Here is a 72,089-nt window from a genome sequence, read left to right as displayed (position 1 = left end):
CAAAAGAATATCGAAAAATCATCTACCATTAGCAAGTAGTATTTATATTTCTCTCTTGATGAGACCGGGGTCGGTCCCCAAAGATCAACATGAATAATTTCTAGAGGAGTGTTGGAAACATATTCAGCTTTATCAAATAAAATTTTATGCATCTTTCCAATCATGCATGTAGAACATAAATTATCATCATTATTATCAAGAAAATTCAAATGTTTATTGTGCTTCAAAATAGGTAATGTCTTATGTCCGGGATGACCAAGTCTGGCATGCCAAATTTTAGAGGAGTAAACTTTTTCTGCTGCAAAGGTCATGTTCACCATATGTGTGCTATTTGCGTGGGTCAGACACACATACATCCCTACCTTAATCAGACCGCTTTGCATTATTCTCTTTTCTTGACAGTCCTTCACATAAAATCCATGAGAAAAAAACTTTGAAACTAAAATCAAATTTTTTTAACACTTGGTACATGAAGCACATTTTTTAATAATAAACTATCATTTTTATGGTAAGAGGACATTACTAATTCCGGTTATGGCCATAATTGTTGTCATTTGTGGTCATGTGATGTGATGCCTCACTATTCGAGTGCCAATTCGGGTTTGACATGTTATTTAGAGCCATAAATGCAAATGTCTTAGGAATATCATAACATTGATGGGTGGTGTGATTACTTCTTCTGCAGAACTAACAAATGACTTCACTACGATTCACACAATTAGACCTACCATGTTGGCCACTTTCATAGAAATTTTGGTATGAAATTTTGATTCCCACGGTCAAAATTTTTATTTCGGCCACGGCCACGACCACAATAAAAAATTTCACGACCTATTTCTCTTTGAGTAAAGAAGGTTGTGTTTGAGTTTTTGTTGTTTGTGGGAGGTTTAGAGGCCAAGATCTAAAGATGCTTTTCTTGATTCAGTAACATTTCATAGATATCAATAAAACATGAGAGAGGAGTCATCGTGGTTTCAGTTGTAACAAAACTCTCATACTTTGCAGACAAACCATTAGGAGTGTAGCTAACCAGATTGTTATCTGATACTCTCTTATCAACGATGCTTAGTGAGTCCACCAAGAACTTTATTTCATTTAGATAATCAACAATAGATTTTATCATTTTTCTTATTGTTTTGCAAGTCTATCTTGAGCTAAAAGATCCTTAGACTTGAATGAGAGACGTATGCACGTTCGAAGGCAAGCCAAGCCTCACATGCAGTTGTTTTGATCCAACTCAGGGCAAGTTGATATGCCTTCTTCCAAACAACATACTTAGGGTTTAAAATTTGAGAGGAGTTGGTACTTTAAACAAACTGAGCAGGAGCCTGGAATATCCGATCTACCAACTTGATTAGGTCCAGGTCTTAGGAATACATGATAGGCTCTATTTGAGACTTTCACAAGAGGTAATTGTTCTGATCAAGTTTGATGGAGACCAAACTCAAAAAGTCCTTTCACTGAATGGTCTGATTCGACATCAACGATCTTGAAGGTACGAAGGTGAATGATGCCATTGGCTTTGATACCATGAAAGGCTTCAACATCCTTTATTGCACTGACCAGCACTCAAGATCACTACTCATAATGGAAGAAAAAAAATGCATAAGAGGAAAAACAAGTTTTTTAGGTGGCTCGATAAAAACCTACATCCCCGACTCTACTTCTCTTTTCAATGTTTTTTTTTTTCAGAGAGGTGGTTTCCTTTGCTTCAAGGATTACACAACCACAAAGTATTACACAACCACAAAGTATTCAGGCCAACATTTTAAGAATTGAGATTTACAAGTAGGTAAAGTTTTCTTATCTCTCTCAACTACCTTATCATCCTTTCCAAATGTGCTATCCTTCCAAAAGCTTGACCTTATCACCTTAGAGACTATCGGATCATTTGAGTTCGGTGATAAGCCTACTCTATATTGACCTTGTGTTGGGTCTTGGGTCTGATTCTGGATTCAGATCTTCGATAGTTGGAACTTTTGAAACCCATGAGTGACATCCTTTGCTTCAAGGTCGAAGCTGGGTGTACTCCTTGATGGGCAAGTGGATCAACGGTTACACTCATGGTAACCAGAAACACTATAAGAGCATGAAAAAACACAATTCTCGAGAAACTATTTCCAAAATGTGTGGAAAATGCTAAAAAATTGAAATTGGGAAGCATGTTTCCCATGCCAAACGACACATGTTTCCCAAGCGTTTTTCTTTTGTGAGATACATGTTTGGTAAGTTTTTTCTTCTTGTTAAATGTTTCTCAGCCGTTTTTCAATTTGTTTCTCATGTCTAGTTTCACATTCACCTGAAAAACCTCGTTTCTGTTTCCAAAACATTTCCCATTTCCATTTCTTTTTCTGGCAAACTTGGTTGCACCAACCAACGGCCAGCCTATGTGTGGCTGGTGATGACGGGTTTTTCTCTTGGATTATCCAAAAAAAATGTATTTTACCTATAACATTATACACTAATACATTGTTTTTAAAAAATCTGAGAATGATGACATATATTCTTAAATATTTAATTATTAAAAATACATGCATTGACATGTTATTTATACATAAATATATTTGCTATTGCACAATATTCACTTTTTTGAGTGCGTGCACGTAGACATACTAAGCATTAACAAAAGCACAAAAGATGACCAAAGACCTATGGTTTGCCAGCCTCATGTAAGTAATAAATGTCCCCAATTTTTTATATTTTTATATTACTTTGTATTTTTTATATATGTTTTATTTTGTTGTGCTGACGGATATTTACATGAGATTTATTTTTCCAAAAATATCGTGAGATTTTCCGTCACATTCTCAAAAAAGCCAACTGAATGTATAAAAGCAAAAATTTCTAGTATAAAAAAAAGTTAAAAGTGAAAATTTCCATTTAGCTGTGCATGAACCCAAAAAAGTGGGCTCATGTTTCTGAATTTTCAGATATAAGTCTGCGTTGATTCGAAAACTGCCAAAGAAAGACCCCAAGTTAACTTCCAACATCCCACCACCGTTGGGTCGCCCGCGTGGCCAGCAGGGTGGTTAAGAGGGTGCTGAGATGAAGGCTCCAGATCAAACCCTACTGGTACAGGGGTGTGTCCATAGCTTTTAGAGGTGGGTCACACAAGTCAGGGTGGTAGTAAGGCCCCACCCAGAGTTTTCCTTGGCTTAGGCCAGGGTTCATCGTCATCAATTTGTTCTTTAATGACAGTTCTTGGTAGATCCATCGAATAAAAAAAGCTAAATTTCATAAGGAATTTATTTTTCCATCCCAATATAATTTAATTGGATATGTGAGATTTGTTGCATCATTTTGAGGCTGAACCTCTGAAATAAGGATGTCAACCTGTGATGAATGTACGGTATAGTGCTCTAGCATGTCATATTTTTTTTGTAAATATGATGGATCTGCATGTGTATTGGTGGTTTACACTGCCTTAGCCTGTTTACTCATGCAGCAGATTAACGTGATTGTTGCAATACGAAGTGTATGGTATCTTATCTTGTTTCTGAATAAGATTGACACACGTGTTTGGGTGCACTCTTCTCATAGGAAAGCAGGATAAGCATCATCTTCTCTTTTTACTGCAAGGTCCCAACTAACAGTTTTTTTTCAAAAGATAGTTAAGCTCCCCGATTGGCTTTGGTTCATCTCATCTGCGGCTCTTATAAATGTATACATGCAAGTGCTAGTACAACCTTGTGACAAAAACAGGATTAAGGAAATGGAGATCTCAAGCCTAGAAGCACGTTCTTAAGATCGCTATCTCTAGAACTTCAATCGCTCCACTTCGAGAATTTCGAAGATGTGAAAAGAGGTTTGTTGTGACTGAGTTCTCAAGATACAACTAGGCTTAAACCTCATAGAGTCATTGCTTCGCAAAAACAAATGAATTCGCCCACACTTGAACTCTGCAAGCCAAATCAGGAAGAAAGAAAGGAGAAAAATGGAGAGTTAGAAATTCATTTTCAAAAGACAAAAAAGAAGAGATTTATAGACTTTTTAAAAAGGGCCAAAACGTTTTGCGATAAATGAGATTAACGGCCATAAACCTGATGGTTTGAAAATAGGACGAAAAAGTCCTTAAACGGTCCCCCACCTATGACAGACGATCAAATGCCTTCAAAACCGTCCAACAGTCACAATGCACCATAATCTCGATATACATGCAATTAAAAGCCTTCCAAACGACCAGACAATCAGAAACTGAAAAAATCAAAACGGTTGCACCTCGCACCTCTGTGAGCGAAGTGCACCATCAAAATGCCACAATGCACCTCAAGCGCCCTTGCGCGTGCGCGCAAACGACACATTCATTCCTGCACGATACACAACAACGTTCGCAAACCACCTAAAGATACAAGGCTTACCAAAGTAAAGAATAAAGAATAAACCCTTTAATTAAACCACTAGAAAAACTTATTTTTCTTAGATATGGGACCAAACCTTTTAAAGCACTTTTGGTGGGGAACAAAATCACAAATTTTAAAACTTTTTTAACAATAAGCTGATGTTTGATGGGTTTGCAACTGCATATATTAAGGAGCCTTTAACATTTTTGCTGTTACTTGTGGACAAAAAGGCCGGTTGAAATGTCCATTGTGTTTTGGGCCTTTGAGATTAGGCCAGTTCAATTGGGAACTTGTTACTCTGTGTATTGGCTACCAGTGAGTAGCCAAAGTGGGTGCAGAGGAAGATTAGTTTTGAACTTGTTACTCTGTGTATAACAGTAATTAAAAATTTCATGTTATATATATATATATATATATATATATATATATATATATATATATATATATATATATATATATATATATATATATATAAGTTCTCCCGAGCTGAACACCTTATGTTTAGGCTCGACTCATTTAGGCTGCTCGTGGATCGGTCAGATATACGAACCGATTATGAATGAGTTCATGACGGCTGATCTGAGCTGTCACCGGCTGCTCGGTTTGTCTACCAGCCCTAACCACTACCATCCCTACAGTTTTCTGCTTCCTTGTCCATCTATCTCCATACCACTATAATGTACCATCTTCTGCTACCGGTACCGTAACATTGTTCCTCTAGCCTCCACTACACACCCACTTTCTTTACTTTTTGTTGTTTTTAATAGGCAAGTTGAGGTTAGGCAGACGGGGGTACCATCCCAACACAAGGTGACCTAAACAACAACTTTCTTTCTTTGGCCACCCCTCCTGCTTTCTCTACCCACCACCATCAATTTCTTCTTCTTGTTTATATATACATCCAAATATCACTAAACTCGTCATAAATTATTATTTGAAAAAAAAAAATAGTAAATAAATATATTTTATTGAAAGGTTATTTATTGTTTATAAACAATAAAGAAACTCACTTCAAAACAGTTGATCTTGCATAATAACATAAAGACAAAAATATGTCTTCCAAAGCAAAAGTAAAATAGAAATTCGCAATTTAGCAGTGAAATCAACTGCAGTCCCCTTTTTTCGTATCTCCTAAAAAAAAAAGATTTCTCACACTATTTTGGAAACGCGGTTCTGTTTTTGAAATGTAGGATGAAAGATTAAGGTGTGGTCACTGTTGTCAATATCAGTGCGTATAGGCTTGAATCGGCCCATATTTATAGTGTCGCCAGAAAATCGATATGGTACTGAACTGAATCCGCTTTTAAAATAAATATAAAAATAGATTGAAATCAAAATTTTAATATTATTTTAATAGCTTTAACACGTGTCACATTTTGATTGACACGTAATATTTTTTATTATTTTTTTGGCCGAGTTCAGAATGATTCACTTGAGAATCGTATCGGCTGATTCACCTGAATAGTTGGTCCGATTCCGATATTGACAACATTGGCCCTGTGTTATGGCCAAGCCGGCTTAAGAGCGTGGGCAGTACAGAGTCCCCCCTCTTTAATAGGGGGCTCCTCTTTTTTATGGCGGGGATATGCAAGAGAATAAACTTTTACTCACTTGAATGAATGGTGTTTATTAATCTTTTCTTCAGAAAAAAAAAAAGGGTCGCTTAAGCTGATTGTTTTCCTTCATACATATGCTATCAGAGTCTACTTATTAAGGGAATGCATATATGTATGTATACCTACTTATAAAGGAGGGATGAAGAGCATTTGGTGAAGGGATCTTAGTTGTATTGTAACATTTTAAAAATGATGAATAGAGTGGCTTTGGTTGAATGTAATTTATTAAATTATTTTTTTGTTGTTTTTATAAGAGTACCCATGTCACACAGCAATTTGTAAAATGACAAGATGAATGTTGTGATATTTTATTATTATTTGCTAAATCGGTTGTGGTATAAATGTATAATAGAGAAAGAAATAAAAGAAGCCACTTACATGGATTCTATGGAGAGAGAGAGAGAGTAATTTACATAATCTTATGGGAGAAAAAAACAGGAAAGCTATTTACATGAAGCTATGGAAGAGAGAAATTAGAAAAGCAATTTAAACAGAGATCCTAGTGTGTGTGTGTGTGTGTGTGATTTTTTTTTTCAATTTATAACCTGAATAAACTGCACCCAACACGAAGATCTGTTGGCGCTGACTTAGCTTGCCATACTTGCGGTCGTCATGCTGGTGGCATAAAACTCAGAGGCGAGGACCCCCACACCGGGGCCTGTGTTATGTGTGTGTGATTACTAACTCAGTTTAGTTGGATCTGATCAGCCAAACTGTATCCGATTACAATAAGATGCATATATGGTTTTTACTTTTTTGCTAATGAATTCCATTACTATCTGGATTTGATGAAATCCGAATCCATTTACATGTAAAAAGCCGAATCTGGTTTGAAGTTTTTGCCAACTTCCAACTAGTTGAAAATGGTATTTGGCTATATCTGATTGGAATCCGAACCATTTACATCCCTACAATTAGATTAAGCTTCACTCGTCATGTTTGATTAGAATGTGTATATGTTTGTATGTTTTTTACTTATCATATTTCATTTGTATGTGGGTAGACGCGTGTATATGATCAGTTCATAAGGACCAGCTGTTTTCTAATAGGAAAAAAAAAATATGTAGGACATACCAATGTTATCAGAATCGTACCTGTATCGATTGTCAAAGTGATTCAGGAAGTCAGTCGATTCAGATTTTGAAACGAATCAAGCTAAATTGGCCAATTTTTAACAAGAAGATGACACTTTCAGTAAAAGATTAAAATAGTATAAAAAATATTAAGAAATATTTTAAACCATTTTTTTAAAAAATATTTAGAAAATAAGCCGAATGAGCTCGTATCATATCAATTTTACTTTTGATGCAGCAGACAGTCAAGCCATACCACCTACAGAAAAATCAGTTGAAAAGCAAAAAAAATGCCTTGAAGATGAACTGTTATTGCTGCAATGGAGATATGATCATTATAATCAGCAAAACAGGAAATACATTCCACTCTCTCTATCCCCAACCCAAAGAACAAAAGCTAATTTATCTTATCAAGATCAAGAGAAGCCCATCAAACACCCACCAATTACTCATTAACACCCATGAAAAAAAACCATCATTTCAGCCATAATACGACCACCCATCAGCAATTGAGAAACAACCACCAAAAGAAAGAAGGAAGAGATTGTCAATCACGATTTAGGAAGGTAACGATGCGGTTCATGAGCAACTTGGCGTTCTCACAGGCGGGCTTCATCAGATGGAAGACGTGGTCTTCATCTTCGTGCTCCTCAATCTCCACCACGCCGTCCCACCCGCTCCGGCTGAGCAGATCGTAGTACAGCCGCGCCCGGTCGCCCAGATAGTCCTTGCCGGCAGCGAAGATCAGGACGCGGCGGCACCGGAGCCGCGAAATCTCCGGCACTCCGTCAGCCAGGAGGTTTACGAGCGGGTCGCCGGTGCCGGAGGCGGTGCCCGGGCAGGTGACGCTCCAGAGGGCCGCCGATTCCTCCCGCTGCTTCGTCACGAACTCGTCGTCGATCGGCGTCCATCCGGCGAAGTATGGGTGGAGCAGAATCAGGCCGGTGATGCTCACCGGGACGTCTTCGGCCGGAACAGGGCCAAACACGGGGGCGCCGCTGGCGGCCATGGAGAGGTGGTGGGCGATGTTCCCGCCGGCGCTGTCCCCGCCGAGGAAGATCCGGCCGAAGTCGCCGTGCTCGGCCAGCCACGGCTCGGAGCCGGGGCGGCCCTCTGCCTGGCGCGCCACCCACAGGAGGGCGGCCCAGGAGTCGAGGTGGGGGGTGGGGACGGGGTGCTCCGGCGCGAGGCGGTAATCCACCGAGACGCCGAGGACGCCGGCCTCGGCGGCGACGGCGTTGAGGAAGGAGGTGTAGATAAGGGAGCGGGCGGACTCGATGCAGAAGCCCCCGCCGTGGACGTAGAAGAGGATGGGCAGCCGCTTCTCGGGCGGCGGCGGTGGATTAGGGAGGAAGAGGCGGACGGAGACGCCGGTTTCCGGCGAGACGACGACGTCTTTGGAGGAGACGCCGGACGACGCCGGGTGGAGGGAGGGAGGGACAATCTGGGTTGTGTGGATCTTCTCGACGCGGCCGTCCTTGTAGACGCGCAGGAAGGGGAAGAGCTCGACCTCGATCTCTGTGGTGGGATCCATCCTTGTTGCTTCACCCAGAGAGAGAGAGAGAGAGGGGGGGGGGGGGGGGGTGTTGTTGCCGAGGGGAGAAGCCTTTGTTTCCTTTGGTTGGTACGTGTGGCCACTAGGTTTGCAGTTTAGCACGTGCAAATGACATGGTACCTGTTAGTCGATGCTAGTTTTGCTTCATGGTTAGACTATAAGTTGGTATTTGGTAGGTCGATAGGAATCATCTATCATTCTATTGACTGTTAGCGAGAGAGAGATGACTAACTTTGCTATCAGGCAAGTAGGTATGGCAGTGGACCGGGGGAAAGCGGGGCTCGGCCTCGCCCCATTTGGTCCGGGGATGAAGGGTATGAAACTGGGATGGAGGCGGGACGAAGGTTAAAATCCATCCCCGGGGATGGAGGCGGGGATAGACGTACCCTTTTCCCCGCCCTGCCCCGTCCCCGCCTCATCCCCACCCCGCCCCGCCTTGCCTCATCCCCGTTTGAACCGTTGAACCGGGGATGGAGGACATGGAATGTGGTTCATCAGAACTTTAACAAGTTAAGCCTAAAGCAAAACCAGACCGGACACTATTTATTCCATGTGTTGTTGACGTGACTCTAAGCCCATTAAAAAGGGAATTCCACTCACTCTAGACCTTTTTATTAAGCCAATGGCTTAGTTAGGAATGGCAGTGGAACGGGGACAAGGTTTCTACCCTGCCCCGTATCAAAATTTTGACCTCCATCCCTGCCCTCATCTCCCCACGAGTTTTGATTTCCCTGCCCTTATCTCCGCACGAGTTTTGATTTTAACCTTTTATCCTTGGTCCATTTCTCATTTCATGTCCTCCTTCCAAACAGGGTGAGGCGGTGCTCCATTTTTTCGATCCCGTTAGAGAAAGGAGAGAAAGGAGGAAGGAGAGATTTGAGAAAGGGTTTTATATATATATATATATAAGTATAATAGTAATTTCTTTAATGAAGTTCAGGGACGAGACAAAGCGGGGGCAATAATATGTCCATCCCTGCACAGGTTTTGATTTTAACCTCCGTTCACAGTCCATTCTTTGTTTCATGTCCTCCATCCCCAGTCCAAATGGGACGAGGCGAGGTGGGAGCCCCATTTTCCTTTGGTCCTCTGCCATCCCTACTCTTCGTTTTCATAAATGGTGATTGAAGATGACTGTGATTGTTTTTCTGATGAGTGTTTGTGATTGTGATTTGGAGCACTACTTGGTGGGCAATGTTTTCTTGTTTTTTCAATTTATGTTTTTTTTTTTGGAAAAAATTAGAAAAATGCGCCTAACTTTTGGCTTATTTACAAACGCACGCTTTAACTTTTGAAATATTACAAACATACACTTAACTTTTGAGTTATTGCAAGAATTTTCATGGGATATCCAACCGGTGCTTTGACTCTTCTAGACGTGTGTAGTTAAGTAACGTGGTTTTGGAAGTCCGAGGTCCACCAGCCATATTTGGAGACGAACATAGTTGCTAAGTCATCTTATTCATGTCCAATTTTCCCTATTGTTTGGTTTGAAAGAGTGCAATCTTGCGACCAGGAATCATGCTACCTTGGTAGGGATGTAAACGGGTAGGATTTGACCCGATGTAGGTTAAACCAAATCCGACTAATCAAGTTTTCTATATTCAGATTGAGAGCCGAATGAATAAATATGCCACCCAAACCCACTTGCATCCCACTACAGTTATAAAAGCAGGACCTGACCAGAATCTAATAAAGTTCATTTAAATGTTATGGAAAATGCCCACGATTTTTTTTAGGGAAAAATGCCCACAAATTTAATTTGATCTACTTGCATGACGCATGGGTAGATGTTTCTTTAGTTTTTCACTTGCATTATTACAAGTTTTTTTAAGTCCTTGCAGGGGGCTGGCCCCATTAAGTGACCTGGTTCTTGGTGAGTATATATATATATATATATATATATATATATATATATATATATATATATATATATATATATATATATATATATATATATATATATATATATAGAGAGAGAGAGAGAGAGAGAGAGAGAGAGAGAGAGCTGAACATATTAGGCTCTTTTTTCTCATTCTGCCCTGTTAGACCCCATAGTTTGAAGTATTTTATGATAGATCTAATCCGGTAGATGTGTTTTTAACATGCTCGATTTAGTAGAATCGACTCTTGGATCATGTTTTTTCAATGAAAAATATATTTTATGAATAAAAAAAATGTGATACCTTCATAGCCATTGATTTTAGATCATGTTTTTTCAACGAAAAATATATTTTATGAATAAAAAAATTTTGATACCTTCATAGCCATTGATTTTGGATCACCGAAAAAACCTGTATACAGGTCAAACTTCCCTCTTTATTACCAAACCCAGGCCTTATAGGGTTTGGTATGGGTGGAGTCCGGGTCAAATCCGACCCTTTGACACCCCTAAGTGCTCATCATATCTCTTCCCAAGGGGTATCATTGCTTTGGGAGAGGCCGTTTTTGAGAAAGTTGATCCATGTATCAACGTGCAAGTAGGGCTGGTAACGTGCATGTTTTTCTGTGTAAAACACAAACACATAAAGTCGCTATATTCCACGATTTTCTGTGGGATGAATACTTCGTAAAATAAAAAATAGAGGAAATCACAATGTGTGCAGCAATATTATGTGTAAAACACAAAACACAGCAGCGATTCTTTGTGATTTGTGTGGCCCGAGTACTTTGTAATTTACTCGGGTCCGATCACTAGATCTGCTCCATGTGCGTATACAGAGATGAGCCGAGGTCGAGCTTAGCTCGAGCTTAGCTCAAACTGGCTCACTTAGAAGGTGATAGAGTTAGAACCACCTATGAGCTGAACTCAAGCTAGCATGTTTACAAATAAAATAAAAGGGAAAACACATTTTACAAAGCTAGAAGCAATAATTATTAAGCTATAAACCTATTGCTTACAAATCAAATACTTTAACCAATTGATTTTTTTTTTAATGAAATGGGAAGAATAACATCCAAATACAGAAATAGAGTGACCAGAAGTCACCCTTCACAGGAATAAAGAGGAGCAAGAGTCTTGTATCATAGGCCACTTGAAGCGCAGCCTGCCTTGACAGTGGTCTGCACATCCTGGTAATCATCTGTATGAATTATGGCATTCTTTTGGAGCCAAATTAAGCACCAAAGAACAAGGACGAAATAGCACCAAGCCAAAACGCGCTTGGGAAGCTGAAGCTGAAGGTGAAGATTTGAACTCTAGACTTATTGAGCTGAGCTAGCTCCACACAAAAAAAAAACAAAAAAAAAAAACAGTTTCTCCAAGTTAGAAGCGACCCGGTCAAGATCCCAACAACAAGGCACACTCAACTACTATACGTCAGTCTATTGGAGTAACGTCTAGTAGTTTTCTTTTTTATGGAATCATTTGAAAGCAAAGCAGATAGTTCACAATGATCATTCTATCTCAACCTTTTGCAATTAAAGTCAACTTATTGCTTACAAACCAAACACTTCAACAAATTGTTTTATTACTACTACATACAAAGTAAATTGTCTAAAATATATTTATTACTATCTAATGAGCCTATATATACATGCTGTGTGGGCTGAGCTGAACACTTAACAGTTTGTATTAAGCTTGCCAAGACATTGAGCAATGCAAAGATTTCTTTTCTTGGCCTTCCCATTGGAGCGCTGCTCCTTCATGGATGACTTCGTGGGAGCCCTCGCCGGATTACACTCAGGCCCACGATGTAGTCTTCCTTCTTCATTAGCATTTGAAATGTCAATATCCAAGACTGAAACGTCTCTTGGTAGCATGCCTTTGAAATTTGAAAGTGCTAAGTAAACTGCAGATCAGTGGCATATTTTTCTCCCCTGCCTCTACTTATATTTTAATGATGAAGAGAATTCTTTTATGATAATGGCTGTACTATCTTAGCCATGCGCTCTTGGTGATTATCCTCCATCATAGCTCAGCCTATCCTTTGCGAAAGAAAAGAAAATTAAAAGACCTTAACTGTTAGATAGATTCCTATCTAGATTTATCTCCATACCTATCGCAGGTTTTTTTTGCAGAAAGAACAGAATTTGTGACATCCAATTCTTTGAATGTTCGGACACTTTCCCTAACCCGCCCAAGGTTGCCCAAGTGGTTAGGGCTGCTTTTGGAAAGGTGGTGGAATCCCATCTTGTCCAGGATCGATTTTGCTTGGGATCAAACACGGTGGCTTGTCCGGTGGGTGCTCTTTGCAGGCTAAGGCAATCGTCCAGGATTTACTGTCTAAGAGGAGAGGCCCATTAAGCGACTATTTGTTATGAAAAAAACACGTCAGAGCACACCTATCCCTTGTTTTTTGATAATTAATCTATCCCTTTGTTTATTCACCAAGCCCTAGAGCCATTTTGTGGCCATAGTTAATGCTGCTAGTGCGTATTAAAGCATCACGCAAAGGCAAATGATTATTAATTAGATTTTCTTTTTCTGAGAGGAGGTTATAATTGGATTGTCATGAAGTGCAGTTAGTGCGTATTAAATATCAAGCAAGACAATCAGTTATAATTGGTATTTTCACAAAGTGGCCATATTTCTAAATATCAAGCACATCTTTGACTTGATTTTTCTCTCAAACTCTAAAATGACTGCCCCATGATCAGACGCTATTTTGGGACGAATGTGAGCTGTTTAAGTCATGATAAAACTAGACAAAGTCAGCTGATACGAGATCTCGATCCAACTTTTTAAGCCAAGGCGAACAAAGATTGTTCGACCATGAGAAGAACTGGCCACCATAGGGATATCATATAGCTTCCATCACCTTGTGAAGTCATTGAAGTCTTTTATTGAGCGTGTAGATTTCGTTGTATGATTGCATTTCTCCTACTGTCTAATAGAATTGAAATCACCAAGAATACACCAATAATTTGCCGGAGGCACTTTTTCCACGAACTTGTAGCAGGTTTATAAACAACTGTCAACAGTGGGAGCTGACAGAGAGAGATTGCAGAGAGATCGATATAGATAAGGAGAACTTCCCCACCTTGACCCGCAGAACCCATTACGGGTTTGAAAGAAAACTAACTTCCAAATAGCATTCAAAATATTTTGATCGATGGAATCTAGTTTTGACTCCACTACAGCTAGAATATCAGGTTGTAGGTCCACCCTTCAGTTTCCAAAGAATAATTGTTTTTCCTTGGGATTCATCCCTCTTGCATTCCAAACTATTTTTATTTTGAATCATTTTTGGATCTCTCGTCTTCTACTGGAGCTTAAGCATCACCAGACACGATACCATTTTCCGATTTGGAAACTACTCATTTATTGATTTGAATTGTACGGGAATCTTAGAACATTCAGGCGCATTTTTTTTGTATGCCTCAAGCTGTTGATTCCAAGAGGGGACAAGCAGCAGATTTGGGTTGTTCAGATGGATGCTATGATTTCTTCCTTCATTTAAAGTTCAGGAACACGCATTTCTCACACCACCAATCGCCAACACGGGCACAAACCGACTTGATTTTCTTAAGGATAGCACCCACTCGCCTGTCTCTTTTGGAAAGAACCACCTTCCATTGCCCCTCTAGAGATAGTTGGTCCAGCTGGTCCAGATAGAAGAAGGGGAAGACAAGAGAGCATTTTATATGAATCATCAAGCACCTTCTTGGGGATATTTCGAAGGAATGAATTAACTTCCCGACCATCCAGAGTGTGAGAATCAAGGCAGTCTTTTAGGGTCCTTGATAGCTTTAATAAGAATGTCTGATCAATTCCTTGGCAACCCTGAGATAGAGCAAAGATGCCATTAGTAATGGCAGTGGACTAGGGTAGGTGTGGGGGACAAGCTTTCCACTCCCACCCTGTCTCAAAATTTTGCCCTCCATCTTCTGTTCATCCAACTTTTGATTTTCACCTCCAGTTTATTCCTCGCTAAATAGTTCATTAGAGCCGTTAGAAGTATGAGAGAGGAGAGAAAGGAGACTCATTTAGGCTTAAGAAGCAAGAACTTAGGGTTATATATATATATATATATATATATATATGATTTAAATGTTATTTTATAATATAATAAAGATATATTAATAATTTCATTAACGGGAATCAGAGATGAGACGAGGCAGGGGCAAGAGTAAGTCCATCCTCACTATTTTTTATTTTCACCTCCATCCCCAGTCAATTTCCCATTTCATGTCGTCCATTTCTGCCCCAAACGGGGCGGGTCCGGATGGATCACCTTTTTTCCCCAATCCACTGCCATCCGTAGATATCATTTCACCAATCGTTCACCCAAACTTTGTAAGAACCTAGTATTAATGCTTTTTGGTTGCCACCGTTGTAATCCCAACACCTTGCTCTCTAGCAATGCAAGCACACGACCAAGGGAAAAACTAGCACCCTGATGATGATGAAAACACCGCCGGCCCTTGTCAATAAGATCAAATACAAATGATATCGAACCAACCAAAAATCCTAACACAAATATCACTTAGATATTGAAAATCTTGCGACTGATGGTAACCGGACAATAATATCGCAAGATTTTGAAAATCTCGCTTAATTTTATATATCTAGCTAGATTTTCGTGTTATTAAGGCGATTTTAGGGTAGCTGTTCAGCCACCAAACTGTAAAGAGATATTTAATTTTGAAGGTAGAGGCATTTAAGTCCCTCACCTTGTGAGCAGCACCTTTAATATAGTATTAGTAATATACCGGCGATGCACGAGGGAAGGGAGGGAGTGCACAAGTTCATGTATAGAAGAGAAAACCCATATTTGCTGTTCTAGTTAGGTTTAGGTCAGAATTTAGTAAACCAATATAAATGAATTTAGTTGGAATTGTCATACTTGATTTATATTTATATATACATTAATTACTCTCTCTCTCTCTCTCAAGAAACCATGAATCATCCAAGATTAAAAAAAACATTGTTCATCGCGCTTATATATACAGTAGTTAGATCAGGTTGGTCATTTTTGGGTTTAGATAAAGAGGACACCAAGCGCAACACTCGAATTGTAACTTCTATCTAGGGATGGCAGTGGACCGGGGGAAAGCGGGGCCCTGCCCCGCCTCGCCCCGCTTGGATCGGGGATGAAGGGTATGAAACGGGGATGGAGGCGGGGACGAAGGTTAAAATCCATCCCCGTCCGGGGGTGGAGGTGGAGATGGACGTGCACTTTTCCCCGCCCCATCCCATCCCCGCCTCATCCCCGCCCCGACCACTTTTCCCCGCAATATCCCCACCCCGCCCCGCCCCGCCCCGCCCCGCCTCATCCCCGTTTGAACCGGGGATGGAGGACATGAAACGGGGATGGAGGATAAAATCCATTCCCCGCCGGGGATGGAGGCGGGGGTGGAGGATAAAATCTTGAGGTGGGGCGGGGGTGGAGACCTTGTCCCCTGCCCCGCCCCACTGCCATCCCTACTTCTATCAGACTTGCATACCGCCCCCCCCCCCCCCCCCCCCCCCCCCGCCCCCCCACACACACACACAAAAAAAAAGAACCCACCTTATCCTTACATAATATCCAATACATCTTATTTTTAGTTTTTTATCTATAACCCTATCTCGAGTTACTCATCTTAAACCCGGTATCGTTTGGCCAACGATTCAGGTGAATCGGCATACTCAAGTGAATCACTCTGAATCAACCGAAAAATAATTAAAAAATATTACGTGTCAATCAGAACATGACACATGTTAAAGCCATTAAAATAATATTTAAAAATATTTTTAAGTATTTTTTACAATTATTAAAAATAGCCTATTCAGGGGTGAAGCGTATCAGCCGATAGATACAACATTAGTTCTACCACTTGGCAACAATGAAACCTTTGAGGAGTAAACGGGTCAGGCTTAGGATGCATTTAGGTTAATTGGATTCCGAGTAAGACTTGGACTTAGATGAAGAATACTTTAAAAACTATTTCTTACATGTTTTACCCGGGAAAGATTATGTCACACAGCCCTTACTGGATACATGTTTTACACGTAAACGTGTCTCATTTCTTGGATTTTTTTTTTTTGAGAGAATAGGAAACATTACATTAATCACTAACGAAAGTTACAGAGCAATCAGGTCAAAGAGAAAGTTACCATTAGAGAATCAAATACAAAAGTACTACAGTCAAATATGAGTTTGATTACTAACCAGATGCCGCTTCCTAGCTATACTGGATCCAACCAAATGGATTTATATTCGGTCATACATCTGACCCAAAATCCGAACAATTTCCATCCCAATCTAAAAAAGTAAAAAGATACTTTTTGAACCAAGAGCAAAGTTTAAAATAATATATAGATATTTTCTTCAAAGTAATATAGAAATTTTAACCTTATAAGCTGAATGTTAATTAAGAGAACGATGAGGGTATTAGCGATAAACGTCCGCGACTACAATTGGAAGATTTGGATTTAGGATTCTTTCTCTTTCTTGTAGCTTGAAAGTTTGTTCCAGTTGGTTTGAACTCAACACGAGGGGTGCGTGTTTGCAAGAAACGTTGCACAACTGGTACATAGTTGGGAGGACTCAAGCTCGCCCTTAAAGCACTTGTCCATCTCTCGATACTTCCTGCTTGTCTTTCTGCGAGCTCTGAGAGCTTTGGCAAGAATCCTATCCATCATAACAAAACTGCAGTCTGCATATGGTCATGGTATACCAGGGTGTCAACGGGTTGGGTTTGGTTTGGATTTAGGTAGAATCACACTTGGGACCGATTTTCGGCGAGTACAATCGGGTACTGGACCCGATAAGAACTACATAAATCAGACCCGGTAAAATAATATTTTTTATCATTTTTACATTGAAAAATTGTGGGTCTTAATCGAAATTCGGGTCGAGCCCGAGTTTGGTATAAAATTTCATAAACTATACCCAGATCCATGTATTAATCGGACTTTCAGGTCTGGACCAGGGTCTTATTATTTATCACCATATCCGGACCCTATAGAGTTTGGTCCGGGTAAACCAGACCATTAATGATACCTCTAATGTTATGTGACTTAAAAATCTTTATTCTTTCAAGGTAGAGGCATTAAAGTCCCCCCACTTTGCTGAAAAAAAACAAAGCACATATTGGGTGGTGTGTTTGATTGTTTGTCCAAGATTGAACGGAATAGCATAACATGACAAATCTGCGTATTTCGTAACAACTGTAATGCATACAATGTTTGTTTTGACTCGACAAGAAGTTGTGTTCTTTATGTTCGGCGTTTGATTTTTATGTTGTGTGGATAACTTGAACATATAGTTGATGGGTTGGATAACTTCATTTTAAATTCATCCCACTAAATGAGTATTTTAACATGTTTATTATAGATTTTAGCTCCGTATATAGATCTCAAATTTGATATAAAAAACCAGTGGCGGAGCCAGGAGTTTTTCGTTGGGTGGGCAGACTTTGGGTTTTGGGGACAATGCTATGGTCTTGAAGGACGATCCAATTATTCAGAGTTGTGTTGTGCACGTACATATACATACATACGTATGCATGTATATTTTTTTTTGCTTTTGGACTCCAAAAGAAAAAAGGGAAAAAGAATGTACATATCAGCAGTATATATGTACATATGCAAGCATGCACACATTTATGTATAACAACTAACAAAGCAGGATTTAAAGACTAAACAAGTAAAATTTTATTTAGAATGAAAGATGCAATAATTTAAAATTGCCATGGTATTAACATAATATAAAATATATACAGACGAAAAACAGACATCAATGACATAATGTTTCTGCATGGAAGCATTAGGCTATTTTTGTAGCAGAACAAAAGGAAAAAAAGAAAATCTCCTATGCTTTTCAAACTCTCAGTATCAATCTTCAAAAGCTTGTCATTGTCAAGATAATCAAAATCCGGGATCAGGTACAAAAGATTATGAAAGACGAGAAAAAAAAGAATGCTTCATTCTTTTCTTTTTATTTGGTCTTTTCCTCATGTATGGAAACAGTCATACTTTGTTCGTAAAATCTAGAGCCCATATTCGATTCTCATGTAGGGATCTGAAAATATTCAAGGACCTAACAAGGATGCAGATCTTACTGTAACGGGTTTTTTCGAAGGGCATTTATGTAGTCATTTTCAAAATTACAGCGAACATACAGGTCCATCGTGGAACTCTTTTTTGGAGAGGGTTACTGAATCATGAATAATGGTTTTTCATTGACTGAGCAATTCGTCTTGTTTGTGCTGTTTGGGAGGAGGAGGGTGATGAAGAACTTAATACACCAAATATACTACGAGTAGTAGTGCTATTGGACAAGCTGAAGATGATTTTCTTAAGCCTATCCCAAATTTAAAGATTAGCTTTGACATCCACTAAATTGCTTAAAAACTAAATAATTAACAGAGAAAAATAGTACAAAAAAGCAAGCTAACCATGAAGACCTTGAGGCTAAAGGTCTTGCAGCAAAGATCCGCATTCTTTGACAAATCCAACTGCCACCTGAAAGAAGGAAAAGGGACAATGAAGTATCGTCACTAGACTCAATACGTACAAAAAACAGTCACACAAGTACTGAAATAAGAAGAAGCATGCAACAACAACAAACCTCTACACTGTCATCAGTTGGATTCTCCAAGAGTACAGTGAGCAACTCCAAAGCAGTAATTTCATGAGCAACTTGTTGATTTACAAGATGAGCGATGAATTTAATTGCAGCAAGCAATAGTGGCTGCATTAAAACAGAAAGAAAAAAAAGAAGGGATTAAGCATGTGCTCCCACTCAAAATTTTAAGATAAGAAATACCATAGACTACTAAGGAATTATGTGATGCCTGACCTTATCATTCCGCTTGTATGCCCTCTTAAGACGCAGAATGATTCTCTTCAGCAGAAGTTTACCCACTCCGGGAAATTTTGCGTTGACAACAGCAACCAAAGCAGCAAATACGTCAGTAAATCCAGGAGATGCCATTTGAGATTTCAAACACGACCTGCAGAAAAGGCCTCTTCCGCGGATCAGATTCTCGCCACTGAGAAACATGGTAGGGAGAGATAGGGCTTCATGCCACACTCCGAACTCCAAAGTTTTTTTTTTCAACAGAAACAGACCAATATAGTTTGCGGTTTTTGAGAAACCGAAGGCTTCGGTTTCTCAGAAACCGCAATCAGGGCTATCGTCAACAAGAAAAGCAAGAGAGAGGGGGTAGGGACTAGGGAGGTTACCTGAGACAGTGCGACGGCCGGCTGCTAGTGATGGTCGCCGGAGATTGGTGAAGATCCGACTGACTGCGACACCGGTGCCTCGCGTCGCCGGAGATTGCAGCAGAGAGGAAGAAGCTCGGAGGGGGGCATCGCCACCGCGGGTTCACCGAAGGGAGGCCGGCGGCCCGACGGCACTGCAGAGCACAGGGGTTGCCGACGAATGGAGTTGCCGCCTTGCCTGTGACAGAAGGGGGACGCCGGAACGGAGGGGCAGAGCTTTAGAAAAATGGCGAGGGTTTTACCCCTCGCCCCTCTTGGCAGGCTCTAGACTCATCGAGAGCCCGGGTCCCGGTCGACTCGGTTTCACGAGTCCCGATTCGACTCGGTTTCCCGAGTCATGAGTCGACTCAGTTTCAAAGTTTAGGGTGGGCGGCCGCCCACCCATGCCCACCCGTGGCTCCGCCACTGTAAAAAACCCAATTTTTAGAAAAAATTGAGTAATTATTACGGACCACCCTAGGGTTCGACTCGACCCTGAGATGCACTCCAGGTGGTTCCAAAAAGCCGCCCAGCTTAGAGTCCCTTCTAAAGAGAGAGAGAGAGAGAGAGAGAGAGAGAGAGAGAGAGAGTAGGACCGTAGAGGTCGACCAGCCTAGAGTCCCACTTGGGCTGAGACTCTCTTTGTACTTTTACCTTTTTGTCCTTTTATAAATTCTATCAAATGGTTTACATTGCCTACATATTGTTTTAATAAATTTTGTTTAGAGATTTCTCTAAGCTTCATTTTTTGTTTGATTCTTGATTTTATTAAGAAACTTATTTCTCCCTTCAATTTTCTTTTACTTCCATTATTGACCCGAAAGAAACACTTTGTCTACCTCCCTTGCTATAGACCCCTATCCACTTCACACTTTCTTGTGCAGTCGTCTCTCTCTTTCCCCACCAACGCTACATGTTGCTCCCTCACATGGTGTGTGTCTTTCTCTTAAGTCATGGCTCACGCCCAGCTTGCTAGATTCTATAAAACCGACCTCCCCTGAGCTCTCAAGTCCAGTAATTTGAGAAAAAAATAATTGATATTTTTTTGATATATAAATGCTTCACAACAACAACAATGCCTTCATCCCAAGCAATTGGGGTCGGCGACCCCAATTGTTGTTATTTTGGATCTAATTATAAAAGTTTATCAAAAAAATATAGATTTTAGCCCCAAACATGAATGTCAAACTAGATCCAAGTATCAAAAACTATTTAAATTTTGGATAATTTAAGAAAAATAAAAATTTATATTTTTTATATACAAATGCAAAAACAATAAATAAATTATAAAACCCTAAAATTCAAGAAAATAAATCATAAATAAACCAAAAAACCTAGAACTACAAGAAAATTAAACCATAAAATCAAAGAAACCATAAATAAACCATAAAGCTAGATATAAAAAACCCTAATTCAAATGCTAATAAAAAAAAGAAAAACAACCCTAATCAAATAAACTTTAAGAAGTCCTAATTAAAGAAATTTGATTCAAAGCCCTAATCAAAGAAAACTAAACTAAAAATCTTAATCAAATTAAATATCAAAAACCCTAATTAAGGATATTTGATTCAAAGCCTTAATCAAATAAATCAAACTGAACTGTTTTTTAGACCCTCCACCCAAGTTTTTTTTAAGTGGTGTTTCCCTCATCACAGTTCACCATTCTACAGACGTAGCGTTTAGTGTCTTCACCAATGCAGTGTTTGATGGGTGCAGCATCTCACGTGACGCGCCATCAACCACATCCTTAGGCTGGGTTTGATACACAGGACACACCCGCGCAGTGACTGCCTGCTCACTACCTAGGTGGTATCCCACGTTTAATTGCAGGAACCAAGTGGTCCCGACCAGGATTGCTTGCTTCCAGTTCCCTCCCCTTTGTATTTCAAAGAGGCAAATGGAACCAATGAGTAGCAAGTCCTAGACAAACGCCACCTGGTGTGTCTAAGTCTCGTTTGTTCAACATATCAAACACGCTCTTAAGGTCTATTTGATTGCTTGTCCAAGCTTGAACATAACACTTGTCTATTATAGACAAAACACATGTTCTGTCCAGAATAGGAACAATTGTATTTGTCCAATGTTTACTTCGACTGGACAAAGACGTGTTTCCTTATGTCCTGCGTTTTATTAGCACCATGCAAACAATTTGGACACATGACAAATGGGTCAGAAGGTTTTATTTTGGTTCGTACAATCCAATTTGGCCCACTATTTTAGTGTTTTAATTGGATTTTAGCCCTAGATACGGAACTCAGATTAGATCTAAATATAAAAAATTAAATGCAGGTAATTTGAGAAAAAATAGGAATGCATATTTGTTGATGTACAAATGCTTTAACGGGTACCATATTGGATTCAATTATAAAAATATGTAAAAAACAATTGTGTATTTTTGCCCCGAATATAGGTCTCTACGGGATATAAATAACAAAAAATGCTTAAATTGAGTAATTTTTACATAAAATAGAAATTCAAAAAATATGCATTCGAAATCTTATTCTATGTTCAAGCACATAAAACGACTTCTCATGAGATTTTCAACTTTTTTATTTTTCTCAAGCTCTTATCGGCAAAATTTTGGAGAAATTTGTAAATAAATAATTTATCTACAAAATCTTAGAAAATTTTAAATATAAAAATCCTTAATCAAATAAAACCCTAATTCAAAAGCTCTAGTCAACCAAACATTAATTCAAAAACTTTAATAAAAATCCCTAGTCAACCAAACATTAATTCAAAAGCTCTAATAAAAATCCCTAATCAATCAAATCCTAATTCAAAAACCCTAATCAATAAAACCCTAATTTAAAAGCGCTAACTCAAAATCCCTAATCAATCAAACCCTAATTTAAAGGCCCTAATTCAAAAACCTTAAAAAATCAAACCCTAATTCAAAAGCCCCAATAAATCAAACCTTAATTCAAAATCCCTAATTAATTAAACCCTGATTCAAAAGCCCTAATCAATCATACCTTAAGAGCTTGTCGGTGGCCAATGGGCTGGGTACCAACAGGCTTTTAGGTACCCGGCCCGATTTGGGTCAGGTTCGGGCCTGAAAATAAGGACCTTATCTGAAAAAGGTCTTGCAAGCGCAACCCAATAACTTATCGAGTTGGACATAGACGGCAAGCAACAACTTCAACTTCTCAATCAAGTGAGAATAGCAACTCTTGCAACCAAAACTCCCGACAATGAGAAAATACTAGGACATGCTTTTACTTTCGTATACACAACTCATAAAAGCAGAGTACCCTGAAAAAAAACTCATAGAAGCAGAGTGCTGGTAAAGACTCCCAAGAACATCTTTAGGTTTGGATGTAGGGAAGTTAATAAGAGCCTGTTTGGAATCTCGGCTAGGATGGGTGTTTATGCATTTGGTGGACCTGTTTGGAATCTCAGCATTAGGATGGGCGTTTATGCATTTGGGATGGGAAGTGAGGCCCTTTCTCCTTTGTATTTACACTAAATCCTGGATTTGGCAGCTGCCACTTCTTCAAATGCATAAAAACGCCCATGCCAGTGACAGATTCCAAACAAGCCCAGTGTTGTTTTTCTTTCTACCTGTCTACAAGGAGGGAAAATTCATCCTTAAGCATTGAGATGATCCACCTTTTCTCTTTAATATTAGGGCCTGTAGCTGGGATGGGCGTTTATGCATTTGAAGAAGAGGCAGCTGCCAAATCTTGGATTTTGCAGCTACCGCCTCCAGGAGATTTGAACCAAATCCATGATTTAGTGTAAATACAAAGGAGAAAGGGCTTCACTTCCCATCCCAAATGCATAAACGCCCATCCCAGTGCCTAGATTCCAAACAGGACCACCAAGGTAGTTTGACCAAGATTTAACTTCGGGACCACCAAATGCATAAATGCCCATCCCAGCACCGAGATTTCAAACAGGCCCTTAATAAGGTCACAATGGCCAAAAAACTAGGCAACAATAAAGAAAGAGTCGCAAAGCTCAAGAGACAAAAAGATGAACCATTTAATATCATCAAACTCAACATAATAGTTGGATAAGCAAGTTTTTTTTTTTTTTTGAAAGGCAAGCTGGGGTTAGGCAGACCCCTACCAGATAACTCTTAAGCCCTATTTGGCAGAGGGATTCGAACCTGGGCCTTCAGCTTGGCACACAACCCCGCTTACCACATGGAATACCACGGTGGGATAAGCAAGTTGTTAAATTGCAACTTTTGAAATAAATGGGCTTTGCTGTGGAGAAAAAAAGAAAGTATAGAACATGCAAAGACATGAAAAAAAATGGTAGTTTCCCCAAATTGTGCTGTATCTTTTACAAATTTTCAAACAAACCCTGACTTCCAATACATCAGCATGAGAGTGAGACACACCTTTAGATCCTAACAGCAATCACATTATCTCTTTTCTTAAAGGCAAGCCAGGGTTAGGCAGAACCCTACCAGTTATTATTCAACATACCACTGGTTTTGAACCTGCAACGTCCTACCAAAGAGAGACGTGCACTGACAGCTCCTACCAACCAATAGGAGTCCCCCCCCCCTCCCCCCCCAACACACACACACACTCCAGAAGAAGAAGGTTTCTTCTATGACCATCAAGATAATTGCAAAGCATATGGAAGAAACCCTCTTCATATCATCTATTTCTTCTTGAATAGAAAATGTGCAACCATCCATTCTTCTCCATTATTGTAGCCGAACAGCTCTGCCACTGATATGAAGAAGGTTCGCCAATACACGGTCCACTTGGTGGCACAGTCCTTCCCATAAGTAGACTCCATAATGGGCTTTATCAGTGCAGCGTTAGCATCCATCCTTTTCAGCCATTCTTCGCTGCAAAAGAAAAAAAAATGGGACAGTGAAAAGTTCTGATATTTATGATGCATAATGGTGGTACAAGCCCCCACGGGGGACAAAGCAGTTCCGCGCACGGTGTGCACCACATTTGAAATGTGGGGACTGCTTTGTCCCACACTGTTGTTCTTGAAAGGACGTGCCAGTCACACCCCCGCACGTTCCGAATGTCTGGACGGCATTTGTCCAGCGCATCAAACGCGCCCTGACAGAGCAACTTAGGGCACATTTGAATCCCTCGGGCGAGAGAGAGATGAGATCCTTGGATCTCTAGTCCAAGATCCCCCCAACCCCAATCCTACTAGAGAACCTCGTATATGAGATCCCCTATTTAAGAGGGAGACGGATCAACACGTCCATGGATCTCTGAGGAGATCTAAGGCATTCAAACACCCCCTCAGGCAGTGTTTGGATGCGCACCTTTTCCAGATGAACAAGATAACCCACAAAGTCAAATACGCCACAGAAGAGAATAGCCCATTTTACCCCAGTTATCTGATTAATGGGTGCATCCAGGCACCACATTAAGAAAGAAACGAGACTTATCTTGTTTTCAATAAGAAAAAAAAAATTGTGCACCTTGTTTGAGCATAGTGCTTCCCATTAACAAGCCAGTGGTTGACAATAGTAACATGATCCTGGAATTGTTTGACATAGAATGTGAATAAACGTACCACGAAAGCCATTCAAGAGAATCTGGAATTGTTTGACATGAACATGGAAAAACAAATCTATTATGGCAACCCAGTACAGCTCGGCCAACAAGCAGGTCAAGCTGCAGGAGTCCTTTAGATTGCTAGGACTGCGAATGTGCCATTATTTTCAACCCGTAACCAAATCAGCAAACTCCAATTTCAGCAGCTGCAATTTTCCATCCCAGGAAAACAGCCAGCGGTATGGCCTCATCGGAGAACTTAAAATGCTCACGTTACTTCCATGTGTTTGAGAATAGAAAGTACAGGAGATACGTTTAATTCACTTTGCATAGAAGAATGACAGAAGATTAACAACCACAAATGCAACTTGAAGTGAATGAACATCTCAAAAGCCTGAAAAATAGAATTATTGCGCCATGTTATGAAACTTACCTGGAAATAGAGAAGCAGATTGGCTGAAGGCATCGTACCACCAGTAAAAAAGTATCTTGTGATCCAGTCATCATCATTGATGTCCTGAGAGACACGTGTTTAGAAGAACATGATTGATATGGATCGCAGGACCATCCCCAATAAATAGAGGTATACAACAAACAAGTAAAATAGGTATCCTTCATGGAAGAAAAACTCTGAACAAGAAGCATTTCTTTAAGATTGCTCAATTCCATGATGTTATCAAGAGAAATTGCAACTTCTGTACGCTTGCAAAAGAATAGCATGCAAATGAGAGCACCCTCACATTTCATGAAAATGCTGTGTATACCTCAAAGTGATAGGCAAATGCTTTGTGACAGAAATAATGGACAAAGAGAAGGCCATCTTGATTCATCCATTTGGATATCTTCTTCAGAAGAGCCTGGTAGTTCTTCATGTGCTGCAGAAGTATATGAATTCTGATCACTTCCTGCTATCTTCACAAACTAATGACCTGAAGCTGTTTCATTGACATAGTATACCTCAAACATTTCAATGGAAATTATTCTGTCAAAGGTTGCTTCCATTTCAAATTTGCTGATATCTGCCACTATAATTTCAACATTGTAGAGCTTGAGATTTCTGCACAGAGAAAATCCTGTAAGCATTTTGCATCAAACATTTAAATGAAATTATTCGCTCTTACCAACGTACCACCAGACTATTAATGCTTGAGAGCAGGTCTTAAGGTACATCGAGGATCTGAAAGAGAACACTGATCATCTGTCACCCATTCCATAAATAGTTTTATGGCAATGTTCTTTCTCAGGACTGTTAAGTTGTATATATATATATATAAGGTAAATACCCATTAGGGGTATTTTGGTCATTTCAGTCCTTTAATAGGCTGTGCCTATTAGGGGGCACATTAGTACTTTTGCTTTATTCTATTTTTTTGTCCTTTTCTGCTTTTATAAGAATTATTTGGTCAAATACCCAATAGAGCTGTTGGGTTCATAGAGCTGTTGGAACAGTCCAACAACTCTATTGAGGTCTCCCTGACTCTTACTCTTGTATGTCTAAAGACCCCAACTTATCCTCGTAAAAAGTGATTTTTTTTATAATAATTACGAAAACAAAACCAAAAGAATTGGGGTCTCACAGATTTAATATATACCAAACCACAAGAGAGTGTATTGAATCAACAAACAAATAATCAATTTCATTAATCAATAGAATAACTATCATATAAGCTGAAATAATAAAATAGACTATCACAAGGAGCCACTCTGTCAAGAACCCAAAACATGTCATACAAAACTCGCAGGTTCCAGCTAGCAAGTCATCCCATCACTGAGCCTCCGGTCCAGTAAAACAGTTTTGAAAGACGGGGTTAGAACCAAAGTCTTTTGTATGAATTCCTCTAAAATTCCAAACAGAAAGAAAATAACATAATCTCAGAGGAATATAACAACAATTTCCATAGTCTAATTTATCATTCAAGCATTTAAACAAATATCATGCAATAACAAATATCATACAAGACAGAATAAGTATGAATGCATGAACTAATGCAGAATATTAAAAATGCATGATTTAATGTGCATACATGAATAACTTATTAAGTTATTTATTAGAGTTGTTTTTATATGCATGTCCTGTTAAATTATGTAATCAAACTTGTAATTTCGCATATATATTTTATATATATAAGGTAATACATATACATATATATAATATATGTATATGTATTTACCAATTATATATATAAAATATATATATTCCTAGTAAGGGTAGTTTAGGAATTTTACACATATTCTTTTTTGAGACTATGTTTTTGTATTTATTTTCTTTTTCTTTTTCTTTATTCCTTTTTCTTTTTGCATTTAATGCATTGTACTTGCATTGGGAGGGGCCCAACCCACTAGTCGTTGAACCCCTCCAACGATCACATTTGTGACCGTTGGAGGGGCTCCAACGACTATGTGGAGCCCCTCCTAAGGCCTCCTCAAAGCCCTATATATATGGGCAGCTCCTCTTGTATTTTCTCAAGGAATTTGGGATTATAGCCCAACCTCTTTAGTTGTTTATGAAACTTATGAGTGCATTTGCACATTTGTGATTCGGTGTGTTGTGCTTGTTGTGCACAAGTGTTCTTGGGTGTGTATGTTCACACATTTATTCTCAAGGTTATTGCGTTATCAACTAAAGCATCTTGTTGAAGATACTTTTACATGGTATCAGAGCCTCGTTGAAGAAGAAGAATTGCGATTCGCCTTCTCTTGCATTCCTCGAAAAGCGTGCCTTCAAGTTTTTTGAAATCAAAGAGGATCACCTTCTTCGAGCAATATTTTAGGAGCCTCTCTTGTCAAGAAAGACGCAAAAAATAATTAAGGTTCGTACTATCCCTTGCATTCTTTCCTCTCTAATGGGCGAAAAAGACTCCCATTTCTCCCTTGGGTTTAAGCTTAATGGCTCAAACTATCATGTTTGGGCCGGTAATATGGAAGCCCATATTAAAGGAAAGGGGCTTTGGGGTTACGTTCATGGATCCATACCGGAACCGGAACCCAAAATTACCATTATTGAAGGAGGGGATATTAAGATCCTCGAAGGGGATAAAAGACAAAAGGCTCTTGAAGAGTATTCTAAGAAACATGATGATTGGGAAATGAAGAACTTCAAGATCTTATCTTGGATTTTTTCATCCGTTGAAACTAAGATAAACGCCAATATCATCAAATTCAAAAGGGCTTCCGAAGCTTGGGTATATCTTGAGAAAATGTACACCTCAAGAGATCTATCCCACAAGTACTTTCTCCAAAAGAGGGCTTTGACTCTCCAACAAAACGACATGACCATTCGGGAGTACTTTGCCGAATTATCCTCTATTTGGGACGAACTCGCAATCCTTGAACCTAAATGGAGTGGTGAGGCAATCGAATTAAGGCACAAACTGTGAGAAATCAGATGTGGGAGTCACCTTACTATCGTAGCAAGAGATAGAGAGAGAGGTAAGAGGGAAGAGAGAAAAAAATGTTGGGCGGCAATGATGTCTTCTCCCCTTTCCATTGATATTTATATGTTGTACGAGTGGTACAATACAGTACAATAGTACAATACAGTACAGCATGCTGTACAATATAGTACAATACAGTACAATACAGTACAGTAGTACAATACAGTACAGTATGCTGTACAAGTGGTACAATACAGTACAGAAATATATTCATTTACATATACATATTTAACAGCCTCCCTCAAGTTGAGGATGATCTTCAATCATGCTCAACTTGCCCTTAAGTAACCAAAATTGATGACTAACCAATCCTTTGGTGAAGATGTCTGCTACTTGGTCTTCTGATCTGACATACGAAGCCTCAATTTCTTCTGTTTCAATCTTTTGTCTAACAAAATGCTGATCAATCTCAATGTGCTTCGTGCGACAATGATGAATAGGGTTAAAAGAAATATTAATGGCACTTTGATTATCACATAAAAGCAGAGAGGAAGAGATAGGTTCATTCAACTCTTGAAGAAGATGCCGTACCCAAGTGACATCAGCTGCCCCTGCTGCCATTGCCCTGTACTCTGCCTCAGTGCTGGATTTAGCAATGGCCTTTTGTTTCTTACTACTCCAAGTGACAATATTTGGGCCAATAAAAACACAATATCCTGAAACCGACCTACGCTCATCAGGGTCCCCACCCCAATCTGCATCACAATATGTAAGTAAACGGTGTCCTGTAGTGAAGCTTTCATCTTTGTGATAGAGCAATCCATCTCCAATAGTCCCTTTCAGATATCTGAGAATACGCTTAATACATTCCATATGACAATCAGTGGGAGCATGCATAAACTGAGATGCTTGATTTACAGCATAAGCAATGTCAGGTCTTGTAAATGTAAGATATTGCAACATACCAACAATGCGGCGATATAAAGTGGAATCATGATATAATTGGCCTTCTTTTGCACTAAACTTATGATTTAAGACAGATGGGGTGCTGAGAGGTTTACAATTAATCATACCAGTGGTGTGAAGAATGTCAAGAGTATACTTGTGTTGACTTAGAGTGAGTCGATCATCTTGTCTATCGACTTCAACTCCCAAGAAGTATCGCAATGGTCCTAAGTCCTTCATCTTGAATTTGGCCATGAGTAAAGACTTGACCAAGGCAATATGTGCATCATCACTCCCAGTGATAATGATGTCATCAACATATATAAGAACCCAAGTAGTAACATGATCATTCTTATACATAAATAAAGAATGATCAAGTATACTCTTAGAAAAGTCATGCTGCTGAATTTCCATGGAGAAACTCTCAAACCAAGACCGAGATGCCTGTTTTAAACCATAAAGAGACCTTCTCAATTTACAAACCCATGTAGCCGCATCATGTTCACTATATCCAGGAGGTTGCTCCATATACACCTCTTCCTTCAAGTCCCCATGTAGGAACGCATTCTTGACATCCAACTGGCTAAGAGACCAACCATGCTGAAGTGCCAAAGTGAGGATCACACGAATGGTGCCAATTTTGACAACAGGGCTAAAAGTTTCCTCATAATCTTGCCCATATTGTTGTGTGAATCCGCGTGCAACAAGGCGAGCTTTATATCTTTCAATGCTACCATCTGGTTTACGCTTGATCTTGTAAACCCATTTGGAACCAACAACATTTCTATCAACAGGTCGAGGAACAATATCTCATGTATGACATTCATGAAGTGCTGCCATTTCTTCGTTCATAGCTTCAACCCAAGCTCGAGAATGGGCTGCTTGATGGAAAGTAGACGGCTCTTTCTCTTTGGCCACATTGGTTAGAAACAACTGAAAGTCAAGAGAAAAATTGTTGTAACTAACCCAACGATGGATAGGATGCCTTTCACGTGTGGATCGTCGAAGAGGGGGAGCCTCGTGAGATGGAGTTGAAGGGGCTCCTCGACGGGCATAAACCAAACCTGAAAACCGTGAAGGTGCATCCTGGATGATGGAGTTGTCTACTTCAAACTGAATTAGTTCATCAACAACAGGATCTCTGATAGAGTCATATAGCAAAGTATCACAAAGCCATGGATCATAAGTAGTTTGCTCATATACCTGAGAAGTATCACAAGTGCTGAAATGGTCATCATCAAAAACAACATTTCTAGACACCTTAATCTTACCCAAAATAGGATCATAACATCTATATCCTTTATACCCATCGGCATATCCCAGAAATCTGCACTGAATTGCTCTGTCCTGAAACTTGTTACGTAAAGAATGATCCACATGGACATAACAAATGCATCCGAAAGCATGCAAATCATCATAAGAAGGGTGAGAACCGTGAAGCAAATAATAAGGAGACTGATCTCCTAATAATTCCATAGGCAACCTGTTAATGATATGCACTGCAGTGTGAAAGGCCTCAGTCCAAAGAGAGAAAGAAATATCAATATTGTGCATCATACTTAACGCGGTTTCAACAATATGCCGATGCTTACGTTCTGCTACTCCATTCTGTTGTGGAGTGTAAGGACAAGAGGAGTTACGTGTGATGCCATGGTCCTTTAAATATTCACTAAAATCATGAGATATGTATTCTCCACCACCATCACACTGGAAATAAGTGATATTTGAATTGAAAAGGTTCTGAACAAGAGCATGGAATTGTTTGAAAAGTTTGAACACTTCAGATTTAGATTTCATAAAGTAAATCCAAGTGTAACGAGTGAAAGAGTCAAGAAATAACACATAATAACGAGAGCCAGATAGAGATGAAACAGGAGCTGGGCCCCAAACATCAGAGTGAATAATTTCAAATGGCTTGGAAGCTCTTTTATTGATACTTTGAAAGGGAAGTACATGACTCTTGCAGACATTACAACTAGGACACTTATGATCTAATTTGACTTTGGAAATAAAACCCTGAGAAGACAATTTGTCAAGGAACCCTTGACTACAATGACCTAACCGACGATGCCAAGAAACTGGCTTATTACATTGCATAACAGAAGAAGACTGACTCAAATAAGCAGGAAAAGATGGAGACACGGTAGATGACGTCTTCAAAGTCCCGGGGGCTGCTTCGAAGACGTACATGTTTCCGCGTCGTTCACCCTTAGCCAGCATCTTCTTGGTTCGAAGGTCCTTAAGACAAACAGAAGACGGAGTAAATTCCATGGATGAATTTGTTTCATCAACCAATTTAGCAACAGATAAAATGTTTTTCTCAATGGCAGGAGTGAGTAAGACATTTTTCAATGGTAGTGTAGATTGTGACAAAGAGAGAGATGCATTTCCAGTATGAGAAATAGGGTGGTGGGAACCATCTCCCGTGACAATAGTGCCAGTGCCAATATAAGGAACCATGTTGGAAAGTTTACCTGCATCAGAAGTAACATGTGCGGCTGCTCCAGAATCAATATACCAAACTCCATCATCATTCTGACGCAAATTCATGTTGTTAAATGCAGTCATCAGAATTTGTTGCACATCATGTGGCAACCCTGCACTCTGTCCCTGATCAGTACCCTGATGTACTCGAAAATTTCCCTGCGGCTGCCCCTGAAACTGTCTAACATTCATCTGTCCAGCTCTTGGTCCTGGCCTCCCTGCCTTGTTGCGATTCTGTGGGTTGTGCCAACAATCTGCTTTCACATGGCCACGCTTGTTGCAATGGAAGCAAGTAGGGACACGGGTACCTCTAGTGGCAGGTGGAGCAGTAGGAGTAGGAAGGAGTCCTCCACGGCCCATATGAGCAGCAGGTGGACGAAATGAGGTAGACCCAGATGTAAACATGACAGGATGAGGATCATCAATAAGATGATCTTGAGTCAAACTAACTTCATACTGTAGGAGTTTGGCCTGTAAATCCTCAAAGCATGGAAGTGTAGAGGCAACCTGTAATGCAGTGCAAAACATACGATATTGGGGCCCAAGGCTTCCCAATACCTGCTGAACAACATCTCTGTCAGAAACAGGATATCCAATAGCGGCCAACTGATCAATGATAATTTTGATATCCCCTAGAAATTCAGTAATGGTCTTAGTTCCCTTTCGCATAGATTGGAACTGCCATTTCAGTTGAAGTGCACGTGATTCAGAAACCTGTGAATAAGAGTGAGCAAGATGTCTCCATAGTTCTGCAACAGTAAAATGGTCAGAGATAGTTTGTAATATACGATCAGATAACGTGGCAGTCAAATAGGCAACCACAGATTGGTCCTTCTGAAACCAAACATCATACGCAGGATTTGGAATAGCAATGCAACTCACCTTCCCATCATTACCAGTTACCTCTTACGTAATAGTCATAGGTGGGGCGGGTGATCCCCCATCCAGATGCCCGGAAAGACCATGACTTCGGATAAACGGCAGAATTTGGCGTTTCCAAAGTAAGTAGTTATCATGAGTTAATTTGTGAGAAACAAGTTGAGAAAGAAATCCGGGGCTGATTTTAGAATCCATAAGGAAGAAGATCAAAGATGAATCAAACAGCACGACAGAAATTCGTAGGTTGTACGGACAGAACCGTACGGACAGAAATTTTTGAGTTTTGGAAATCACGATTTTTTTTTTAGTTAATCGTGCAGAATGTACGATTTATCAACTATATTGCAAGAAATAGATAAGAAATCACAAGAAGTTTGAGAAAAGAGGCACTTTTGAGAAATGAGGGTTCCCAAATTTGGGGAAAACAGAAATTAGGGTTGATAAAATTGGGGATAACAGAATATGTAAGAAGGAAAAGATGCACGATATGAGGAAATGAAGAAACGACGTCGAAATATAGTGATTCAACGGAGAAACAACAGAGAAAAGATGAAAAAAAAAAAACACTTTCCTTGAGAACGCCCAAAAACGCACGTCAAGGTCCTTAGGGGCCTTCCAGATGATCGTGATTACCACGCCCTTGGCTCTGATACCATGTGAGAAATCAGATGTGGGAGTCACCTTACTATCGTAGCAAGAGATAGAGAGAGAGGTAAGAGGGAAGAGAGAAAAAAATGTTGGGCGGCAATGATGTCTTCTCCCCTTTCCATTGATATTTATATGTTGTACGAGTGGTACAATACAGTACAATAGTACAATACAGTACAGTATGCTGTACAATACAGTACAATACAGTACAGTATGTTGTACAATACAGTACAATACAGTACAGTAGTACAATACAGTACAGTATGCTGTACAAGTGGTACAATACAGTACAGAAATATATTCATTTACATATACATATTTAACACAAACAACTTGAAGAAGACCTGTTCTTCAATTTTTTAAATGGCCTTAGACCCGAATTTGAACAAGTTCGGTCCTCTCTTCTCTCCGCCTTCACATCCCCCTCACTTGAAGATGTTATCACCAAGCTAAGTGGTGAAGAAACCCGTATGGGGATTAGCAAAAATAATCCTAGCATTCTTGTTACTTCCTCTACTCAAGAAGATGGTGAAATGGACAATGCCGTATCAAGACCGGGAAATAACATGAGGACCTATAGACCTCCTCATTTCAAGAATCAAGGTCAAGGAGGAAATGATCGGTATGGCAAAAGAGACTATAGCAAAGTGACTTGCTATCATTGTAAAGAACCCAGACATATCAAACCTTTGTGTCCTAAATGGAAGAAATTGATTGCAACGGCTATGGCATCTCAAGTTGAAGAACGACCTTCTTCGTCAAGTGAGTCTTTCTCCCTTCAACAAATCGTAGAAGCCCTATAACCTCTTCTCAAGGGAGGTACTTCCGGAGCCGCTATGTCATCCTCTTCCCCCGGTAAGACATCTTGGCTTTTAGATTCCGGGGCATCCTTTCACATGACCCCTAGCTATTGCTCTCTTTCAAATTTTTCTAAAAATTCTTTTCCATCCTTTGTATCAACCGCGGACGGAACATCTCTTGAGATTAAAGGAATAGGTAATTTTGAAAAACAAGACTTCTTTGTTCCAAAAATTCATTTTATTCCAAACCTTAACCTAAATCTTCTTTCCGTTTCCCAACTCTCGGACCATGGTTGCGATATAAAATTTTCTTCTAATAAATGTTGGATACAGGATCACCAGTCCAGGAGATTGATTGGGGAAGGCTCTAGAAGAGGAGACCTCTACTACATAGATTTTCTTCAAGTTCCCAAGAGTCAATTTTGCAACGTCGTCCAAAACAAAGATATTCATGTATGGCATAAGAGATTGGGTCATCCCAATATAGTTAAAATCTCCTATTTGCCTTTTGTTAAACATCTTTGTAAAAGTGACTTTTTGTGTAATGAATGCATTCTTGGGAAAATGAAATGTTTGCCTTTTCCTCAAAGATCCATGTTTACGACAAAACCATTTGAAATTGTCCATTCCGATGTATGGGGACCGGCTCCGGTAATGTCAAAAGGAGGATTCTCATATTATGTGATCTTTGTGGATGACTATACTAGGTTTTGTTGGATCTATTTCCTTAAACATAAACATGAAGTTTTTTCAACCTTTAAAAGTTTTCACATGATGATTTCAAATCAATTCAATGGATGTTTAAAAATCTTTAGGTCTGACTCTGGAGGAGAATACCTCTCAAATGAATTTAAGAGTTATCTTGAAAATTTTGGTATTCTTCACCAAAAATCTTGTCCGAAAACCCCTCAACAAAATGGGTTAGCCGAACGAAAGCACAGGCACATCATTGAAACAACTAGGACTTTGCTCATTTCTCAAAACATTCCAAAAAATCTTTGGGCTGAGGCAGCCCTTACTTCTGTCTATCTCATAAACCGACTCCCATCGAAAAATTTAAACAAAATTTCCCCCTTTGAAAAACTGTATGATAAGGAACCTGATTATAGCAGGTTAAGGGTCTTTGGGTGTAAATGTTTTGTTCTCACTGAGAAGAATGACAAACTTTCTCCTAAAGCCATTCCTTGTGCCTTTCTTGGCTATTCTGAAACCCAAAAAGGGTTTCGTTGTTATGATATCAAGAGTGATAAATTGTATGTTTCCAGAAATGTGAGTTTTTTGGAAAATATTAGTGGATTTGAACGTTGTGACCCCCATAATGAAAATATGGATTATTCTTTTTTATTTGATTTACTGAATAAGGACAATGATACTAGTGATAATGAGTCAGATCAAAGTAACCCAAATGAATTTGAAACCGAGGAAAACATCTCCTTGCCTCCTTCGTCACATCAACCTATTGGATTACCTAGAGACCCTATCACCTACTCTCATAGAGATCAAAACAACTTTAGGAGTGCTCTTGACAGATATAATGATGCCAGTTCCAGTGCCTCTCAGAATGAAGTGATCCCTCGTAGAACTAAGAGAAGTAGAAGGCCTCCTTCTAGGTTCATTTCCTATGACTCTTTTTCACCAAGATATAGAGTCTGCCTTAGCGCCATCCACTCCTATATAGAACCTAGAAATTTTGAAGAAGCACAAAAGTGCCCTGAATGGATTAATGCCATGGACAATGAACTTGAGGCTCTAAGAAGAGCCAAAACCTGGGAATTTCAAAATCTTCCTGAAGGCAAGAAAACAATAGGGTGCATATGGGTTTTCAAAGTAAAAACTAAAAGTGATGGATCCCTTGAAAGGTATAAAATTCGCTTGGTTGCAAAAGGATATAATCAAGAATATGGTATTGACTATGAAGAAACTTTTGCTCCTGTAGCTTGTATGGTCACTGTTCGATGTCTTATAACTGTTGCCTCTATCAACAAATGGAACATTTATCAAATGGATGTGAAAAATGCCTTTTTAAATGGCGACTTAAGCGAAGAAGTTTACATGGATGCTCCTCCTGGAATGGAGACTCCTAAGGGAAAGGTGTTTCGTCTTCAGAAAGCACTCTATGGCCTAAAACAAGCTCCCAAGGCTTGGTATGATAGATTTAACTCTGTTATGATTGAGAATGGTTTTTCCTCTTGTTTTACTGACACTGCTCTATTTGTTAGAAAATCCAATGCAGGGATTGTAATTTTACTTCTGTATGTTGATGACATGCTCATCACTGGGAGTGATTCTAACGGGGTTAAGAGTATAAAATCTATCTTAAAAGATAAATTTGAAATGTCTGACTTGGGTTTTCTAACTTATTTTTTGGGAATTGAAGTAGCATACTCTCTTAGAGGATATTTTTTATCTCAAACTAAGCTTGTTTCTGAGATCATTGACAGGTCAGGTATTACAGATGAGAAGCTTTGTGAAACTCCTGCGGTAGTAGGAGCAAAGATGAAAATTGATGATGGGGTTCCCCTTTTGGATCCTACACCCTACAGACAGCTTGTAGGATCTCTGATGTATCTGAGTATTACCAGACCAGATATATCCCATGCAGTCCATACTGCAAGTCAGTTTCAGCATGCACCTACATCCGTTCACATGAGTGCCATCTTACGAGTCGTAAGATACATAAAGGGTACTCTAAATAAGGGAGTTTTTCTGTCCTCTTCTTCTGACTTAAAATTAATTGCTTATACTGACTCAGATTGGGGAGGTGACCCAAATAACCGTCACTCCACCACTGGCTTTTGTGTGTTCTTAGGAGACTCACTAATTTCGTGGAGATGCAAGAAGCAACAAAAGGTGTCGCTCTCCTCAACTGAAGCTGAATATCGTGTCATGGCAACTACTACCATGGAGATTGTTTGGATTCACCAACTGCCAGAAGACATGGGGATCAAAATTGAAGGACCCACCAAGCTATGCTGCGACAACAAGGGTGCAATCTACATTGCAAAGAATCACACCTTTCATGAGCGGACTAAACACATCGAAATGGACTGTCACTATGTTCGTGAAGCATATCTCCGAGGAGTTATTGATCTCCCTTATGTCACGTCCGAATATCAGTTGGCAGATTTCTTTACTAAAGCCTTGTGCGCTCCGCTGTTCAACTTCCTTCTTGGCAAACTTTCGGTCATCTTGCCCTAAGTTTGAGGGGGGGTGTTAAATTATGTATTCAAACTTGTAATTTCACATATATATTTTTTATATATAAGGTAATACATATACATATATATAATATATGTATATGTATTTACCAATTATATATATAAAATATATATATTCCTAGTAAGGGTAGTTTAGGAATTTTACACATATTCTTTTTCGAGAATATGTTTTTGTATTTATTTTCTTTTTCTTTTTCTTTTTCTTTTTCTTTTTCTTTATTCCTTTTTCTTTTTGCATTTAATGCATTGTACTTGCATTGGGAGGGGCCCAACCCACTAGTCGTTGGACCCCTCCAACGGTCACATTTGTGACCGTTGGAGGGGCTCCAACGACTATGTGGAGCCCCTCCTAAGGCCTCCTCAAAGCCCTATATATATGGGCAGCTCCTCTTGTATTTTCTCAAGGGATTTGGGATTATAGCCCAACCTCTTTAGTTGTTTATGAAACTTATGAGTGCATTTGCACATTTGTGATTCGGTGTGTTGTGCTTGTTGTGCACAAGTGTTCTTGGGTGTGTATGTTCACACATTTATTCTTAAGGTTATTGCGTTATCAACTAAAGCATCTTGTTGAAGATACTTTTACATGTCCCTATTAAATGCACACAATTTTAGTTTTTACTTTTCCTTAAACTCGCAGATACTCAAAACGGGCACTATATCCCCAAAGTCCAAGTTAGGTTTTCAACTGTAACTTAACACAATTTGTATTTAATTATTAGATTTCACACTTGTTCCTCGACCGATATTAAGAAACAATATAATCCATCAGAACATTACAAATCAACATCTAATGTCGGGACATCACGGAAATCAGTATTCACTGATACCACTTTCTTGGTATACCAATAACTACAACTGAGTCAACAACACTACCCCTAAGCAAAGTGGCCGAATCTTCGTAAAACTGTGCTTGAGAGATGAACCACCATATCGGGTTCAAGGGCACAATCACACACAAAAATTTAGTACCCTCACGATTTTCCCAAAACCATAATCCAAGATTTTCACATTGTGAAAGGGACATTAAGGAAGATATTAATTATACTGTTTGATCTCCTTTATCTTTTTAAACAAATTCAAGTTCTTCACAAAAAAACCGTTTTGTAAATCAAAATGCAAAACCAATTTCGGGCCCTGGCCCACACAATATAACAATGCAATTAATTTTGAAAAGCCAATAATTCAGAAACAAATTTTGCAATGCATTAATTTAAATCAACAACATTGGAGCAACACATGCTCCTGGCCCACATGGCCTGCAGTGATTCACATATGACCACAAAAGTCTCTCAAAGTGATTTATGCATCGCTTTGCAAAATCTCAATGAACATACAACGTACTTGGTTCCAAACATGTCCACAATGCATATTCAATCATACAACATGAATGCACAAAAAAACAATAGCATACGCATGCGAAGAGATGCATACCATCATAATCCAGTTTATGCATGGACACCCAATCATGCACACGATCATATTTATGCAAACATCAAAATAAACTTCAAAATTTTCATACGTATGGCATGCACATTTGCAATATAGTACTTGAATACATAAACATGCACAATCAAATCACATCTGATAGGTGTCCTTGCAGTCCATATGATTATTGTTTAGAAAAACAAATAGCATACCAACACTGTGTAACGACCCCAACTCATCCTTGTTGAAAAGTAATTTTTTTTTTAACAATTGCGAAAACCAAAACCCAAGGATCCGGGGCCTCACAGACTTAACAACTTCCAAACCACAAAGGATCTCTACATTGAACCATCCAATTAAAATAACTGACTTTATTAATAAAAAATAAAAGTTTGAGAACAAAAGTAAATTAAAGTTTAAAATCATAGAGCCACGCTGTCCAAGAATAACAGAAGTCACACAATCTCGTAGGCTCTCTATGAGAGTCATCCTCATCACTGAGCTCTAGATCCTGTGAAAAACATAGAAAGTACTGGGTAAGAATAAAAGATTCTTTATATAAATTCCTCTAAAAATCCAAATAGGCAAGAAAAAACATAAATCAAATTCATGTAAGTTTTCAGAAGAAATATAATAACAATCTCATAATTCAATTACCATTCAAGCATTTAAAAGCAATTATCATGCAATAACAATATCTTAAATGAAACAGAACAAGTAAGAATACATGAACTAATGCTGAACAGTAAATATGTATGATTCCAATGCGCATGCATGAACAAATTATTAAGTTATTATCAGAGTTCTCATTACATGCATGTTCCTATTAAATGCACACAAGTTTAGTTCCACTTTTTATTAAAACTTGTGGATAATTAAAACGGGCACAACAAATTCTCAAAGTTCAAGATAGGTTCCCAGTTGTATCTTGATAGAAATCGTAGATTTCTTCTTTCATACACAAGACCAAGCACAGAATGGAGAGAGAGAACGAGAGAGAGCTGCAAAATCCCCAATTAGGGTATTCGGTTTTTGCTTTTCTCATTAAGTATACACAGATACAATAGTTAGGGTACGAAAATACCCATTACATGATATATTAAAATTACAACATGCCATTAATGAGCATGTGTTTAAATAAAATGAATTGGGTCTGGACCCAATCGTGAATGACAACGTTTTTTCACCCTCCCTCAAGTTGTACATGGTTTTGAACCATGAACTTGCCTTTTAACATCCAAAATTTGTCCTTGATAAGTCCTTTTGTAAACAAGTCAACAACTTGATCAGTAGTCCGTACGTATTCTGGTTCAATTTCCTTCTCTTCGACCTTCTGTCTTACAAAATGTTGATCAATTTCAATATGTTTGGCACGACTGTGGTAGATAGGATTGAATGACATGTTGATAGCACTTTGATTGTCACACAAGAGAATGCTTTTAGAAATCGATTCTCCTACTTCTGTCAACAGGTGTCTGATCCATGTTACTTCTGGTGTAGCAGCTGTCATTGATCTATATTCAGCTTCTGTGCTCGACCTGGCTATGGCCTTTTGTTTTCTATTGCTCCAGGAGACAAGATTCAGGCCAATGAAAACACAGTATCCTGAGACTGACCTACGCTTATCTGGATCTCCTGCCCAATCTGCATCTGTGTAAATAAGAAGTTCATGCATGTTATGGCCATGCATACTCCTTCTGTATAAAAGACCATCTCCAATAGTTCCCTTCAAATATCAAAGAATGTGTTTAACAGCTTCCTAAAAAGAAGTCATTTTTGGTTCTCTAACCCAAATCAGGTCTGGACCCGATTTTGTACTGGATTGGATCCAGATCCAAAGTGATGAAAGTATGTTGTAATTATGTATATTTAACTCCGCCTGTGTAGTTATACACTGCCGGTCCCAAGCCCGAATAAAGGAGGAGGGTTGCGGTAGGCCTGTGACAGCCAGCATAAAAACTTTGTCATATCCTATGAAAATGAACCAATATGAGAATTTCGTTGGGGCGTTCCCTACTGAGCGACGCGCTGTACTCTCTAGGCCCGGAGGCAGTGATAAATGTGCAAGGGTTGCTAGGTCGTCGCCCAGAAGCGACGCGTCACACCGGCGCCCGGGTGTGGTGTCAAATAGGCAAGGGTTCCCTCACTTTGTTGGATGGGTGGGGGTAAAGAAGTTAGTCCAAGACCATAAAATTAGGTTAGCCACTTGGAACATAGGGTCTTTAACTGGTAAGTTGGTAGAGTTAGTAGATGTTATGTGTAGGAGAAAGATTGATATTTTATGTCTTCAAGAGACCAAATGGGTAGGTGAGAAAGCTAAAGTGATAGAACCTTGGGGATATAAGATTTGGTATACAGGAATAAATAGGAATAGGAATGGAGTCGGGATTGTTATGAGTCGTCAGTTTATAGATAATGTAGTTGAGGTCCGTAGGAAGGGTGATAGAATTTTACTTATTAAATTAGTATTAGGTACGGATATTATTAATATTATTAGTGTTTATGCACCTCAAGTAGGTTTAGATGATTCCATTAAGCATCAATTTTGGGAAGATTTAGATGGAGTAGTACAAGAGACATCTTATGGAGAAAAGCTTTTCATCGGCGGTGACCTTAATGGACATGTAGGCATTAGTAGGGATGGATTTGAGAATATCCATGGAGGCTATGGTATAGGAGAAAGAAATGAAAGTGGAGAAAGAATTTTAGATTTTTGTTTGTCCTATGATATGATCTTAGCAAACACTTGGTTTAGGAAGAGGGAGTCTCACCTAGTAACATTTAAAAGTGGGGTTAATACGAGTCAAATAGATTTTTTCCTACTTAGAAAGAGAGATAGGGGTTGTTGCATCGATTGTAAGGTTATACCAGGAGAAAGTGTAGCTACACAACATAGAGTCTTAATTTTAGATCTTAGAATTAGACAATGCCGCAAAAGGGATAGACATAGGATAGATCCTAGAATTAAGTGGTGGGCACTGAAAGGAGCTAAACAAGGAATGTTTGTAGAGCAGGTAGTTAAGGAAGTTGATTGGTGTCTCGAGGAGGATTCAGAATCAATGTGGAATAAGATAGCGGGTGGTATGAGAAAAGTAGCTAAGGAGGTATTGGGTGAGTCTAAAGGCGGTGCACCACTAGGTAAGGATACATCATGGTGGAACGAGGATGTCAAATTAGCTATTAAGGTTAAAAGAGAGTGTTATAAAAATCTAAGTAAGAGTCGTGATAATGAGAATTTGGAGAAGTATATGATAGCAAAGAAGGAAGCTAAAAAAGTTGTTTGAAACGCGAGGGCTAAGGTATATAAGGAGGTTTATGACAAGTTGGATACCAAAGAAGGCGAGAAGGATATTTATAGGCTTGCAAAGATGAGAGATAGGAAATCGAAGGATTTGGGTATGGTTAGATGTATCAAAGATGAAACGCAAAGGGTTTTAGTCAAAGATGAGGAGATTAAGGAGAGATGGAAAGATTATTTTGATAAGCTATTTAATGATAGTCATGCTCAAGATCTTGGAGACTTCTCCATTCCTTTTCATGAGATAAATCGTGACTTCATGCGCAAGATTCAAAAGAAAGAAATTGCAGAGGCTTTGAAGAAAATGAAATCAAGAAGGGCAGTTGGCCCAGATGGTATACCTATCGAGGCTTGGAAATGCTTGGGAGAGAAAGGTTTAGAATGGTTGACAAATCTTTTTAACTTGATTTGGCGAACAAATAAGATGCCTAATGAGTGGAGGAAGAGTACTTTGGTGCCTTTATATAAGAATAAGGGTGATATACAAGATTGCACAAACTATCGTGGTATAAAACTCATGAGTCATACTATGAAACTTTGGGAGAGGGTGATTGAGTCTAGGTTGAGGAAGGTTGTCATGATATCGGAGAATCAATTTGGTTTTATGCCTGGAAGATCAACTATGGAAGCTATACATCTTCTTAGACAACTTATTGAAAGATATAGAGAGATGAACAAAGATTTGCATATGGTTTTTATTGATTTAGAGAAGGCATACGATAGAGTACCTAGGGACGTTCTCTGGTGGACAATGATGAAGAAAGGTGTTTCTCTCAAGTACATTAGTATAATTAAAGATATGTATGAAGGAGTAGTAACCAATGTCCGCACTTGTGGAGGGGTGACAACCAATTTTCCGATAATGGTTGGGTTACATCAAGGATCTGCTTTAAGCCCTTTCCTATTTGCGATAGTGATGGATGAACTTACGAGATCAATTCAAGAAAATGTACCGTGGTGTATGTTGTTTGCTGATGATATTGTTTTGATTGATGAGTCTAGAGCTGGGGTTAATGCTAAGTTAGAATTATGGAGACAGACATTGGAAGCTAGAGGTTTTAAGTTGAGTAAGAGTAAGACTGAATATATGGAATGTCGGTTTAGTAAGCAACGAAGTAGTGATGGGAGTGTAGTGAAGCTTGGTGAGCAAGATATACCGGTGAATGATTATTTCAAATATTTGGGATCCATCATTCAAAAGTACGGAGAAATTGATGGAGATGTAAATCATAGGATAAAGGTTGGGTGGATGAAATGGAAAAGTGCTACTGGAGTGTTGTGCGATCGTAGAATGCCATTGCGGTTGAAGGGAAAGTTTTATAGGACGACTATTAGACCCGCTTTACTATATGGTACGGAATGTTGGGCTGCCAAGAGACATCATATTCAAAAAATGAGTGTAGCTGAGATGCGGATGCTTAGATGGATGTGTGGAAATACAATAAAAGATAAGATTCGGAACAAAGAGATACGTAAGAAGGTAGGTGTTGCACCCATTGAAAATAAGATGCGAGAGAATCGTTTACGGTGGTTTGGACATATTCGGCGAAGGCCTAATGATGCTCCAGTTAGAAGGTTGGAGAAATGGGAAAATATATTAGTTAAAAGAGGTCGGGGTAGGCCTAGGAAGACTTGGATGGAGATGATAGGAAAGGATATGAATGCTTTGAACCTCACCGAGGACATGGCGTTGGATAGAAATGATTGGAGGAAAAGGATTCATGTGGAAGACCCAAAATGAATTTCTTTTTGGTTCATATCGCTGACCCCAATTGTTTTGGGATGAAGGCGTAGTTGTTGTTGTTGTTGTTGTATTAGAGGGTAGTTTAGTACCCTAAAAGAATTATGTATTAGTTATATATTCAACCTCTAATACAATGAAAACACGCTGGAATCATTTGACGTGTTTTGCAACCTCTTCTTCAATCTTCGTTTTCTCTTTTCCTGCACAGGTGAGTGAGGAGGTCTTCACGTTTCAACATGGTATCAGAGCAGTGTTGAAAGTTGGGCCGGAGATTGCTTTCCAGAAAGAATGTCCAAGGAGATAATCTGAGTTCTTCAAGTCAAAAAAAAAAAATACCGAATTCTGCGTGCGTCTTCTTCCCTTTCTTTCTCTATTCTATTTTGGTTCTGGTAAGAATCCGATTTCTCGGTACGTCTCCTCCCTCATTTCTTTTCTTCTTGGATCTGGTAAAAACCCCTTCAGCGTGCGTCCTCCTATTTCTTTTCTGTTTCGGTTCAGGTAAGAAACCCAACGTCTCCCCTTTTTGTCTACCTTCTTCTCTTCACTTGTTTTGACGTCAACGTGACCTTATCTTCTTCAGATCCGAGTTTCTCATAATCAGCTAACTGATCCCAGAGGCGATTCTCGTTTTTGGATACCCCAATCTGCATGTTCAGTCGTTAAGATTGTATTTTCTGTTTTTCGAATTATTAATACCCCTGTTTCATGATTTATCAGATCTGGAACCATTTTTGCATTGATATTCATTATTGAACCTTTTAAGTCTGAATTCTATAAACTCTGAGATCAATAATGTGCTGCCTTAGTTTGCAAGATCCTGTTACACGTTTTCACATTGGCATTGATTTATTCTTTGATATTCAGGTCTTATTTCTAAAAATCCTTTTAATGAGTTACTTTTCTGATCATACCTGAATATAATACATCTGCCTATATATATATATATATATATATATATTTTTTTTTTTTAAAAGGCAGAATATTCAAGTGATTGAATCTTTGTTTGAGACTTTTCCTTTTCACTATCTTTGAAAATGGACTCACCCTTCCCACAGTCAGGTCTTTCCTCTAACTTCCTTAGCCAATTGGTCTCTGAAAAGCTGAATAATTCCAACTTCTTGACTTAGAAAAGGCAGATTATTCCTTTTATAAGGAGCCAGGATCTCTCTGGTCATCTGGATGGATCAGTCTCAACCCCTCCAGAATTCATCTCGTAGGAAAAGACGGACGATAAAGGGGAATAATCTTTTGTTCTTCTCAAAAATCCAGATTATGTTGCTTGGATGAAAAGAGATCAAGCATTAGTGGCATACATCACCTCAACACTCTCACAGGAAGTTCTTGTTGTCATTCCCGATGATTGTTCAACCAAAGAGCCGTGGGACAAGTTAGTTCAGACATATTCGCAGATTTCTGAAGCCAGAATTGTGTTTCTCAAGTGAGAATTTCAAATGTTAAAGAAAGATTCGATGTCTATTATATAGTACCTAAATAAAATGAAAGGCATTACAGATCAGCCGGCTATTGTGAGATGTCTTGTCAATAATAAAGACAAAGTGCAACAAACCTTGAGTGGATTGGGGTTGAACTATCATGTTCTGGTGACATCCTTGTTGTGTCGCCCATAGCTTCCAAAATTTGAAGAACTACATGTAAAGCTACTACAGTATGAAATGACCCTAAAAGGGTTCTTTGAGGACACCCATGTTCATTCAGAAACTCAAGATGTGCTAGTCACGGGACTAACTTATGGTAGAGGCAGAGGAGGAAATTCTTTTCGAGGAAAGGGATGACAAAGGAGAAATGTCTTTGGTGGTCGTGGTATACTTCTAATGCCCAATATACAGGGACAAAGGCCTATTCCTACCTGCTTCCTATGCAATAAGAAAGGGCATATTAAAGCAAATTGTTGGTTCAACCCTCAAAATAAGGGGAAAACTCCATAAACAGAGGCTAAGAAGGATGGAGAAGTAAAGGAGTTGTTATTGGCAGCCTTAGCAGGCTTAAACATGAAACAAAATGATAAAGGCATTTGGTACGTCGATTCCGGAGTAGCGACACACGTCTCGGGTGATGCGGGTAAACTCTTGAATCTTACTCCTTATGTTGGTAAGAGTAGCATAGTCACAGGAGATGGTTCTCATCACTCCATCTCACATATTGGAAATGCCATTATACCCATGTCCAAGTCTTCTCTTAAATGTTATTCATGCACCTAATATCTAGAAGAACATTGTTTTTGTCTCAAAACTTGTTGATGATGTTAATGCCTCAGTTGAATTTACTCCTTCTATTTATGTCAATGATCTTGGCACGAGGGAGACATTCGCTGAGGGAAAGAGACGAGGCAACATGTCCATCTTCCAAGAAAATCCCTCCTTCGTTGTTCATTCTGCTGATTCATCCTTGAAGCCTCAACATTCGTCTTTTGTTCCTTCTAAATATGTGTTTGTCATCTCTGAATGTAATAAGCCAACTCTTTGGCATAGTCGTTTGGGTCATTGTAGTCGTCATTTTATTGAAAAACTTGTCTCAAATAATTTCATTCCTAAGTCCAGTCTGGGTTCAGAAGCCAGTGAAATAAAATGTCCTAGTTGTCATTTATGTAAGAGTCATGTTTTGTCTTTCAATTTAATTAATAAGAGAGCTTCAAGGCCTTTTAAGACCATATGTTCTGATGTCTGGAGCCCTGCCCCAATTTCTTCTGTTTATGGTAGCAAATATTACCTCATTTTCATTGATAATTATTCCCGCTATACTTGGATATTCTTCATGAAACACAAATCAGAAGTTTTTGGATTGTTTCAAAATTTTCATTCCTTTGTCAAAAATCATCTCTACCAATATTCTTAATTTCCAATGTGATGGAAGAGGTGAATTCTCTTCCAGTGATTTTGTTAGTTTCCTTCAATATAATGGGATAAAGAGAAGACTGTCTTGCCCACATACACCTCAACAGAATGAAATTGCAGAGAGAAAGCATCGACATATTGTTGAGAGTGCAATGAGCATGATGCACAGGACTAATTTACCTATCACTCTATGGACAAAAGCTTTTCACTCCATAGTCCATGTGATAAATCGATTGCCCATGATTATTTTAGAAAATAAGTCTCCTTTCTTCTCTCTATTTGGAATACACCCTGACTATCATGAATTACGTGTTTGGATATGTTTGCTATGTTCACGTTGACAACTCATTGAGAAATAAGTTTCAGGACAAAGCATTGAAGTGTAGGTTTGTGGGATATGCTGAAGACTATAAGGGGTATAGGTGTTATAATCCATTGAGCAAACACGTCAAAATATCGAGGAATGTCGTTTTTGACGAGATGAACTTTAACGATCAGCCTGTTAATCCAAGTTTTCATATTGCTAGTTCAAGTCCCAATGTTGAAGTGTACGATCCATGGTTAAATTCAGAACTCTTCTCCAATGCTAGAGAAGATTGTCCTACAGATTGCAGCCAGAAGGAGATATGTCAGGAGTCATTAAATGTATCTCAAACAGAAGAGGTTACCACACAAAACTTGGAGCCAGTAAGGTATAAGGGTGTTGTATACACCCGACGAGGAAAATAGCAAGAGCCCTCGTCCTTTTCTTGTGATAATGATTCTGGTCCTACTTCCGCTCCATAGATGTTGGACATCAAAAGATCCACCCGGGCCTGACATCTGCTTGACAGGTGGGTAAGTTATAAAAAAAATTCATTGGATTTTCAACTGTTCCTAACATCCATAAATAAAGAGGATGAGCCGCTCACATTTTATCAAGTTGCAAACTCTAGAAGATGGATCGAAGCAATGAATGATGAAATGGAAGCTTTACATGAATGTGGTACATGGGAAGTTGTGCCTAGACCACTAGATAGGAATGTAGTTGGGTCGAGATGGGTGTACAAGATAAAATATAAATCAGATGGGAGAATTGAAAGGTATAAAGCTAAACTTGTAGCCAAAGGATTCATACAAGAATAAGGACAAGATTTTGATGAAACTTTCAGCCCTGTTGTTAAGATGGAAACCATTCGTATTGTGTTGGGTCTTGCCATTGAACATGGATGGACGTTGAGCCAGTTAGATGTTAAAAATGCGATTTTACATGGGGACCTAAAAGAGAAAGTCTATATGGAACAACCCACTGGGTATGCAAAACAAGATGCCAATCATTATGTATGCAAGTTGAAAAGAGCTTTATATGGATTAAAGCAAGCTTCTCGGTCCTGGTTTGAGAGTTTTTCGTTGAAAATACATAAGCACGGTTTCTCTCGGTCTCTTCTAGATCACTCATTATTCATCTACAATGAACGAGATGTGACCACTCTTCTATTAATATACGTCGATGATATTATCATCACAGAAAACTACAGAAGCCATATTGAGGAAGTAAAGAAGCTATTAAATCAGAGATTCAAAATGAAAGATCTCGGTGATCTGCGATATTTTCTTGGGGTGGAAGTTGATAAAACGTGTGATACACTTACTCTTACTCAACACAAATACACGATGGATATTCTGAGTAGAGCAGGCATGAAAGATTGTAAGCCATTGGCAACTCCAAGCATCGTCCATCAAAAATTGAGTTCTAAAGAAGGGGATTTATATGAAGATCCCACTAGATATCGTAGCATCGTGGGCATGTTACAATATCTGACCTTTACTAGACCCGACATAGTCTATTCGGTAAATCAAGTATCTCAGTTTATGCATGAATCTCATACATCGCACATGGAGGCAGTTAAGCGAATACTTCGTTATCTAAAGGGTACAGTTAGTGATGGGCTGGTGTACAGGAAAAGTGAATTAAATAAAGGTGGCCATGAAATCATTATTTATGCTGATGCTGATTGAGCGGGTGACCCAGATGAACGCCAATATGTATCTGGTTATTGTAGTTTCATTGGATCGAACATGGTCTCTTGGAGTAATATGCATGTTATGTTGTAAAAGCCTTTTAATGTAAAGAGATTAGGGCTGTTAAATTATGTATCGATATTTGTAATCTCATATATATTTATATTCATATATATATAGATACATATACATATATACTATGTATATATGTATATATATCTATATCTATATATATATATATTTTCTTATCCACCAAAAAGGGTATTTCTGTAAATTCTTGTTTTACGCATATTCCATTATGGAATATGCTTGTAACTTTGCTTTTTCTTTTTATTTTTCCTTTTCTTTTTTACTTTTTCCTTTTTTCTTTTTTTTCTTTTTTGCTCTTTTGTTTTTTGTGCCACATAGGGAGGCTCCACAAAGAGTCGTTGGGGAGCCTCCAACGGTCACATATGTGACCGTTGGGGGCTCCCAACAACTCTCTTGGGAGCCCCCTATGTTGTTCCTTTGCTTCCTTATAAATAGGGGTTTCCCCCTCTTGTATTTCTTATGGCTTTGAGTCAAAGCCCAAGTGCTCAATAAAGTGATTTCAATATTTTTATGCCTTTGTGCATTTGTGAGTTTTTGTGAGTTGTGCTTTTTGGCACAAGTGTTTATTATGCATGTGTGTCGGGTTTATTATCAAGAATATTAAGGTCTTGATCTTAGTATCTTGTTTGGAGATACTTTTACATGGTATCAGAGCCTCGTTGAAGAAGGAGGATCGTGCAACTCTTCATTTTTGAAGTACCTCGAAAAACATGCCTTCAAGTTATTGAAGTTTTGAAGTGGATCATCTCCTTCGGGCAATATTTTAGAAGCATCTTTTGTCAAGAAAGATTTGAAAATCATTTGAGGTACGTGTTATTTTTTATCTTCTTCCCTCTCTAATGGGTGAAAAAGACTCTCATTTCTCCCTTGGTTTTAAACTTAGTGGTTCGAACTATCATGTTTGGGCCGGCAATATGGAAGCCCATGTCAAAGGGAAAGGTCTTTGGGGGTACGTTCAAGGTTCAATATCAGAACCCGAACCCAAACTTACAATCATAGAAAAAGGGGATATTAAGATTCTTGAAGGTGAAGATAGACAAAAAACCCTAAAAGATTATTCAAAAAGGCATGATGAGTGTGAGATGAAGAACTTCAAAATCTTGTCTTGGATTTTTTCATCCGTAGAAACCAAGATCAACGCCAACATCATTAAGTTCAAAAAGGCCTCTAAAGCTTGATTGTACCTTGAAAAAATGTATACTTCAAGGGACTTATCTCACAAATATTACCTCCAAAAGAAGGCATTGACCCTTCAACAAAACGATTTGTCTATTCGGGAATATTTTGCCGAACTATCATCTATTTAGGACGAGCTTGCTATGCTCGAACCAAAATGGAGCGGAGAAGCAATCGAGTTAAGACACAAACAATTAGAGGAAGATCGATTCTTCAATTTTCTAAATGGACTTAGGCCCAAATTTGAGCAAATTCGGTCCTCTCTTCTATCCGCCTTCACATCTCCCTCTATTGAAGATGTTATCACTAAGCTAAGTGGTGAAGAAACCTGTATGGGGATTAGTAAAAATAATCTTAGCATGCTTGCTGCACCTTCTCAAAATGATTATGAAGCGGTTAATGTTGTGTCAAGACCCGGGAATAATATGAAGGCCTACAAACCTCCTCATTTCAAAAATCAAGGTCAAGGAGGAGATGATCGATATGGCAAAAGAGACTATAGCAAATTAACTTGCCATTTTTGTAAAGAACTCGGGCATATCAAACCCATTTGCCCCAAATGGAAGAAAATTCTTGCCGCAGCTAGGGCATCCCAACCAGAGGAACAACCTTCTTCATCAAATGAGCCTCTTTCCCTTCAACAAATTGTGGATGCTCTTCAACCTCTTCTCAAATGAGGCATTTCCGGAGCTGCTATGTCATCCTCCTCATCTCTCGGTAAGACATCTTGGCTCCTAGATTCCGGTGCATCATTTCACATGACTCCAAGTTCTTGTTTTCTTTCTGATTTTTCTAAAAATTCTCTTTCATCTTTTGTCTCAACGGCGGATGGAACACCTCTTGAAATTAAAGGAATGGGCAGTTTTGAAAAGCAAGACTTCTTTATTCCAAAAATTTGTCTTATACCAAAACTAAACTTAAATTTACTCTCGGTTTCTCAACCCTCGGACTATGGTTGCGATATAAAATTCTCTTCTAATAAATGTTGGATACAGGATCGTCAGTCCGGAAAGTTGATTGGGGAAGGCTCTAGGAGAGGAGACCTCTACTATGTTGATTTTCTCAAAATTCCCAAAAACCAATTTTGTAATGTTGCTCAAAACAAAGATATTCATGTATGGCATAAGAGATTGGGTCATCCCAACATTGTTAAAATCTCTTATTTGCCTTTTATTAAGCATCTTTGTAATGAAAATTTTGTATGTAATGAATGTATTCTTTGGAAAATGAAAAGTCTTCATTTTTCTCAAAGATCCATGTTTACAACAAAATCTTTTGAAATTGTTCACTCCGATGTATGGGGTCCGGCTCCGGTGATATCTAAAGGAGGTTTCTCATACTATGTTATCTTTGTGGACGATTACACTAGATTTAGTTGGATATATTTTCTTAAACATAAACATGAAGTTTTCTCGATTTTTAAAACATTTCATATGATGATTTTAAATTAATTCAATGGAAGTTTAAAAATTCTTATAACCGATTCGGGTGGCGAATATCTCTCCAATGAATTCAAAAGTTATCTTGAAAATCATGGTATTCTCTATCAAAAATCTTGTCCTAAAACCCCACAACAAAATGTGTTGGCTGAACGAAAACATAGGCATATCATTGAAACAACACGAACTTTGCTCATTTCACAAAATATTCTGAAAAGACTCTGGGCTGAGGCAACCCTTACATCAGTCTATCTCATAAATAGACTCCCATCAAAAAACTTGAACAAGGTTTTCCCATTTGAAAAATTATATGAAAAAGAACCTAATTATAGCAGGTTAAGGGTTTTTGGATGTAAATGTTTTGTCCTTACTGATGAAAATGACAAACTCTCCCCAAGGCCATTCCTTGTGCCTTTCTTGGTTATTCCGAAACTCAAAAAGGTTTTCGTTGTTATGATATTAAAAATGATAAACTATATGTTTCCAGAAATGTAAGCTTTTTGGAAAATGTCAGTGGTTTCGAAAAATTTGAATCTAATGACGAGAATATAGACTATTCTTTTCTATTTGATCTGTTGACTGAAGATGATGATACTAGTGATGATGAGTCGAATCAGAATGACTCAAGTAATAATGAAACCAATTATGTGCCCCCAACGTTTCATCAACATGTTAATGAGGAACCGCATAGAGATCCCATAACCTATACTCATAGAGATAGAAATACTTTCAGAAGTGCCCTCGAAAGATATGATGATGCTAGTGGGACTACTCCTCAAAGTGAGGAAAACCTTCGTAGGACCGAAAGACAGAGAAAACCCCCTTCTAGGTTCATCTCATATGAATCTTTTTCACCTAAATATAGAGCTTGTTTAAGCGCCATTCACTCTTATATAGAACCTAGAAACTTCGAGGAAGCACGAAAATGTCCTGAATGGATAGTCGCTATGGATAATGAACTTGAAGCTCTGAGGAGAGCAAAGACATGGGAATTTCAAGATCTTCCTAAAGATAAGAAAGCAATAGGGTGTAAATGGGTGTTTAAGGTTAAGACTAAGAGTGATGGGTCCCTCGAGAGATACAAGGCCCGTTTAGTTGCAAAAGAATATAGTCAAGAATATGTGATTGATTATGAAGAGACCTTTGCCCCGGTAGCTCGAATGGTCACCGTCCGATGTCTTATAACCGTTGCCTCAATCAACAAGTAGAACATCTATCAAATAGATGTTAAGAATGCTTTTTTAAACGAAGAAGAGTATATAGATGCTCCTCCTGAAATGGAGTCTCCTAAAGGAAAAGTGCTTCGCCTTTGAAAAACACTTTATGGTTTGAAACAAACCCCCAAGGCTTGGTATGATAGGTTTAACTCCGTAATGTTAGAAAATGGTTTTTCATCCTGTTTTACTGATACTGCTTTGTTTGTTAGAAAATCTAATGCAGGGATTGTTATTTTACTTATATATGTGGATGACATGCTTATAACCGGAAGCGATTCTAAAGGGATTAAAAGCATAAAATCAATTTTAAAGGATAAGTTTGAAATGTCTGACTTGGGATTTTTAACTTATTTTTTGGGTATTGAGGTAGCATACTCTGATAGAGGGTATTTTTTGTCCTAAACTAAGCTTGCATCTGAGATTATTGACAGGTTAGGTATTACAGATGATAAAGTTTGTGAAACTCCTGCTATAGTAGGAGCTAAAATGAAAATTGATGATGGTGTTCTTCTCTCCGATCCTACTCCCTACAGACAACTTGTAGGATCGTTGATGTACCTGAGTATTATCAGACCAGATATCTCATATGCAGTGCATACGGCAAGTCAGTTTCAGCATGCACCAACTTCTATCCACATGAGTGTCGTCTTACGTGTCGTAAGATACCTAAAGCATACTCTTAATAAGGGAGTTTTTCTGTCATCCACTTCTGAGTTAAAATTAATTGCTTATACTGACTCTAATTGGGGAGGTGACCCAAATAACTGTCACTCCACCACTGGTTTTTATGTATTCTTAGGTGATTCTTTAATCTCATGGAGATGTAAGAAGCAACAAAAAGTTTTTCTATCTTCAACTGAAGCTGAATATCGTGCCATGACAACTACTACCATGGAAATTGTATGGATTCATCAGCTGCTTGAAGACATGGGGATCACTATTGAAGGGCCCACTAAGCTATGCTGTGATAACAAGAGTGCAATATACATTGCCAAAAATCATACTTTTCATGAGCAGACTAAGCACATTGAAATGGATTGTCACTATGTTCGTGAAGCCTACTTAAAAGGACTCATTGATCTACCTTATGTTACTTCAGAATATCAGTTGGCAGATTTTTTCACCAAAGCCTTATGTGCCCCAAGATTCAACTTTCTCCTTGGCAAACTCTCGGTCATCTTGCCCTAAGTTTGAGGGGGGTGTTAAATTATGTATCGATATTTGTAATCTCATATATATTTATATTCATATATATAGATACATATACATATATACTATGTATATATGTATATATATGTATATATATCTATATATATAAATATATATATATATTTTCTTATCCACCCAAAAGGGTATTTCTGTAAATTCCTATTTTACGCATATTCCATTTTGGAATATGCTTGTAACTTTGCTTTTTCTTTTTCCATTTCTTTTTTACTTTTTCTTTTTTTCTTTTTTTTCTTTTTTGCTCTTTTGTTTTTTGTGCCACATAGGGAGGCTCCCCAAATAGTCGCTGGGGAGCCTCCAACGGTCACATATGTGACCGTTGGGGGCTCCCAACGACTCTCTTGGGAGCCCCCTATGTTGCTCCTTTGCTTCCTTATAAATAGGGGCTTCCTCCTCTTGTATTTCTTATGGCTTTGAGTCAAAGCCCAAGTGCTCAATAAAGTGAATCCAATATTTTTATGCCTTTGTGCATTTGTGAGTTTTTGTGAGTTGTGTTTTTTTGCATAAGTGTTCTAAAGTGTTCTTATTATGCATGTGTGTCGGGTTTATTATCAAGAATATTAAGGTCTTGATCTTAGTATCTTGTTTGAAGATACTTTTACAAGGGCTTGGTGAGCGTGTCCAACATTTGTCGCCCCAGCCATTGTGCATCTCCCTCTCTCCCTTTTCTCGGTTTCCTGTGCAGGCTGAACAGACCCCTCACGAATCTCATATGGTATTAGAGTTGAGGTTGTGGAACCCTACCAGAGGCATGTTCAGCGAGATCTGAAGAAGCAGGTCTTGATTCATCTCTTTGTTTATTCTTCCTCTTTCCACTTTTTTTGTTTCCTCTTTAACTTCTGCTACTCGTTCATTCTTCTTCTTCTCTCCTCTTCACCATTAACGACTGCAGCTTCTTCTTCGACATCAACGACTGCAAATAAAACGACTGCAGCCTCTAGCCTCCACCATTAACGCATGCAGCTTCTTCTTTGATTGCAGCTTTTTCCTCCTCTTTGATTCCTTTTTCTTTCTGTGGATTTTTTGTCTTTCTACATTAAGTCTTTACCTCCATTCTGAATTCTGGCCGAAATCTCCATCTCAATCTAAGTTGTGAATCTTTTGCTTCCCATATCACTGGACGTTCATATCATTTCTTATTGCGGTCTTAGTCAAGCATTCATCATTATATCAGATTTTCACAAACTTGCATTATTGCTCTTCATCTTTTTCAATCAGCAAAAGAAAAAAAATAGTGTTTTCTGTGCAACGTCTATAGGCAGATTATAATAGTTTACGATCTCAATTCTGAAACTCAAAAAAAAAAATCCTTTCAAGGTATTGGAAGCACAGGTACATGTTTTATTGAAGCTCTGTTGATTGATTAAGTGATCTCAAATCGTTTTGTTTCTTTTCATTCGGCTTGTTTGCTTATTCGTTGTCCCATTGATATGGATTACTCGTCGTCCAGTCCCTCTGCAAATTTCTTGAATCAGCTCATTACGGAAAAACTTACTCATTCTAATTTCTTGACCTGGAAGAGACAAATACTTCTGTTTATACGGAGTCAAGATCTCGATAAACATCTGGATGGTTCTGTTCTTGTACCATCACAGCTTATTTTGCAAGAAACCAAGGACAAGAAGGGTGACACAATTACTAAATCTGTTAAGAATCCAGAGTATACAGCTTGGAGGAAGCGAGATCAGTCTTTGGTTGCATATATTACGTCAACACTCTCTCAAGAAGTGTTGGCTACTCTTTTAGATGATTGTACTGCGGCCAATCTATGGAGTAAGTTGTCTCAGACATACTCTCAAATATCAGAAGCCCGAGTTATGTACTTAAAAAATGAGTTTCAAAGTTTGAAGAAAGGTTCCATGACAGTTATGGAATACATAGGTCGCTTGAAGAGTATTACTGACCAATTGGCAGTTATTGGAAGTGCTATTTCAGATAAAGATAAAGTTCAACAACTCCTCAATGGATTGGGTCCTGATTTTGACATGTTTACCACAGCTTTGTCATGCCTTCCCCACTTGCCCACCTTTGACAACCTTCAAGCGAAACTTCTCCTGCATGAGATGACTATGAAACAAAGGGCAGAAGGAAATGAATCAATTCGTTCTCATTCAGTTTTGGCCATGGACACTTCTGTAGGTTTTGGACGAGGGAACAGAGGGCATCTAGGAGGCAGAGGCCATAAATATTTTGAGCAGGGAGGACGTGGTATCTTGCCTACACCTAATATTTCAGGTGTTTTTAATGCAGGGAATCAGAGGAGAGTGCCCACTTGTTTCTTATGTAACAAAAGAGGACATGTGAAAGTTGATTGTTGGTTCAATCTGCAAAACAAGGAAAAAATAAACAAAATTGAGAATAAGTCAACTACTATTGTGGACACGAAAGCGTCATCTACATATGTGCAACAACTTTTGTTATCAGCATTATCACAGATAACGATCAAGCAAAATGAACAAGGAGAATGGTATGTTGATTCTGGTGCTGCCAAACATGTCAAGGGTAATGCGGGTAAGTTATCCCACTTATTGCCTTATCTAGAAAAAGGTAGTATAGTTACGGGAGATGAAACTTATCACTCCATTAGCCATACCGGCAGTGCACATATTCCTATATCAAAGTCCTCATTTCACTTGTCCAATGTCCTTCTTGCTCCTAATATTAAAAAGAACATTGTCTCTATAGCAAAACTTGTCGACGATATGAATTCTTCAGTCGAATTTACTCTCTCTTCTGTTTATGTTAAGGATCTACGAACGAAGGAGACGTTCGCTAAGGGGGAGCGACGAGAAAACATGTACGTCTTCAAGGAGATTCCCTCAGTTCTTGTTCTCCAGTTGAAGTCGTCCAAGCATTTTTAGTGTCTTCGTCTTCAGAGTCTTTGTCTTTCACTCCATTGGAAGTTTTTAATTCATCTCATTGTAATAAGCCAGATATCTGGCACAGTCGCTTGGGACATTGTAGTCAGGGTTTCATTGAAAATCTTGTATCTGATGGTCTTCTTCCAGAGTCTAGTTTATGTTCCTTTTTAGAGAATAAAAAATGTTCATCTTGTGAACTCTGCAAAAACCATGTTCTTCCTTTTCATATTATTAATAAAAGAGCTTTAAAGCCATTTAAAATTGTTTGTTCTGATGTTTGGGGACCCGCACCTATTCCTTCTCTCTCTGACAGTCGCTACTATGTTATATTTATTGATTCTTATTCCCGCTATACTTGGATATATTTCTTGAAACACAAGCATGAAGTTTTCCAAATATTTCAAGAATTTCATTCGATGGTCAAAACAAAATTTTCCTGTGATATTGTGCATTTACAATATGATGGTGGAGGTGAGTATTCATCGAACGAGTTTATCCCCTTTCTTCGGGATAAATGAATAAGTCGACAGGTTTCTTGCCCCAATACCCCTTAACAAAATGGGGTTGCGGAGAGGAAACACAAGCATATTGTCGAAAGTGCGATGAGCATGTTACATGACAGCAATGTACCCATTAGTCTCTGGACAGAAGTTTTTTCACACATCTGTTCATGTCATAAATCGTCTTCCTATGGTACTTCTGGATCGAAAATCCCCTTATTATATTTTATTTGGGCAACATCCCTCTTATGATGAGCTGCGTGTTTTTGGTTGTGCATGTTATGTGCATATTGATTCATCTTTGCGAAATAAGTTTCAGAACAAGGCCGCTAAGTGCAGATTTGTTGGGTATTCGAATGAATACAAAGGCTATCGATGATATGACCCTACTACAAAACATATTAGGACTTCCAGGAATGTTGTTTTCGATGAGCAAACTTTTCAGATCAATGACTCTGAAGCGTTGTCATCTCGAGAAATAGAGGTATATGATCCATGGATGAGCGCAGATCTTTTTGCCAATACAGGAGAGACATGTCAGGCGACTTGTTCTTCCTTAGACTTGAGTAGGGAGTTGGATGACTCACAGACGTATGTTGAGCCACCTCCAGTTGCACGCTTCTCTGGACAGATATACACTAGAAGGGACAAAAATACAAGACCGAAGGATGTGGAAAACATCTCTAATGCTCCGGCTCAAAGGCCGTCATGCATCAGGCATCCTATTCAGCGATGGGTTAGTTATGAGACATTTTCTCTTGATTTCAAGTTGTTTTTATCTCAGCTCATAAAGCAGAATGAACCCACTTGTTTTAATCAAGCTCTTCAATCTCGTCATTGGATTGAGGCTATGAATGAAGAAATGGAAGTTCTTCATGAGTGTCAGACTTGGAAAATAGTACCTCGGCTAGAAGGAAAGAATGTGGTTGGCTCAAAATGGGTTTATAAAATAAAATATAAGCCCGAAGGAAGTATTGACAGATATAAAACGCGGCTTGTTGCTCGGGGATTCACACAACAATATGGTGAAGATTACGATGAAACTTTTACTCCGGTAGTCAAAATGGGCACAATTTGTGTCATCATATCCTTAGCAGTCGGCCGAGGATGGAAGCTTAGCCAGATGGATGTTAAAAATGCATTCTTGCATGGAAATTTAGAGGAAGTATATATGGAGCAACCTCCTGGGTATGCTGAGAAGGATCCTACGGACTGGGTATGCAAGCTAAGCAAATCTCTGTATGGGTTGAAACAGGCGTCTCGTTCTTGGTTTGAAAGTTTCTCCATGCAAATTCAAGACTATGGTTTTAGAAAATGCTCTCTATACCACTCACTCTTTATTTACCAGAAGACCGACATCGTTACACTTCTTCTTATATATGTTGATGACATTGTGATCATTGGGAGTTCAGATAATCATGTGCAAGACGTGAAACATTTTTTGATGAAAACTTTCAAGATGAAAGATTTAGGAGAGTTAAGGTACTTCCTTGGTGTGGAGGTTGACAGACAAAAAAGACGCATTGACACTCATGCAACAGAAATACACTCTTGATCTTATAGAAAGAGTCGGGATGACGAATTGCAAACCAATCAACACTCCGAGTGTATTACATCAAAGGCTGAGTTCTGAAGATGGTCACCTTTGTGTCAACCCTACAACGTATAGAAGCTTTATAGGGATGTTGCAGTATTTGACCTTTACCAGACCTGATATAGTTTATGATGTCAATCAGGTATCTCAGTTTATACATGCTCCAACGGAAGGTCATATGGAAGCTGTGAAGCGCATTCTACGCTATTTAAAAGGAACTATAGGAGACAGACTTATTTATCGCAAGAACGATAACCTACATAAAGGACATGAACTCATCACTTATACAGACGCAGATTGGGCAGGGGATCCAGATAAGAGACGGTCTGTCTCTGGATATTGTGTATATATTTGATACAATTTAGTGCCTTGGAGCAGTAGAAAACAAAAGGCAGTGGCACGATCGAGTACAGAGGCTGAATACAGGTCGATGGCTGCAGGCACAGCAAAAGTTACATAGATTAGACATTTATTAAGTGATCTTGGGGAGACAATTATTCGATCATTTCTTCTCTGCGACAATCAAAGCGCAATAAACATTGTGTGTAATCCTATTCAGCATAGCAGAACGAAGCATATTGAGATTGATCAACATTTTATACGGCAGAAAGTCGAGATGAAAGAGATAGAACTACGTCATGTTCCAACAGAAGATCAAGTGGCAGACTTGTTTACCAAAGGGTTAACAGCTCGTCAATTTTGGCTATTGAAGAGCAAGTTGTACATGCTCCAAAATCATGTACAACTTGAAGGAGGGTGTTAAAATAGAGCATGTGCATGGATCTGGATCCAGATCCATACACGTTAATTTTTTTAACTATGCAGCTGACGTCTTTCTCATTAATGGCATTTATGTAATATGCATGTTATGTTGTAAAATCCTTTTAATGTAAAGAGATTAGGACTTGGTGAGCGTGTCCAACATTTGCCGCCCCAGCCATTGTCCATCTCCCTCTCTCCCTTTTCTCTGTTTCCTGTGCAGGCTGAACAGACCCCTCACGAATCTCATAGTGACAAGATGGAGTAACGAAGTATGATATTGAGTCATGGAATAATTGCCATAAAGATCACATGGATATCCCATTTGCTTGACTTGTTGAGTCAAAGCATTGGAAGGTCAATTATAAGTTCTGAAAGTCAGGATGCAATCAAGATAGCACATAATCCAATCCATCATGAGAAAAACTAGGCACATAAAGGTAATCAACATTTTGCAATCTGTTGAATTCTGGTGTGACCCTTGGACTGGTAAATTTTCCTTGGTGAACTTGGTTGAGGATACAATATCATCCACGGAGATACGAAAACTGAGGGCAATAAAAGAGGCTGACATGCTTGATAATTCTATTGCAGATACATGTCATGCTAGATGCAATGTTCAGAGTAGCTATAGGGAGATTTCTAATCAAATTAGGGAGCTGATTCATGCCCTACCCCATAATACCAATGGTGATAGTAATGAAAGACCTGAATGGACCTTGTCAGATGATTTCAGCTCACAAAGTGCATGGGAGGTGGTTTGGGAAAAAGGGAACACGTTCGATCTAGGCAGCTATATCTGGCCAAAGAACATATAATGAGAGCTGCCTTAACATTAAGAATGTCTGTTGCTAATACTGAGGCAAGATAGATTGAAGAAAATGGGGATCCAGTTAGCCAACATTATGTTCTATGTCAGGAAGCAGAGGAAAGCACAATGCATCTCTTTATCAAATGCAAAGTAGTTCTTACAATATGAGAAAAAATGGTTAAACACTTTGGGCGATGGTGAATACCAACAAGGGAGTTCAATGGATCTCTTCATTGGTGGGGAGAAACAAATTTAAAGAGAAACCAGTTTATAAAGCTTAGCTAGTGGCCTTCCAAATTACAATATGTAAAATTCGGAAAGTGAGGAACAAAATTATGTCTGAAATCTATATGTGTGATAGATGGCAAGTTACACACATGGCTTCAAATGAAACTAGCATTCATATACTACGTGTGACAGTTTGTTATTCTAATACTAATCACTTTAATTATTGATTTTTTGGTGTTCTCATAGTAATTTTTCATTTATTATTCAGTTTAGTGAGAGACTGTAGTGACATAAAGCTATTTCATGTAACTGCATGTATTACCATGTGTTTGTATACCATGTTCTCTTGTAATTGTTTTCTCCTCTTTTTTACAAATTAATATCATGTTCTCTTGTAATTGCTCTGTTTTAGCAAAAACAGCATCATGTTCTCTTGTAATTTTTCCTGCAATTGATCTATTTTACCAATTAGTATCATGTTCTCTTATAATTTCTCTCAATAGTTAAGTGTATGGCATTTTCCCTAATAATGTAGAAAAAGTAGATGTTCAGCTTTGCAATAATATATAAGGTATCAAAATGAAGCAAAAAGGTAATAATAAACAAAATCATGACATTTTACAATATTATATTTTTCAAGATGGCAATATTTTGAAAGTATTGTAGTATTTCACCTTTAATATTAATTTTTTAACATAGCATAATAGTATGACAAACATTTTAAAATAACATTGATATTTGTGACTGATCAATTGGAAATAAGTGAGATGCAAAGGCTGTCGATTTGGATGGTGTCAGCAAAAAAAGTTAAAAAGATAATTATGTGATTTCACTTTGAAAGAATTTTGGGATCCATGTCACACTTCCATTTCATGTTTGGGAACACCAAACTTCACGATGGATCAACAAGCATCAATCTTTTAATATGCATGTATATGACACAGATCAAATAGGCCCTAGATGGTTACAAACATCACCTGATACATTTGGATTACCTCTTGGAAAAGATATCTGCAGTTTGCACAACTATCTATCCAAATGTATCTCACAAGCAACAAAGTACCTAGTAGAAAATTATTTATAACAATGGCCATTGCCAAAGCCTTTCCCTTCTCTGTGCAGTAGCAAAGAAAAGTGGTTTAACAAGAAAAATGAAGTCAATGAAGAGATAGATAAGCAAAAGTGAAGGGATCAAGGACGAAGGGGTTTTTGCCCTATAGTGGGTAAACAGAGGCAGTACTTAGTGTAATCATAAATATCATTAGCTTTTGTTGACAGGTTCACGTTTTATGTGCTTATTTGATGAAAGAAGCTGAACTTGAAAGTTTCGAATGTATACCTGCATCTTTCCTCTATAAAATCTTTTTGGGTTGTCGAATTACAAATTCCAGTGACATGGCAATTTTTATATTTCTGAGCAATGTATATAGAAAGAGATCCCCAGCCACACCCAATATCCAGAATTGTCTGCCCATCTTTTACATCTGCTCTCTCACAATATGTCTCCAGCATTGCCCCCTCAGCTTCCTCTAATGTGTCAGACTTATTTCTGAAGTAACAGCAGCTGCAAAATACAGTTCATAATATTTCAATTTGTTTAAACTGGGCCAGAAAGACCTGGTATAAGAAAGAACCAAGAGTAGCACACTTCAACAAACAGTTCTCGTGCATTCTTATATTTGGCATTCTTGGTCCTAGCAAACAAAGTGTAATTTTTCTTACTAATGATTTGCCTCATTATCAAAACAGCCTTGCCATTTCTGTATTTTAGACAGACTTTGTTTTGAACTAAAATTGCAGCTTCAATGAAGTGGTTAAAAATTAAATACACTGTTTAATACCTTAGGAGTAGGAAGAGACAAACAATCATAGTGACCTATCAAGACTCTGTGTGTGTATGTTTACACGTGTATAGCTTCAGCGGTGTTAGATCAAAGAGAAGTAAATAACAGGATGAAACAGCTGCTTTATTTGCAGAAAAAAGAAACTAAATGAACTAATGTAGAAATCAACAACTGGTGCAGCATGATACCTTATCCAATGGCATAATCAAAATCATTTTCATAGATATCGGAGATATTTTCAAAATATCGTGATACTATTGCTGTAATTTCAGCAAATGATAATATAGGTAAAATATTGCCAATTTGATAATATCGCAATATTATCACGTGAATATCGTGATATTATCACGATATTATCAATTATTTTTACTGTTTTTATTTATTTTTTACATCTTAAATAGATTTTATTCTTTATTTTACATTTTTACTTATTTCTTTTAATTATATATGTATTTTTTGTCAAAACATGATATTTTCTTATTTATTTTTGTTAATGTTTTATATTTTTTAAGCCCCGATATTTTCCCAAGATTTATCACCAAACCTATAATATCGTGAAAAATAGCCTTGCCGAGATATAGGCGATACCGATATTTGTGAATATGATCAAAATCAACTATATTGTGCTTTTCTTTTTGGAAAAGGGGGGAGAGGGGGAAGGTGCATGGGGATTTTGGGATAAAAAACCAGCCAACATTCAAAATGATTAAGTTCTTCTGCAAATTGTATCTATAGATAAATTGGGCTTGAGTATCATTAAATTATTTGAATGTTGGTGCATCTAATTTTCACAAGCATGCTCAGTAAATCACGTAGTCATAGCTACTTCAAGCAAAGACATAAAACAGTATTATAGAAGAAAATCTGAAGGGATCTTGCATACCTGTATTTCATATTCTCACCCAATACCAACTTGAAAAAGGAAGTCGGCAACTCATAATGTTGTGATTTTGGCTTATCAGTCTCCACAGCTATGGGCATTTGCTTAAGAGCTATAAAAGCAACAATTTGTATTAAAAATCTGTTAAGTAAATGGTAGAAAATAGCTAATTTTAAATGACAGCCTTCTGAATGGATCAAATAATTAACTAAAAATCATGGGGGTATAATCTTCAACTCTTGGTACACTAACAATGTAAAACTCGATCATCAAACCTTTCAGCTAATAACTTAGATAAAAATATGAAAAACTAGATTGTGTACTGTACTATATACAGCCAATTCACCTAATTGTAACTTCTATGTGATAAACTCCATAGATCCAAAAAAAGTGTACTAATCGCATGCATGAGATTAATGAAAGAATATCTGAAATGCTCGTAGGATCGCACGGAACAACTTAACACAGCCGGTATACAACAGGTAAACTACTCAAAAGAATTAAGTTACACATGTTAGTACTGCATCTGCAAGGATCCAAATGGATCAATCTTCATCAAAATGGAGTGGGACAAATTAAAAAATGCACGAAATGCTAACTCAGGATATTTACCCATAACCAGTGTTGTGAACAGCGTTGAGGCGTAGCGAGGCGCTCCACCAAAATCTGAGGCGAGGCGTAAAGCGTAAGCCTCAAAAAAAAAATTGTAACTTAAAAAAACTATAAAAATGATCTAAAATTATAAATAAATAAGAAATGCTTTATTGATGAAGCAACAACCAATAAAAAATAAAAAATCTCAAATAAATACGGAAAAAATATGAGATTTTTGCTAGATTTATTTTGAATCTTTTAAAATTGTACAGTATAGAAAAAAAATCTCTAATGCTTAAGTAACTAGATGCAAAGGGGTTAAATTCATCTCTGTTGTAGTCATTACAGAATCCAACCTAGTAAGATCTTACTTTAAATTCAAATTCAGAGTCAGATGGGAAAATATAATACGGAGCCCACATTGACTGGTAATCAGATACATTCTATATGTAATTAGTTCATTATCCTATGGGTTTAAATTCCGATTTGGTTTAGATTCAGATGTAAGACTGCATATTGAACTCAAATTTGATTATTTACTACCTGATAGCTCTACTGAATCCTGCTAATTGGATATGGATTTGTTAGATATCCAACCTAAATCCGAACCAGAACTAAGTTTGAAACCTGATCATTCCAATGCTCCCAAGGCCACACTAAATCTATTGTAAAGAAGTGTAAAATCTCTTATTGCTTAGGCGTTTCATGCACAACCAAAATCAATACAAGAGTGCAAATGGATCGGATTTGAATTTTTTTCCCAAACAGAAACCTTAATTAAAATAAAATCAAATTTGTATATCTTGATACTTTTTCAGATTCATGATCTCAGGCCATTCCCTTTTTCTCAGTTAGAAATTTTGGATTTCTAATGGTTTTGAGATCTCAGAGATCCCCCAATTGAATGAAGGTCGGATCTAGGGTGGTCCGCATGTCTAGATCGGATCTTGAACTGCAAGCCATGCAGACACACCCTAAGTGTGTTTGTTCTTGTGTATTTCATCTTCCCATCTCCCCTTTTTTCCTTTATCAAAACATTTTGAAGAGTTTGAGCATGCAGGGCAGTGAAACAAGCCGAGCCACTCAAACTCATAAAAGAGGCTTAACAAGCTGAATGCGAACAATGGCTACTTGGCTCAGCTTGACTCGTATATGCTCGTTACAAATTTTAACGCTAAAAGAGATTAGCACTCAATTGAACTGCAGACTGAAATTTCGCACAAAAAAATAACATAAAAGAAAAATATATACAAATATATAAAACATGTACCTCTTCTTCTTCTTCTTCTTCTTCTTCTTCTTCTTCTTCTTCTTCTTCTTCTTCTTCTTCTTCTTCTTCTTCTTCTGAAACCCAAGCTCGGGTTAGGTTGACAGACGAGACGAAGAGAGGTGGGAGAGACCGAGACGAGAAGTGGGAGACGAGTGAGGGACTGTGAGAGAGAGATGAGTGAGAGGCGAGTGAGAGACTACGAGAGACGAGTGAGGGACTGCGAGAGAGAGATGAGCGAGAGACTGCGAGACGAAATGAAAAATTAGGGCTTAGGGTCAGGGAGGCTGATTTAATAACATCTAAGTTTTGGTCAAATGGGGGCTTTGACCCCCGTTTGACCAACAAAATGAGGTGCATTTAGCCCCGAGGCGTGTGCCTCAAGGCATAAAGCCCCTCGCCTTGAGACGAGGCGCGCTTTTTGCGCCTTGAGGCGCGTTTTTAATAACACTGCTCATAACAACCTATGTAACACGGACACTCCATTTGGGGTGCCGTGCTTGTGTCGACACAGGTATGCCGCATATCGGGTATCACACTGTCTCGAGTCAAGTCCAAAAAAATCTGATTTGTGTTGGGTATTTTTAAAGAACCTCCCCCCCTGACTCTCTCTCTCTCTCTCTCTCTCTCTGGGCTCTCTCTACCCTAACCCCCTGACTCCCACTCTCTCTTTCTCGACTCTCTCAGCCCTAACCCCCGACTCCCTCTCTCTCTCTCGACTCTCTCTTCCCTCGCAGCGCCGCCTCTCTCAGCCACTCGCCACCTCCGCCCTCGCAGCATCGCTCTCTCTGCGCAACTCAGGTACTCCTCTCGTCTCTATTCCCCTCTTGGTCTCCCTCTCAACTTGCCTCTCGCCTCTCTCATCTTTGTCACCCTCTCGACAAAGACCATATTCTTATCAACGGATTGTCCCTCATGTAGAAAGGGGTTACTGTTGATGATGTTCTAGATGGTAATCATCTGTTTTAGTTGTAACTTGTTATTGAATTTTGATTCTTTGAATAAAAGTTGTTAGCATGTTTTGTTATTAGTTTAATTGGTTGTTAAATGTTAAATTAATTTATGTTGTCTTGTTGGAATAATAGATTTTTATTTTGGAATTTATTTATATTTATGTAATATTATATACATATATATACCACTTTTTTGGGATGAAGGCGTAGTTGTTGTTGTTGTTGTATATATACCACTGTGTCCCCATACCCACATTTTTTTAAATTTCCGTGTCGTACCCTCCGTACCCGCGCCCGGACCTGCACCCGTGTGATTTAGATAACAACTATACTAAACTAATGTGTTTGTCCTTCCAACACCATTGCGACCAAATTGTGATCACTAACTCTATTATTTCACAGGTGCATCTGAAAGAAAACCCTGTCTGCATCAACCTTTAATTGAACAAGGCAAAGACATGCTACATTATGGAATACAGGAAAACAAAATGTTTGGGAAATAAATTGACTTTCTGCAGTCACTTGAAAGTTCTCCAGATGCTGGGTCAAGCTTTTTGCATAAACCCATCACAAGATACACTGGCCCATAAATCTTCCAAAATCTCCATGAGTGTACCATGCCAGGATAAGAGAAGAAAGAGTACCTATGACTAAACAGCAACTTTGGGAACGATATGCAAATAATTACTGGCTCTCAAATAGTTTATTCTCAAAAGCTCCGTATTTTGTAGCTCAGAACAGGGCATTCGAACAATGTCAATCTGCCAGTGCTGGAAATTCAGTAAGACTCAGGTCCGAACCATTGCTCATCTCTGGCAGCATATACAAGTGGTGAGAAGCTTTATATCAACTTCGAAACCTCAGGATGCGCCCAACTACAAAATAATTGATTCATGTTTGACCATAAAAACTTTCTCCACATCTAGAATCAGGATCTCTGCTGCCTTGATTCTCCAAATTCCCATCACCATTCATTCAAAGGCCGACTCAGGAATGAGAGAGAGAGAGAGACGTATGCGTTTTCTAAATTGAAATCCATGTGAGTTGCAATTCTGCTGTTTCTCCTCCTTTATCACTTTTTGGGTACGATTACTCTCTCTCTCTCTCCAAAAAAATACACACACTCTAACACGATAAATCAAATAGTAAATACAATTTATGAAACAATGCAAAAATCATGAAACAACAAGACATAATAAGAGGCTTAACCTCTATTGCAAAAGACGCAAACTTCCCACCAACACAATCATGAAGCTTCCTCCCAACCAAACTCAAAGAAGGAAGAAGAAGAAGAAGAAGTTCCGACACCACTACCAGCAGCAGCAGCAAATAGTACTGCCGTTCAACCTCAACCACGTGAAGTGCACACACAAAACATAAAAAAGGATGAAAACCAAAAAAACAAAAGAAGAATGGTGAGGTAACCAGCAAAACTCACAATGCACGAATTGGAGGAGGTCGGAGAGTTGTTGGTGGGAAGTGGGCCGGTAGCCCCAACGCAGGCGGCTCGCCAGCAGGAGCCTCGTCAGCCTCCTTATCACAATGTCCGGGAGGAGGTTCCTCTCCAACGCCCCCAATGTCGCCTTAACCGCTGCATCGTACGCCATTCTTTTCGCTTCTTCTTCTTCTCTCTCTCTCTCTCTCTCTCTCCGCTTCTGTCGGGGAGATGGCTAAGGCACGTCCCTGTCGGGTGTGGCATCACCGCCTTCCATTATTTCCATCTCCACCGTTCAATGCAGGAAGAGTTGGCCCGCTGTAAACGGCCAGCTGATTTCAGACAGTGGACGCTTGAGGTGAGCCTGTAAAATAAATAAAGAAAAAACAAAAAAAAATCGAGATTTTAGTTGTTTCCTACGTGGAGAGGGCACCCAACTAGGGATTGGCTCGGCTCGGGCACGATCCGTTTAAGCTCGCCATTTTTGGAAAAATAAATGAGTCGAGCTTGAACAGAAGTCCAGGCTCAGAGTGGATAAACGAGCCGAGCTTGATCGATCAAGTTGTTGAGCTCCATAAAAGTCGGAAAACTCGATACGTTTAGCATTAGAGTATACATATAACATATTTGCTAATTCACGCTATGTTGTGGTTAGGATGTTGGTCTCTTTTTTAAGAGGTTTTGACTTTGAACTTCACTTATTAAAAAATGTTCTCTCTTCAACAATCTTACTGGGTTTTATTATATGTATACTTTTTGGGTTTTATTATTCTCAAAATAAAGGCTGGCATAGTGATGAGTTGTTTGTGCTCTGTTTAGAAAGATTGGGGGATCAAAACCCATCTATTCTTGCAATTTTCTTTTTGAATAACGGTCAAGCTCAGCTCGGCTCGAGCTCGGAACTGAGCTTAGCCTGGAAAGATTGGGGGATCAAAAACACAGCTCTGAACTTGAACATATGCATTTTGAAGTGAGCCGAGTTCAAACAGCCCAGGATCGGTTCGAACTCGGCTCGTGTGCATCCTACACCCAACTGACATAATGGGCTGTTTAATCCATAGTTGCCAAAGACGGGTCCAGGTTGTACTGGTATGGTGTACAGGTACTGGTACCCGAAGCCCTCAAAAGTTTCAGGTGTGTTGTGATTGAAAGCCGAGTTCGAACAGCCCAGGATCGGTTCGAACTTGGCTCGTGTGCATCCTACACCCAGCTGACATAATGGGTTGTTTGATCCATAGTTGCCAAAGACGGGTACAGGTGGTACTGGTACGGTGTACAGGTACTGGTACTCGAAGCCCTCAAAAGATTCAGGTGTATTGTGATTGAAGTGAGTTTCTAAAAAATGTTGGTACGAGTTTTTAATAAGTATTTGTATGAAGTTCATGAGAGGGTGGTGTATGTCCCCCCCCCCCCGATGATTCACTGAATCCCATGTCTGTGTTCGGGGCTTTGAATGAGCACCACGTATACAAGCACATGGGGCTCGTATTCCCGTGTATGTTGACATAACTTTGCATCAGACTCTGGTGTTGTTGCAAAGACTTAAGTATCCTTTCTTGCTATTCTTCTCATAAAGTGATGATTTGAGAAAATAACAAAAATGCCCTTCATTCAAAAAAGAAAAAACAAACAGTTTAAAAAAAGGACAAACATGTCCTCCATCCAGAAAGTCGAGGATGATGTTGAATCTTCAAAGTCTTCTTCTTCTTTCTCCGTAAAACACTGTAAAACCCTCTTTCTCTCTCTAGAGAAGAAATCAAGGGAGAATTCTTGAAAAGACTTAAGTGCCCCAAAGATGATTATTTAAGACCTAGTCTTTGCACTGCAGGATTATCCGACAAAGAAATCTCCTTGGAGGCGGCCATGAACATCAACCCTCTCACTCTCTCTCTCCCTTCTCTTTCTGCTTCTGTACACATCCAGCAGAAGATCCTACATTGCTCCATCAAGCACCGACTGACCTGCACATTGACTGTTGTGGAGCCTGATTCAGAGTTTTTACCCTTACAGAAGGAGGGTTTGGGGGTTCATCCCAGCGTGGGTAGCATCATTCAACTAAATGAGTTGTAGATCCAGATTCAGAGTTTTTACCCTTACAAGAGAGGGGTAAAACCTCATCTGACTCTCTCTCCCTTCTCTCTCTACTTCTGTGCACATCCAACAAACGATCCAACATTTCTGCATCAAACACCGACTGACCTGCACACTGATTGTAGCATCGTTCAACTTGATAAGTTGTGGAGCCTGATTTATAGTTTTTGCCCTTACAGGAGGGGGGTTTGGGGGCTCCTTCCAGTGTGGGTAGCATCATTCAACTTAAAGAGTTGTGGAGTCTGATTCAAAGTTTTTACTCATTCATGTTTTAAGGCATTAGATCTCATGTTTGAACATCCACGCATGTGCAGTTTGCTTTCATCATGTTCAGTTGCTTTCTAGATTATACTTTGAATTCTGGTGCATTTTAGATCTATCAATTTGTATGTAACCAGAGCTCATTTTAATCTAAAATTTTTACTGCAACTTTATGCATATGTCTTCATGCTCTCCACCAAAAATCAGATCATTTTGAGTTTGTTTGACCCACTTTAAAAACCGAGATTCAGAACCTGTTATTTTGCACCGTCGGGATTTTAGCAGAATCAAGACAAACTTGCGGGAGTGATTTCTCCCTAACCAAAGATGATCTTTCCAATCCGTAAAAAGAGTTGTTTTCTAAATTGAATCTAGTTTGTTCATACCAAATTTCAGCGATTTTTATGGTGTTTTCATATCAGTTTTGGGTCAAAAACCATAACCCTGTCACCCTATGTCATTTTAACGGCTCAGATTTTGATTCATTTTGTTTGAATTTTATTTCCCTAATGGGAGATCATTTTTCAATTCTGTAAAACGGGTTCTCTTCATTTATGTGTCTAGTTCGTCCCTGTCAATTTTCAAAATTTTTCATGGTCAATTACTATTTTATTTTGATTAAATACCAAAACCTTATATCAAGATTTTATAAATGTTCTGATTTTGGCCCTAATATCATGACTGTTGTAGCACTTCTTCAACAAATCGCTATTTGATTGAAAATATTCTTCAGCAAATCATTGTTATGATTTTTTTTTGTCTCAAATGAGTCTCTACTATGATTTGTAGTATTTTTGGGTCTCCAACGAGCCTCACAATGATTTATAGTGTTGTCCGGTCTTTTAACTATGATTTATAGTGCTTTGGGATCTCCAACGAGCCCCACAGCGATTTGTAGTGTTTTCAATCTTTTAACTATGATTTATAGTGTTTTCGGGTCTCTAACAAGACCCACAACGATTTATAGTGTTGCTGGACCTCACTATAGGGATTTGTAGTGTTTCTCGCTAAACACTACAGCGATTTGTGATACAAATCGCTATCCGAATCAGGACCAACTTGTTAGGGTCATATCTCCCTAACCAGAGATCGGATTTCAAATCCGTAAAAAGTGGTGTCTTCGTTATGAAGTCTAGTTTATTTTTGTAAATTTTTAACGATTTCTATGGTAATTTGATACCCCATTTGGATCTAAAACCAGACTCCTATCAGTCTGGCTTATTTGAATGACATAGGTTTTTATTTCATTTTGTAAGAGTCATATCTCCTCAACGGAAGATCATTTTCCAAATCCGTAAAAAGGGTTTTCTTCCACTATGTGTCTAGTTTATATCTGAAAAGTTTCATAACTTTTTATGCTCATTTGATATTTCAAACCTGTTAAAACCGAGACATGTTATTATTCTCTTTTAACTGAGTGGATGGAAGTTAATTATAACTTGTTGGAGACATGTCTTGGTTTTTAACAAGTTTGAAATATCAAATTAGCATAGAAAGTTATAAAACTTTCCAGATATAAACTAGACACATAGAGGAAGAAAACCCTTTTTACGGATTTGGAAAATGATCTTCCGTTGGGGAGATATGACTCTTACAAAATGAAATAAAAACCTGTCACTCAAATAAGGCAGACTGATAGAGGTCTGGTTTTATATCCAAATGGGGTATCAAATGACCATAGAAATCGCTGAAATTTTACAGGAATAAACTAGACTTCATAACGAAGACACCACTTTTTACGGATTTGAAATCCGATCTTTGGTTAGGGAGATATGACCCTGACAAGTTGGTCGTGATTGGGATAGCGATTTGTATCACAAATCGCTGTAGTGTTTAGCGAGAAACACTACAAATCGCTATAGTAAGGTCCAACAACTCTATAAATCGCTGTGGGTCTCGTTAGAGACCCGAAAACAATATAAATCATAGTTAAAAGACCGAAAAACACTACAAATCGTTGTGGGACTCGTTGGAGACCCCAAAG

General features: G+C 38.6%; 1 protein-coding gene and 1 pseudogene across 2 annotated transcripts; both read right to left on the bottom strand.

Annotated features, from left to right (window-relative positions):
* Positions 1 to 7,576: 7,576 nt before the first annotated feature.
* On the bottom strand, positions 7,577 to 8,563 carry LOC149846812 (tuliposide A-converting enzyme 1, chloroplastic pseudogene; annotated as a pseudogene).
* A 15,408-nt stretch (positions 8,564 to 23,971) lies between these two features.
* Positions 23,972 to 67,968, bottom strand: LOC149846811 ((S)-coclaurine N-methyltransferase-like). 2 transcript variants are annotated; one of them, XM_089996593.1, is made up of 9 exons: positions 67,757 to 67,963; positions 64,117 to 64,170; positions 63,508 to 63,616; positions 62,120 to 62,344; positions 26,165 to 26,264; positions 25,972 to 26,082; positions 25,641 to 25,724; positions 25,132 to 25,190; positions 23,972 to 24,531 (listed from the first exon to the last, which is right to left on the bottom strand). In XM_089996593.1, exons 1-9 carry the CDS (start codon positions 67,923 to 67,925, stop codon positions 24,339 to 24,341), a joined length of 1,104 nt encoding a protein of 367 aa, XP_089852719.1. In that variant the 5' UTR covers positions 67,926 to 67,963; the 3' UTR covers positions 23,972 to 24,338. The 2 variants fall into 2 exon arrangements, with proteins under 2 accessions (XP_089852719.1, XP_089852720.1); XM_089996594.1 differs by lacking the exon at positions 64,117 to 64,170 and having other exon boundaries at positions 67,757 to 67,968.
* Between the last annotated feature and the right edge of the window lie 4,121 nt (positions 67,969 to 72,089).

The sequence above is a fragment of the Nuphar pumila genome, chromosome 2 (genome assembly GCF_984573655.1).
Source record: "Nuphar pumila chromosome 2, dmNupPumi1.hap1.1, whole genome shotgun sequence".
NCBI lineage: Eukaryota > Viridiplantae > Streptophyta > Magnoliopsida > Nymphaeales > Nymphaeaceae > Nuphar > Nuphar pumila.
Note: the sequence above shows the minus strand (reverse complement) of the source record. Positions and strands in the feature narration are given on the sequence as shown.

What these genes read in the sequence shown, in the direction of transcription:
- LOC149846811 (XM_089996593.1), bottom strand. Translation starts at nt 67,925, where the DNA reads ATGGCGTACGATGCAGCGGTTAAGGCGACATTGGGGGCGTTGGAGAGG. An exon ending in TTTATAGAGGAAAGATGCAG is followed by an intron (nt 26,265 to 62,119) that starts GTATACATTCGA and finishes TTCTCTGTGCAG; the next exon opens with AAATCTCAAGCTCTACAATG. An exon ending in CATTTGCCTATCACTTTGAG is followed by an intron (nt 25,725 to 25,971) that starts GTATACACAGCA and finishes CGTGTCTCTCAG; the next exon opens with GACATCAATGATGATGACTG.